This window comes from Budorcas taxicolor, chromosome 2 (assembly GCF_023091745.1).
Source record: "Budorcas taxicolor isolate Tak-1 chromosome 2, Takin1.1, whole genome shotgun sequence".
Classification (NCBI taxonomy): domain Eukaryota; kingdom Metazoa; phylum Chordata; class Mammalia; order Artiodactyla; family Bovidae; genus Budorcas; species Budorcas taxicolor.
This window is the reverse complement of record NC_068911.1, coordinates 18,866,187-18,938,275: the sequence shown is the minus strand read 5'-3', so window position 1 is coordinate 18,938,275 and position 72,089 is coordinate 18,866,187.

Sequence of the window (72,089 nt, the reverse complement as noted above, 5' to 3'; positions counted from 1 at the left end):
GGAAGCCCTTACTGGGTTTAGAAGAGATTAAATAACTTTTGCAAAATTATATAGTCCTCTGGTCTTTACCCTTAAGACTAGAGGTCCTCTGATGCCTGTTCAGCTCTGTACCTCATCTCCCACTAATCCCTTAGGTCTACCTGGGTTTTATGGCACATTTTCAGCTCTGCACTTCCCATTCTCTCTCACTTGTTCTAGATGGTTTACTATTTGAGCACTGGAAACTGACTATCTCAACCAGAAAGAACTAGTCTTAAAAATACTAACTCCCTCCAGCTTTTGTTCTTCTGAAATTGATTTCTAGTAACCGCCACCTATTGGTGCTTTGGAGGTCAAAGAAAGACATATTAACCATGTTAATGAAAACCCTTAAAGGAGTACTTTACAGTATTCGGAGTTGTATAGTAAGGACATAGATGACCTAGGGGCAACATCCATAAGGAATGACTGCTCACACCACACAGGCATGCATAATGGAAACATCACCGGCTATAGGGAACATGTGTCAAATGTCAACCTGTGTCGAATGTTGAACATATGTCAACATTGGATCATGTGTCATTTGAATTTGAGCATGTGTCAAATGTCAAATGTGTCAAATTGTGTCAACTTTCTCACTTGTGAAAAGGAATTACGAATTGTATCCCAATATTCTAGCAACAGAAACTTACTACATGCTGAGTATGTACCAGATACTATTCTACCATACATTTATGGACTTTTTAAACCCTGCCCCCCTCCGTGTACACAAGGCATGCAGAACTTCCATGACTAGGGATCAAACCCATGCTCCCTGCACTGGAAGAGCAGAGTCTTAACCACTGAGCCACAGAGGGGCGTTCCAACAAGGCAGGTGGTATTACGTTCCCATTTCAGAAATGATGATGTCGAAGAATGAAAGAGTCAAATAAGGTCTCCAATGTTACAGTGTTAGTAAGTGGCTAAACTGAAATTCAGCCTGGCATGCTGCAGTCCATGGTATGGCAAAGAGTCAGACATGACTTGGAGACTGAACTAAAACAGAAACTAAAATTCAAACCCACACTGTCCCACCCCAGTTTAAAAACAAAAATCACTTATTTTTAATTAGAGGATAATTACTTTACAAGATTGTGCAGGTTTCTGCCATACATCAACATGAATCAGCCATAGGTATACACGTGTCTTCTCCCTCTTGAACCTCCTGCTGCAGGGAGCCCAAATCCTGTGCTCTGTTTAGAATGGATAAGCATGGCATTCAGTGACTATAAAGAAGGCTGGGCGCCAAAGAATTGATGCTTTCAAATTGTGGTACTGGAGAGTCCCTAGAACAGTAAGATCAAACTAGTCAAACCTAAAGGAAATCAGTCCTGAATATTCACTGGAAGGACTGATGCTGAAGCTCCAAAACTTTGGCCACCTGATATGAAGAGTTGACTCATTGGGAGAGACTCTGATGCTGGGAAATATTGAAGGTGAGGAAGAGGGTGGCGGAGAAGGAGTTGGTTAGATAGCTCACTGATTCAATGGACATGAATCTGAGGAAATTCTAGGAGATAGTGGAGGACAGAGGAGCCTGGCGTGCTGCAGTCCATGGGGTCACGAGAAGTCAGACACAACTTAGCAACTGAACAACAACAGCGGGCTTAACATTCTTTGGAAACTATTTTCCCATTTCCAAGGGGAATTTTGATTTAGTCATGCTAACTATATGATAACTACAGTTTATTTTTGTTACCCTTCATAAAAAAGATCTTTGTGATGTCAAGAACAGAGAACTCAGCAACACTTTTGATTAATCATTATAAATAATGATTGTCAATGGAGTTTGAGGTTATCTCATCAGAGTATAATTTTGCAAGAAGCAATTTTTTAGGAATCTGTCATCTAGGTTCTCAGCAGTCTAGTGACTTGGTTTTGTCCAAAAAGATATTTTGAAATTTCCAACATCATGGACTATAGCTTTTAAACAACCTTCTATATGGGATTTCTCTTAACAGAAATTACTGAGTTGAGTTCAAGAGTATTTGATGGTGGCAATGAGAAAATAGATCGGCTCCTTTTGGTGTCATTTGAAATCACATTGTTTTGATTTAACAGGCCGATGTCCAGGTTGCAGGGGGAGCACCTAGGTTTCTGGGATGCAGAGATGCAGGGAGATCTAACAGGATACATCCCTGACTAAAAGGGCATCCCACTTTTTTTCTGTGATAACCCAAAAGGACAGCTCAGTATTCCATTCACTTCAGAGCTGAGAATTGAGTGAGCAATCAAGTCCTCATATTCTACTCTGCATAGAGAGAATAAAATAATGGTGATCTGAACTGTCATTAAGGCAGATGTTATTAGATATAAGATTTGGTCAAAATAGAACTCAAAGCCCTCAAAAGACAGCTTGTTCTGATGAGCAGCTCATAGAGTTTCAACTGAACTAAATCAGGTAACGAGTTTGTTACCTATTCTTAGTGACATTGAGAAAAGATACAGTTGGACACAAAGATAAGTTAAAATCACAGAAAGAATAATCTAAAGAAAGAGTTTAAGGTGCAGGGTAGAGGAGATCCAGGGACCTGCGTGAAGGTTTTCTCTGTCTTTTCTTTGAAGTATGGGGTGATTTTCTCCATGGAGTTGACTGCTGCATAGAGAGGGATCAAGATGATATCAAGGCTTGGATGATGTGGAGATGATTTCAAAAGCGAAAGGTATTTCCTGAGGAGATTAAAAAAGGAAACTTGAATTATAATTCCTTCTTCACTATTTTGTGATATTCATGATTAGAAAAATTGAATACTCATGTAATCCAAGTTTAAGAACTTGGTGAGTATGTGAGAGATCTCCAGCAAATGATTAAACCTACAGGGCTGTAATGGACTATTTTGGAATGTCTGACTAAGTGATAAAACTAGGAAGGAAGGCAGAAGAAGATAGAGGAGAGGAGCTCTAGGACAAAGGAGAGGTGTATAGGAACTGAAGATCCAGTGACAAGGGATGGAGCGCTGGGAAAAGAGGTTTCAAATAAGGAAGTTGCAGCTGGAGACTGGGAACTCAAAACTGATGTGCCAACTTGAGAAATCCAAATGAATTCACGCTAGATGAAAATTCATTTTTTAAACTTAAACAGTTGTGCGTTACAAATTGTTATTCACAGAGCAGTGGGCTGAACTTACTGTGCTACAGCAGGCCTCCACCAGCTGTCTGGTTTACACATGGAACTGTGTGTATGTCAGTCCCAGTCTGCCAGTTTATCCCACCCTCCCCTCCAGCCCCTGCGCCCGTCAATGGCCACATATCCCTTCTGCGCGTCTGCGTTTTAATCCTGCCCTGGGAACAGATTTATCTGCATCATTTTTCTAAATTCCACATATGTGCTTATGACGGTATTCTGAAAGAAGGTGATGAGGTGATGGGAATAATGGTAATGATTGTGATTGGTGGTAATGAGGGGATGACGGTGGTGGTGGCCGTGATGTTTCTGGTGTGAGTATACCCTTATGGATGATGCTGGAAAAGATCAAGTTCCCTGAGCTATGTCCTGCCTCCATATTTTTTGCACATTTCCCCCTTTTCCTGGCTTCCTCTTGCTCATCCCTGCCTTTTTGTATGTCTGAACAATGTCTTCCCACCCGTTTACTTCTCTCCATCTTCACTGTCATTTCCAAGTCTAATGTGCCATGATTTCTCACCTAAACGACTACCATTACTGCCCAACTGATCTCTCTGCTTCAAAGTTTGACTTCTTCTACCCTCAACCACCCTAAATCCATTCTCCGTCTGGCAGTCAGAATGATCATGGAAAAGCAAAAATCATATTCTGTTACTCCCTGTTTACCTTCATCTAGAAAAAAAATACATGAAAACCAAATTTATTAGCATTTCCTATAAAACCCTTCAGGACGTGATCCAGCTCTGCAGCCTCATTTTGTGTTACTCTGCCCTTTGACCTCTAAGCTCTAGCCACACTCTTATCTCTTCAGATCTTTGAACAATTCAAGTGTTTTTCAACTTGTGTGCATGATAAGTTGACTAAGTCATGTCTGACTTTTTGCGACCCTGCCGGGTTCCTCTGTCCATTGGATTCTCCAGGCAAGAATACTAGAGTGCATTGCCATGCCCTCCTCCAGGGGATCTTCTAGACCCAGGGTTTGAACCTGCATCTCTTATGTCTACCTGGCAGGCAGGTGTGTTTTTTTTTTTTTTTTTTTTTAACCACAAACGCCACCTGGGAAACCCATTTATCATCTTAGGGACATTTTAAACAAGCAACTTAGTTCTTTTCAGTTCTTTTCACTGCTCTAATCTCACAGCCTGCTACACCACCTAGTCATTGCTAATATACATGCTTTGAGTGAACAAAGTGACAAAAAAAAGTAAATACTTTTTTTTCTATCATTGGTGTGTTTCATTGTTAAAGCTATTAGAACATATCTGACAGGAGATGATAATTTCTTGTTTTGATATATGTTTCTGTACTAGAATACAAACTTTTCAGTGTTGGGACCATGTCTCATTTATTTCTCCTTCCTCAAAACCAAGGACTGTCAGGCAAATAGCGTGCACGTTATTAGTACATGAAAAAATGAACAGAAATCACATAGAAGGTCAGGTGTGTCATTGTTAATGATGATAATAATCAACAGGGAAACTCGATGTGGATGGAGGCAGTGTAGTTTGGAACGAACCTTAATTATTGAGTTGATGAATGCATTTGATTTTACCCTAGGATAGCCTCACTGTTTGCCTTGAAGGTATCTTGTGTATCCTCTCCTGTCTGTTTCAAACTCTCCATATTTTCTCTCTGAACCCAAGGGACAGGCAGAGAAATGGCATTTTGTTTGCCAAGATCAATTTGAAGTCCTCAGCAGGATCTCACGTTAATCACCTTCCTAGAGGCTCTCTCTTTCTGCTGGGAAAGACTATTGTGAAAGTCAAAGAGGCCAGGAACTTCATTGATTCCCATCTCACAGTATACAAATAGGTCCCCTTTATCTAGCTATAGAGCTATATAGTCAAATATCCCTGTAGTCAACCCTAGTCCTTTGAAGTGCATGTGGCTCCCTTGACCTGGGATAACAAAAGCATGCAAATCTTGTCTCCAAGCTCAAGGAGATAAAGCCAATGTCGCACATTTATTTGCCCATATGGGCCAATTAGCTTCCCTCTATTCAGTGAACCAAAGAAGCCCCCATGACTGAATGTCTACTATGGAAAAAAAAAGCTTTGTGATAATCACAGATAATAAAGAGATGAATGGCATAGTCTTTTCTCTGGAAAATGTAGTAATATCTTAGGGTGGCAGAAAAAGGAGTAAACAATCACAGCAAAATGGGCTCTGAGAGAAGAGAGGTATACAGGGGGATTTGGAATGAAAAAGAGGGAGACTAGCTATACTCCACATTCAAAAAACGGAGATCACGCAGTGCTGCAGTCCATGGGGCTGCTAAGAGTTGGACACGACTTAGTGACCAAGCAACAGCAACAACAATAATGGGAAGGAAGGAGATGGAGGGGTTTGGACAAGCACACTGGTGATGGCTTGTCTTTGTACCGTGTTAGCTGGGGCCACATCTGAAAGACTCCAAGGCCAGGGCCTGTGATCATCTGTTTGCTCATTTACTTACATGTCTGGGGCTGATACTGGCTATCAGCTGGGGGTCCTCCCCCACCATGGCTGGGTCCCACAGCCTTAGAGGGAGACAGTAAGTCATGCAGTATCATTCTATTGATTGAAAGAGCCACAGAAATCTGTTTGTAGTCAAATCAAGGGGCCATAGACCCTGTATTTTGATAGAGGTTTATCAATGTCACATTACATATGGAATTGTGTGTTAATATTTTATTACTGCTATAACAGATTGTCACAAATGTGGCAGTTTAAAAGTGATACATCTTTAATCCTATGTTCAATGTGTTCCAGTAGAAATACAATGCAATCCACATAGGTAACGTAAATGTTCCTAATAACCATATTATTAGACAGGCAATCAGACTGTGTAACTATGTTTGAAGCTCTTCTGATGGCAATCTCTAGAAGTCTAAATAATAGGCTGATATCACATACAGCCAAATGCCAAGACCTCACCTCCCAGAGAGAATTCAGTTCTAACTTCTGCATTCTTCTAACGAATCAGAAGTAGGGTCAAGGGTGCAAGAGAGGGAACAGTAAGCTATTGCAGGCAGACTTGCTGATCTTCAATCATTTGCCTTAAATTTTGCCACTCTTCCCAATTCTGCTCTCTATAGTAGCCAGCTGCCTTGGGAATAGATAATTGAATGCAATGGTATTGACTTGGTCCTAAAAAAAATAAAATTTAATTCCTTCTTTCTTCCTCTGGTGCTGGCCACAATATCAATTCCTGAAGGGCGGGTCCCCAGCAAGTAGATAGATGGACACAGCCTTCCTTTAATATCCTTTGTCTCCCTTATCAACTTTCCTACTGCTCCAGGGACCCCGAACAATGTCAACATAATTGATCCTACCCCAGGAAAAGATGAGTTCTGGATAGTTGAGTCCTTTTCCACACTCACAGCACAGAACACATGTCTTTTCCCTGAAAGTTCTTCCTATTCTAGCTACTTGAAAATTCCTGGCTCATACCTTCTTGACCCGAACACAAATGTTACTTCTCCCTGGGAATCCTTCTTCAGTATCGTTTTTGTTGATGTTCAGTCACTAAGTCAGGTTCCACTCTTTGTGACTCCATGGACTGCAGTGCAGAGTTTGCTCACACTCATGTCCATTGAGTCAGTGATGCTGTCTAACAGTCTCATCTTCTATTGTCCCCTTCTCCTCCTGCATTCAGTCTTTCCCAGCATCAGGAACTTCTCCAGTGAGTCACCTCTTCACGTCAGTGGCCAAAGTTTTGGAGCTTCAGCTTCAGCATCAGCCCTTCCAAAGAATATTCAGGACCAATTTCCTTTAGGATTGACTGATTTGTTCTCCTTGCAGTCCAAGGGACTCTCAAAAGTCTTCTCCAATACTACAGTTCAGAAGCATCAATCCTTTGGTGCTCAGCTTTCTTGATGGTCCAACTCTCACATCCATACATGACTACTAGAAAAACCATAGATTTGACTGTATGGACCTTTGTCAGCAAAGTGATGTCTCTGCTTTTTAATATGCTGTATAGGTTGATCATAGCTTTCCTTCCAAGGAGTAAGCCTCTTTTAATTTCATGACTGCCGTCACTGTCCACAGAGATTTTGGAACCCAAGAAAATAAAATCTGTCACTGTTTCTACTTTTTCCCCTTATATTTGCTATGAAGTAATGGGACCAGATGTTATGATCTTTGTTATTTGAATGTTGAGCTTTAAGCCAGCTTTTTCACTCTCCTCTTTCACCCCCATCAAGAGGCTCTTTAGTTCCTCTTCACTTTCTGCCATTGGAGTTGTATCATTTGCATAACTGAGGTTGTTAATATTCCTCCCTATGATCTTGATTCCAGCTTGTGATTCATCCAATCTGGCATTTCACATGTACTCTGCATATGAGTTAAACAAGCAGTGTGACAATATACAGCTTTGTCATAATCCTTTCCCAATTTTGAACCAGTCAGTTCAAAAAGGCATCTTGTTTAATGTCTTGGGGTCATTGATAACCAATCATTGTAGTGTTGCAAAAATAATCTAATCAAATTATCCACAATTTAAATGTTCATCAGATTGAAATATTAACTCCTTCTTGGAATCATAGATCCTAGATAATTCTGACACTGTATTTTTCTTCTTGAAATGATCATTCTTTTCATAGGGTTTCCTCTGGTTTTTACTGACTTCCTGGATGAATTAAGACAGATGCATACGATCTCACCAACTGTCCTTAAGTCTAATCACTGCGTCCTATCACTTCCGCTTTGGTACATATTTCCCTGCTTCTCCATTCAAACCAGTGCCCTAGTTCAGACTCCCAGCTTCACTTAGATCATCCCATTCACCTATCATCCTGTCCGAGTTTTATAAAGCCCTGGAAAGCAGAGATTGCAATTTTCATGCAGGTACTTCAGTGTTGGAAGCAATTTGGGGAGATTGAAAGAGGTGAGAGAAAAACCAGCAGAAGCGGGCACTTGATAAGCTGGTCATCACTGTAGGCAACTCGGGCTTGGTCCAGCTGAAGCCTTCTGATGCATGTATGCATGCTCAGTCATTTCCTACTCTTTTGACCCCAAGGACTGTAGTCCGCCAGGCTCCTCTCTCCATGGGATTTCCCAGGCAAGAATACTGGAGTGGGTTGCCATTTCCTTCTCCAAGGGATCTTCCCAACCCAGGAATTGAACCTGCATCTCTTGCAATTACATTGCAGGCAAATTCTTTACCACTGAGCCACTGGGGAAGCCCAAAGCCTTCTGAGGAGGTGATTAAAACATGACAAGAAACGATCCATCCAGGTGACAGAAGAGGGAGCATTTTTCGTTTGACTTTCGCCCTCCATGGGGCATTGGCTCCCATATACTTCCAGGGTAGAATCGTACTTGAATGCCAGGATGGATGCTGCAGGCTGGCTAGCTTTGGCCACGTAACAGATGTAGGGCAGAACATGGAAGATATGGTACAGCTGAGGTGAGGGGCTGTCAGGTTACCCTTGCACTAAGTTGGCTGCAAAACCAAAGCTTCAAGTACAAGAAGCCGTGAGAGATATAAGACAGGACATGAGAAATATCCAACATACCTCTTAATGGATCTTCTTGTTCCTCTCCTAACCATTGTCACTCTAACAGTTTCTCATCAGTTTCCATAAAGATCTCAAAAGTCATAAATATATTACTCTTCTGATTAAAGATTTGCACCACTCCTTATTGCTTTGTGGTCTACTATCATAGTCGGCTATTTTGCCTGGCCCTTATCCTTTCCTTTAAAAAAAAAAAATGTGTTATACCTTCATGTAAGTATAAATGACATACAATAAACTGTATACATTCAAAGTGTACTATTTGATAAATTTTGACATGTGGATATACCTAAGAATCATTCAAGATCATGGATATATCCATCGCCTCAAAAGTGTTTCCCCTGCCCTTTTTGTAATTCCTCTCGTCTGCTCCTCCTCTATGTAATCAGCTGATCTTCTTTATATCCCTCTAGATTATTTAATAGTTTGCATTTTGCAGAATTTATAAGTCAGGTTATACAATGTGCTATTTTTTTTTTTTTTGGTCTGGTACTCTCAACTTGATCTAGTATTTCTTTAAAAATTCCTGTTTCTTCCAAATTTAATCCATGACATTTGGATTGGATAGATCATACTTTCAGGAGACAGAGATAAGACCATGATCCAGGATGACCAATGAGAATACCATATTCTTTGGGTTCTGTTGATTGGCTAAAGAATGAGCCTGTGGCCTAACCTCTTGGACCAAAGCTAACAAGCATCAGATTCGGTGTTTTCTTTGAACTACGAGTAAGGGGGTATCTGTTTGCAGTGGGATTCCTCAACCAAGAGGATGAAAGCTTGAGGCCACTGATGCTCACCCTTTTAACCCTAGGAGAGAGCCGGAATGAAAATGAAAACAAAAACTGAACCAAAATATTTACAAAGAGAGTATGCCTTTGTTATCTATTTTATATATAGTAGTATGTGTATATTAATCCCATTATCCTGATTTATCCCTCCCCACCACATCTCCCCTTTGGTAACCATAAGTTTGTTTTCGATATCTGTGAGTCTATTTCTGTTTTGTAAATAAGTTCATTTGCATCATTTAAAAAATTAGATTCTATGTATGAGCAATATCATGTATTTCTCTTTCTCTGTCTGACTTACTTCACTTAGTATGATAACCTCTAGGTCAGTTCCTGTTGCTACAAATAGAATCACTTCACTGTACACCTGAAAGTAACACAACATTGTAAATCAACTATACACCAATTGTATGTAGATTCATTTGGAGTATCAGTTCAGTTCAGCCGCTCAGTCGTGTCTGACTCTGCGACTCCATGGACTGCAGTATGCCAGTCTTCCCTGTCCATCACCAGCTCCCAGAGCTTACTCAAATTCATGTCCACTGAGTTGGTGATGCCATCCAATTGGAGTATAGTTGATTTAAACATATAGTTGGGAGGATCCCCTCGAGAAGGGTTATCCACTCCTGTATTCTTGCCTGGAGAATCCCATGGACAGAGGAGCCTGGCGGGCTACAGTCCATAGAATCACAAAGAGTCGGACATGAGTGAAGCAACTTAATACACATGTACACATATATATGTATATATACTCATATATATGTGTGTGAGTGTATATATATATATATATATATATATATATATATATATAAAAATTAAAAGACGCTTACTCCTTGGAAGAAAAGTTATGACCAACCTAGATAGTATATTCAAGAGCAGAGACATTGCTTTGCCGACTAAGGTCCATCTAGTCAAGGCTATGGTTTTTCCTGTGGTCATGTATGGATGTGAGAGTTGGACTGTGAAGAAGGCTGAGTGCCAAAGAATTGATGCGTTTGAACTGCGGTGTTGGAGAAGACTCTTGAGGGTTCCTTGGACTGCAAGGAGATCCAACCAGTCCATTCTGAAGGAGATCAACCCTGGGATTTCTTTGGAAGGAATGGTGCTAAAGCTGAAGCTCCAGTACTTTCGCCACCTCATGCGAAGAGTTGACTCATTGGAAAAGACTCTGATGCTGGGAGGGATTGGGGGCAGGAGGAGAAGGGGACGACCGAGGATGAGATGGCTGGATGGCATCACGGACTCGATGGATGTGAGTCTGAGTGAACTCCGGGAGTTGGTGATGGACAAGGAGGCCTGGCGTGCTGTGATTCATGGGGTCGCAAAGAGTCGGACATGACTGAGCAACTGAACTGAACTGATATATATACAGAGAGAGAGCATTATAGAGGAGAGATACCTAATGACATCATTTGAACATCTAGATCTAACCATGTTTAAATCCAGATATTCTGGATTTTTCAGTTACATATGCCAATATAATTTAGTTTATGCTTAAGCCAATTTTAATTGTATTTTGCCACTTGCAGCTGAAAGAACATCGCAAAGAAACATCATAATCTTCTCCCCTTCCCTTTTTGTACTTAACCTTTCTCCTTTCCCTACCATGCCATTCATATTATTTGTATCAAGATCTTTGCCTATTTTGAAGCACCCATGCAATTTTATGCCTCTGTTTCTCTGCACACACATTTTCATTTCCTTACACAGTTTCATCTTCCCACCAGATTCAACCCTGTGAGAGGAAAAACGCATCTTTCTAGATGCTTTAATCCAGTTAGATATTGTATCATTCATTTGCTAACACAGTCAAACGCCCTATACATGCCAGGCACTGTGCTGGGTGATAGAGATCTATGTTGGACAAGACCTACTTTCTCTGTCCTCATGGGAAGTCTATTCAGTTAAGGAAAATACTCACATATTCCTGGTTATTTTTTCCATTATAGATTTGATTTTATCTTGGAAAGCAATATAGGAACACAAGGATGAATTTAAAAATCAAATGATTAGATGAAATGAAGTAAGATACTTTAGAAATAAATCTCCATCATTTCAAATTTATTTTCAACATGGGAGATTGCTTTCGGACTCATTCAGATGTGCAAAGAAGCTGGGATATATGGCTTGAAACTCAGCTTCTATCTCATACCATGAACTCAAGTTTCCTTGACCTGGCTGAGCAATATTTTGCCTCTCTATGAAATGTGGCTATTTCAAGAAATGACTATTACAAGTCATATCACCATCCTGTGTGATATAATCACAACTTCTTGAAGAATACTGAAGTTTTTGTGTGTGTTTGTTTTGATTATCGGCTTGATAAACATTGTGGCCAATATCTGAATCTGATATTGGACCAGCTATGAAAAGATTAATCAGATGCCCCCTAATGACAAACATAACTACTTCTCATTATAGCTAAAATCTGTGATTGAATCAGCTCTTGATTATCTGGCATATACCTTGGAACCGTTGGTTGATCCAATTGTAGACATCTTCTCTCAGGCTCAGAGGCTCTGTCATGTCATATCCCTCCCCAATCCTACCCTCTTTAAAACTCAGACACAGAAGGCTGACTGTAAGCCTTTGGCTGAAAGACTAACATGGTATTTAAAAAGTAAAAGACTTTGGTCTCCTTTGTCCAACAAAGTTCAAATTTCCCCTACAGCAATAAACACCTTATCTGAGAAGTATGCAGTATGGGCTAAAGTCTTCAACCATGAAATTATATGACTCTACCTTGACCTCTGGTTTTCTCCAGTGAATCTCACTCATAGAATACAAACAGCAGCTCTGGGCTGTTTCTCTGATCCAACTGGTGAATTGTGTAAATCCCAAGGATTTCAGGCTTCTATACAAAGGCATCCAGGTAACAGGGACATCTCTATCTGTCCTCATGTACCCTGTGCATGACTGAGCAGCCTCAGGGGCTCATGTTACATGGTGTATATATCTGACCACCTTTCTGTTCATGCCTCCAGCAGCTAAGGAAGAGCCAGGCTCCCACTAGAAGTGAAAGCCAAGGTCTTTATTGCAGTAGTGAGCAGTGGTTGACAATATGCTGTGCTGAAGCAGAATCTCCCTCCTTGCTTACAGTAATTAGTTACTGTAATTAGGAATGGTTTTCAGCCAGCCTCTGGGATGTATTAACATATATTATAATGGCCTAGGACTCAAAGTGTGGTCCCTGGACCAGCGGTATCAGATTTATCTGGAGTTTATTACAGATGCCATTTTCCAGCCCTATCACTGACCTAATGAATCACAATCTTTGTTTTAACCAATCCCCAGGTGATTCTGGCATACATTAATGTTTGAGAATGCTGCAATGGAGCTCTGTTATTCCTGTTTAAAATCCTCTCACCTTAGTTCTGATAATGCCCTTAATTCATTCTTTTTGGGAGTCAACCCATTCTACCCTCAGGCCTATGAGTGAGGCAATGTGTGATAATTGAGGGCATAGGCATGAGGACTGTGACAATTGTTTGAACTGTTGGGAGGTGAGATACTATCTTCATTTTGTAGTTGACCTTTGAAGGATGCAAGCCTGGAGCTGCCAAAGACCACCTTGTAAAGCCTGCTGATAAAACTACAATTAGAAGCCAAGAAGTGGGTAAATCTTCACACTATCATTTGAGGCCCTGGATCAAGTGTTGCCTGGAGATTCCACCTCTGTATTATCAATAACACAAAACAGTGACTACCCCTAATGTTTTTGTTACAGTTACATCTATATCTATCTATCTGTCCATCTATCTATCTGGAAATATACATAAAGAGGCAATTATATAACAGATATTGTATCTATTTGGCTAGCTAACTGGCTAGCCATATCTAGCTAATATAGATACAAAGATATGTCTATTTTCATAAGTATATATGTATCTATCTAGAGATATGTATGTATATATATAAAGCAAAAATTATGAGATATATACTATATCTATTTGACTAGTTAGCTACCTATGTCTACCTAACATCTATTTATCTTTCTATCCATCTAGAAAATTTTATTTTAAGGTATTGGCTCACATGATTGTGGAGGGGGGGGGTGGCAAATCTGAAGTCTATAGGGCCAGCTGGCAGCCTGGACATCAATCAGGTAAAAGCTGATGTTGCAGTCTTGAGTTTGAAAGCTGAAACTCAGTCATATTTCTCGTATTTCAGTCTTGGAGGCAGAATGTCTTTGTGTGCATGTGCAGGGGGTAGGGTGGGTGCTAACCTCAATCTTTGCTCATAAGACCTTCAGCTGATTGGATGAGGCCCACCACAGTATGGATGCTAATCTGCTTTACCTACAATCAACTGATTACAAATGTTAATCACATCTGAAAAATACCCTGACAGCAACATCTAGACTGATGTTTGACCAAACAACCAGTTACTATAATCTAGCCAAGTTGACACAAATTTAACTATCTTACTTGGGTTTCTGAACCTTGCAATTGAAAAAGGTTGACATGGGGCTAATAATCCTTAGAGGTGACTCCTCCCCTTAACTGAGCATGCATAATTGTAAACTGGCTTTGTGCCTGCTTAAAAAGGGCTGCCTTTGTTCAACAAAATTAGCAAAGCAGTTTAAGCCCAATTTTATTCCATCCTAAAGAGTTTAGGATTGGGAAAGACTTCAAAGTCCAACCAGAGTTTACTAAATTTCAATTATTTTCTTAACACTTTAATGACTTCTCCCATAGTTACAGTCCATCACATAAAATATCCATGCTAGTATGCATGGTGTTCTTCTTTAAATAAATATTATCTTTTACTAACATCATTTACTTTTAAAAGTAATATTTACATTGTTGTTGCTCAGTTGCTTGTCACTAAGTTGTGTCTGACTCTTTACAACCCCATGGAACACAGCACAGCAGGCTGGCTTCCTTGTCCTTCACTATCTTTCAGAGTTTGCTCAAATGCATGTCCATTGAGTCATATGCAGATAATATGGCAGAAAATGAAGAGAAACTAAAAAGCTTCTTGATGAAGGTGAAAGAACAGAGTGAAAAATCTGGCTTAAAATGCAACATTCAAAAAACTAAAGTCATGGCATCCAGTCCCAATCTTTATATTCCCATAAATATAAATCCCACATCACTTACCTTAAATATATAAATGCTTGTGTGTGTGTGCATGCTCAGTTGTGTCCGACTCTTTGTGACTCCTTGGACTGTAGCCCACTGTTCTTCTGTCCATGGGATCTTTCAGGCAAGAATGCTAGAGCTGGTTGCCATTTTCTACTCCAGGGGATCTTCCCAACCCAGGGATCAAACCCGCATCTCCTAGGTCTCCTGCATTGCAAGCAGATTCTTTACCACTGAGCCATAAGGGAAGCATATATAAACGCTTACATAAATAATTATAATGAGGACAAGATCATGTTTAAAAAGTCTTGCAAGATACCATGGCCTGCAAAAGAGTCTTCATCTAAGGATTTATTTCCTTTTTAAAAAGAGGGCTACAAAGCAAGCGTTGGGTATTAAAGACAAATGAGATGTTCTCCTTGACAAAATTGGAATAATTGAAAGTAAATGGAAAAGGAATAACCTCTTTACTGCTTGATTGGCTGTTATTTAATTGTATGTATGTATAACATCTATGTTGCCAACTCTGGCATGCACCCCACCCTTTGGAAATGCTAATTTCAGTCTAATATCATTTACTGATTTACAGCTACTGTAACCTCAAGGCAGTGCATATCCAGACTTCACTTGGAATTTTCCTGTGATAAGAAACCCATCACCCACCAAGGCAGAGTCTGTCACTGGGTATGGGTATGAGTTTGAAAATGCTGCCTTTGCGGAGCGGAACCACCCCCTGTAGTTTCCATCGACTGACATCACAGTGCTACCTCTCAGGGACATACAAACCCTGACCCAACTCCTACCTGAATTCTGCATGCCCGCCTTCCAGAGAGCTGGTGATGGCTTTTATGGGAACTAGACTATTCCTCTGGCTGTTTCTCTATATTAGGTACTATATATATCTTTTCTGTATTAGTCAAGCCTCAGATCTGACTTCAAGCCCCAAAATATGGGTGGGTCAACAATTCTTTGGGACAGTGGAACAATATTTGAGTTCAAGAAAGATGGACATGCCCACTTGATTAATCTCAGCTCACACAACTTTCCTCTTCTCTCTATGCTCCAACCACACTGACTTTTTGTCTCTTTTTAACATGCCAGATCTAGGCACTTCCTATCCCTATTCCTATTGTCTGGAAAGATACTTTTCAGTTCTTTTACACAACTTTCTTCTTATTAGTTAAATCTCATTTCAAATGTCATTTCCTTGGAGAGATTTTCTTTAAATAACCAACATAGAGATGTTTGATCCCATGGAGATTTTTTTTTTCTTTTACCCAATCCACACATACCTCTCCCGAATTACCTTGTTGGTTTACTTGGTTAAGATGGCAGGGAACTCACTGCTCACTCTCTAATTCTTAGAAGAATGCTCATAATTCAGTTTCTATTTAGTAATATTTGTTCAATGCATAGGTGAAATCTAGACGTGGTGTTGCTATTTTTAAGTGTTTAAAACTTATTCAGTTACTCATTTACTTATTCATCTATACACTCATTAATTCAAGGTATTTTTGAAATTGAGAGTAATATGTGTCTCCTTGAGTACTGCAAACTGTCTTGCCACTCTCTCCTGAATTTATTCGTTTGTCCATCTCGCTTTTTAAGCTTTGGGCAGCACTGAATCTTTTACACATAGTCTGACCCCATTACAGTAAGTGTATAGCCTTCCTTATTCTGGGTGCTTTACTTCTATTAAGAGAGTCTACAATCACAGCAGGTTTTTTGGCAGCTTCATCACTCTTGCAATACTTATAAGCTTAATGCACACACACAAAAAGGTTGAGTTTTTAAATATGTGTTTCTGCTAAGCCACATGACCTTGGGCACCTGGCTTCCTCATACAAATTCAAGGCCTGGCATTCGTCGTTGTTAAACTTCATCATATTGTCTGACAGGTATCTGTGTCATGCTAGCATATCCCGATCGGTGACTTTATTTGGGTTCCAGCAGGCTGTGTTAAGAGGTGATTTGCGGAGTTACTTCATTGCAAGCAAAGACTGAGTGACAGCTGTATCCAGTGAGTGCCTATTTCTCCACTAAATCCAGTACGGACCTAAACCAAGGCAAGGAACAATGGGACAACGTGGAATTATATATATAAATCTTTTTTTCTTTTAGGCTGCACTGGTTCTTTCTTGCTCTGCAGGCTTTTCTCTCTTTGCAGCAAGTGGGGGCTACTCTCCAGCTGTGGTGCCCGGGCTTCTCGTTGTGTCGGCTTCTCTTCTTGCAGAGCCTCAGCGCTAGGACACGTGCGCTTTGGTAGCTGGGGCATATGGGCTTAATAGTTGCGACTCCCAGGCTCTAGAGCACAGACTCAACTGCTGTGGCTAATGGGCTTAGTTGCTCTGTGACATGTGGGATCCTCCCAGATCAAGACTCAAACCCATGTCTCCTGCATTGGCAGGTGGATTCTTTACCACTGAGCCACCAGGGAAGCCCTGGAAATATATATATATATATATATATATATTTAAATGAGAGTAAAAATAAGCATTGCTTATTTGGTAATTAATCACAGCAAAGCATAGTTGCATAAAACAACAACTGACGATGTCTCACAATTCCACAATTCTGAGATTTGATTAGGTGGTTCCTCTGCTTCATGCGATGTTGATGGGGGCAACACAGACAAATTAGGTCAAAAATGGCCTCATGCACGTTGTGAGCAGGTGGTGGTGGCTGATGTCTGGGAGTTCAGCTGGCACATTGCCCTCTGTTCTCCTCCATGGGGGCCTCTCCACATGGCCCCTTGCCTTCCTTTACAGCATGGCACCTGAGCACCAAGGTCAGTGTTCCAAGAGACATTGGCGGAGGCCACAGCACTCTTCAGGTCCAGCCTTAGAAGTTGCATGGCCCTCTCCCACCAAACTCCACTGGTCACAGGGTCAGCTCAGATTTTTCAGATGAAGAAATAAAGGCTCAGTGACAAGAATTTGCATCCTTGACCCCTCAGAACTTTCACTAGAAAGAGATGAGCTGTGAAATCCAAAAATCCAGGAAGCATGACAGTGTCAGGGTGCTGCTTTTGCATATATGTGTGTGTGTGTGTGTGTGTGTGTGTATACACATATGTAATGCATTATTGGGCTTCACAGTGGTAAAGAACCCATCTGCCAATGCAGGAGATGTAATGAGACATGGGCTTAATCCCTGGGTCTGGAAGATCCCTTGGAAGAGGGCATGGCAACCTACTCTGGTATGGTTGCCTGGAGAATCTCATGGACAGAGGAGCCTGGCAGGCTACAGTCCATAGGGTCGCAAAGAGTCAGATGTGACTGAAGTGACTTAGCACACACATATAATATGTGATTGGAGTAGCCAAAAAGTTTGCTCAGGTTTGTCTATAACATCTTATGAAAAAACATATTTTTTGGCTGACCCAGTGCAATATATATTACATATACACTTGACTTGTACTCTGCCTTTTTTATTTAAAAATTTTGTCATGAGCATTATTTGCTCTATGCCATGAAATATGCAACTGTTCCTTTATTTTGATGCCTTGTGCCGCAATGTGCCCATCCCCAGATGCTGGACACTTAGGTTGTTTCTGATTTGTCACTGTCCCAACTTCCTTTGTTAAAAAAGGGCACATGGAATGAAAGGCAGGGCTGAACCTATTAAAAAAGGTCCAGTACAGTCTACCCTATGGCCACAATCAGTATTCCTCTGGTATGCAACTTACATTCATTTCCTCCCAAGACCACTAATATTTCCATTTCATTATGGCCTCAGGCTCAGTCTCAAGGTTCAAGATCTAGTCACCTAAACCTGAATGAAGATTCTAGGATTCAGTGCCTTGAGTATAGTTCCTCAGATGATGAGGCCTATGAGCCAAAAAGACAACCCATCTGATTCCACAAGTTCAGCAAAAACAGAACAACAAAAGCAGTGTGACTGAGAGGCTCATGGTTGCCGCTGGTCCATAGCATTTCTGAAATCCATTGTGCATGTGGCCAGTTCTTCTTACTCTGCAGGCAGAGAATATATAATCATTAAGATCCACTTCTGCCTCCTGGAATCATTCTCAGTTGCTTTTGACTGTGGTCTCTGACCTCTAGCGTTTTCCTTCTGAGTAACTGTTTTCCTTTCCATAGGTATTTTTATAGCTGAGTTGCTTGCTGTCTATCAGTAAGTCAGTCAGTCAGTTCAGTCGCTCAGTTGTGTCCAACTTTGCGACCCCATGAATCGCAGCACGCCAGGCCTCCCTGTCCATCACCATCTCCCGGAGTTCACTCAGACTCACATCCATCGAGTTGGTGATGCCATCCAGCCATCTCATCCTCTGTCATCCCCTTTTCCTCCTGCCCCCAATCCCTCCCAGTATCAGAGTCTTTTCCAATGAGTCAACTCTTTGCATGAGGTGGCCAAAGTACTGGAGTTTCAGCTTTAGCATCGTGCTGTCTATGGCTTCCTATTTATAGAAATTTGGGAGCCCAGAGGTCTTCTTTGTTCCTTTTGAATTGTCTCTGTCTTTAATTCAAGCTGATGTCACTCCCATTAATGCAATTCTCTTTAAAACTTGGTTGTTTTCTATGAATCTTGTTGAGGTTCATACTATCAGACCAAAAAACAAAACAAAATAAACAAACAAACCCTCCACAGATCTCTGTGGCAAAGACATCTCTCTACCTTGGGGTGTAGGCAAGAACTTGTAACAGCGTTATTTGAAGTCCTTTTGTCTAGTGATGAGGTCTGGGACATACCTCTTCACAATTTTCTGAGGCTTTAACAAAGAATGTTATAGCCAAACCATTTGCTTGATCTTGACCTGAGGCTATGCTTCAGTGACCGAAGAAGGCAATGGCAACCCACTCCTGTACTCTTGCCTGGAAAATTCCATGGACGGAGGAGCCTGGTAGGCTGCAGTCCATGGGGTCGCTAAGAGTCAGACACAACTGAGCGACTTCACTTTCACTTTTCACTTTCATGCGTTGGAGAAGGAAATGGCAACCCACTCCAGTGTTCTTGCCTGGAGAATCCCAGGGACGGGGAGCCTGGTGGGCTGCCGTCTATGGGGTCGCACAGAGTCGGACACGACTGAAGTGACTTAGCAGCAGCAGCAGCATGCTTCAGTGACAGTATCCTAGATTTGATCTTTGCCTGAAGTTTGTTGTTGCTGTTGTTGTTTTAACTTAGGATTGATTGCATAGAGAACCTGAGAAATAGAAACAATTTTATTTTCTAAATATGCAAGTCTAAATGTTCTCTAATTTCTGCTTGAATATTGACAATTTCTTTCCTTGGGTTATCTTCTCCCTGCCACACACACATACTTTATTATGGTGGGCAGGATGCTCAGTCGCTCAGTCGTGTCCAGCTCTTTGCAAATCTTTGGACTGTAGCCTGCCAGGCTCTGCTGTCCATGGGATTTTCCAGGCAAGGATACTGAAGCGGGTTACCACTTCCTCCTCCAGGGGACCTTCCTGACCCAGGGAGTGAATCCACATTTCCTGGGTCTCTTGCATTGCAGGTGGATTCTTTATATGCTGAGTCATCAGGGAAGCCCATACTTTATTATAGGCATCTGGGGGGAAAAGACCATTTGGTAATCTCAATACTATTCAGAAAACCATCTTAGTCATATCCATAGATTTATTAGGTCTATCTTCTATCTGTCACCTTGCTATAGGTGAAGCGAAATTGCTCAGTTGTGCCCAACTCTTTGCGACCCCATGGACTGTAGCCTACCAGGCTTCTCAGTCCATGGAATGTTCCAGGCAAGAATACAGGAGTGGGTTGTCATTTCCTTCTCCAGGGGATCTTCCCAAACCAGGGATTGAACCTGGGTCTCCCACAGTGCAGGCAGACACTTTACCATCTAAGCCATCAGGGAAGTCTCTGCTATAGGTAAAGTGTTGCCAAATATTGTGCTATTACCTACCATGGGTCTCCCTTTCTCAAACCACCAGTAACTATTTTCTCACCACCTTTCCAGCCTCTATTAACTGTCTCCTAACTGTCCTTCAATTTATGCTGTCTTCCAATGCCAAGCTAGTGCCATATCTTTAGGTTTTTTGTTTTTTTTTTTTGCACAGGACACAGCTTTTGGTACTAATTCTTGTTTTGATTACCTCTTGTGTTAAATCTACTCCAAATTTTAGATCTTGAAACAATAGCACTGTATTATTTTCATGACTTTGTGGGATTTTGGGTGGTGGTCTTCTCTTGTGTTGTTGGAAGAGGGTGTTTGCTATGACCAGTGCATTCTCTTGGCAAAACTCTATTAGTCTTTGCCCTGCTTCATTCCGCATTCCAAGGGCAAATTTGCCTGTTACTCCAGGTGTTTCTTGACTTCCTACTTTTGCATTTCAGTCCCCTATAATGAAAAGGACATCTTTTTTGGGTGTTAGTTCTAAAAGGTCTTGTAGGTCTTCATAGAACAGTTCAACGTCAGCTTCTTCAGCGTTACTGGTTGGGGCATAGACTTGGATTACTGTGATACTGAATGGTTTGCCTTGGAAATGAACAGAGATCATTCTGTCGTTTTTGAGACTGCATCCAAGTACTGCATTTTGGACTCTTTTGTTGACCATGGTGGGTACTCCATTTCTTCTGAGGGATTCCTGCCTGCAGTAGTAGATATAATGGTCATCTGAAATGCTGGACTGGAAGAAACACAAGCTGGAATCAAGATTGCCGGGAGAAATATCAATAACCTCAGATATGCAGATGACATCACCCTTATGGCAGAAAGTGAAGAGGACCTAAAAAGCCTCTTGATGAAAGTGAAAGAGGAGAGTGAAAAAGTTAGCTTAAATCTCAACATTCAGAAAACTAAGATCATGGCATCTGGTCCCATCACTTCATGGGAAATTGATGGGGAAACAGTGGAAACAGTGTCAGACTTTATATTTTGGGGCTCCAGAATCACCACAGATGGTGACTACAGCCATGAAATTAAAAGACACTTACTCCTTGGAGGGACGGTTATGACCAACCTAGATAGCATATTCAAAAGCAGAGACATTACTTTGCCGACTAAGGTCTGTCTAGTGAAGGCTATGGTTTTTCCTGTGGTCATGTATGGATGTGAGAGTTGGACTGTGAAGAAAGCTGAGCTCTGAAGAATTGATGCTTTTGAAGTGTGGTGTTGGAGAAGACTCTTGAGAGTCCCTTGGACTGCAAGGAGATCCAACCAGTCCATTGTAAAGGAGATCAGTCCTGGGTGTTCTTTGGAAGGACTGATGCTAAAGCTGAAACTCCAATACTTTGGCCACCTCATGTGAAGAGTTGACTCATTGGGAAAGACTTTGATGCTAGGAGGGATTGGGGGCTGGAGGAGAAGGGGACGACTGAGGATGAGATGGCTGGATGGCATCACGGACTCAATGGACGTGAATCTGAGTGAACTCCGGGAGATGGTGATGGACAGGGAGGCCTGGCGTGCTGTGATTCATGGGGTCGCAAAGAGTCGGACACGACTGAACGACTGAACTGAACTGAACTGGGTGGTGGTATTCTTGCTTCAGATGGTATGACTGAGGTTCTGGAAAAGCTGAGATGACCTCATTCACATGGCTGACACTTGGTGTCAGATACCACTTAGAGCTGGGGTCTTGGTTTTGTTGCATCTGGGCCTTCTCATGGCTTATTTCCTCATAGCATAGTGACTGGGTTCCAAAAAGTCATGTTCTGAGAGATGAGGATGGAAGCTGATCTTCTAAAGCCTAAAATTAAACCACCTTCTCCTGCCACATTGAGTTGGTCCAAGCAGGTCATGGGGAAACCCAGATTTAAGCAAAAGAACATGGACTCCACCTCTTTCTTCATGAGTGAGTTATGAGATCTCATGGCAAAGGAGCGTGTGGAATGAGACCTCGCTCCGACCATCTCTGGAAACACAACCTGCCTTGTTCATATAGCTCATGTCATGTCCTGGGTTCTGTTCTAAGTGTTTGCAATGTAACAATGAGTGCTTTAATCCTCTAAACCTTGTGAGATAGATTAATGCTATTATCACCATCATATAGGTAGGGAAATAGAGGCACGGAGAGGATCATTAATAAGATAAGACTTACAGAGGTAGAAAGTTGAAGAGATAGGCATTGAATTCAGGCAAATCTGTATTCTAGGCAGGTACCCTTAACTTCTACAGCCTTTGTATTATTCTACCCAAGCTGCCATAATAAAATAACAGACTGAGTGGCTTAGATGACAGACATTTTTTTCCTTAAAATTCCAAATGTTGGGAAGTCCAAGATCAAGGTGCTGACCAGTGTGGTTTCTAGTGAGAGCTCTCTTGCTTGCTGATGGCCTCCCTCTCACTTTGTCCTCACATGCTGGCGAGAGAGAGAACTCCGGCGCCTCCTCTCACAAGTGCACTAATTCTATGGGATCAGAGCTCTTTCCTTATGCTTCATGCATGCATCTGTGCTTAGCCATTCAGTCATGTCTGACTCTTTGCAACCCCGTGGACAATAGCCCACCAGGCTCTTCTGTCCATGGGATTTTTCAGGCAAGCATACTAGAGTGGTTTGCCATTTCCTACTCCAGAAGATCTTCCTGATCCAGAGATCAAACCCTTGTCTCCTGTGTCTCCTGCATTGCAGGCAGATATTTTATCTGCTGAGTCGTTGGGGAAGCCCCCTTATGACCTCATTTAACCTAAATTACCTCCATAAAGATACTGTCTCTAAATACAGTTGCATCGGGGATTAGGACTTAAATATAAGAATTCTTGGGATACACAATTCAGTCTATATGCCCTTCTGCCTATACTAACAAAAGAGCATTTTATCCCCAAGAGGGCAGTGCTCCCAGAGGGTGTAAGAAACTATCTATAAGGAGAACACACTTCTTATTACACTGTATTAATTTATCCATGTACTTATTCATCAAGTATTTCTTGAAAGTCTAAGCATCCTGCATTGTTGTAGACATCGATAGTACTGATGAATATATCAGAAAGGATTCTTGCTTGCAAGCAACTTACAATACATAATAGGAAAAATAGCTATTATGAATTTAAAATAATTGTTATTACAGTTTTCCTGTGTACTTCAAAGCCGCGTTAAAATGCACCACTATGCAAGTTTTTAAATAATGGTGTGATTTGGGAATCTGGCCCAGAGGCCAAGAAATGGAAACATTTAACATTTAAAATAATGGTTTAAAAGACTGTACAAATGTCATGCCCTTTCTCCCTCGGCAAATGCCTTTCTTACAAACATCAAAGTCTGCTACTTCCCCTGCCAAGGGAGCAATCAGGTGTTTGTCCAGGATGAGCTTCCTTGACAACTGACAGAGGAAGTGGTCCCCACCCTCTCAGCCAAGGACAGGGTGAACAATGACCCGTGGCAGCAAATGAGATATCCTGTCTTCATCCACTTCTTTTCATGACTTAAACTCCATTTCTTCCTGATTGTCCTTAGCACAAATTGCTTATGACTATACTGATGGGTAGATTGAATTAAGTTTGACGATCCACAGAAGTCTTTTTTGGGGAAATGATGTTTAAGAAGAAGATGCAAAAAACATCATGAATTTGCTGAGCCTTCATGAGAAGGGCCATGTCAGTCATCTGTTTGGTCTCCATTTTAGTAAATGTGGGTAAAGCAGAAGTGATTATAGAATAGGCTGTGTTGTCAGAGGCTTGACTTGAATCCTCTCCCTGAACACAGTAGGCATGTGAGGTTAGAAACAGTACTCAAGCTCTCTGGGCTTGGTTTCATCTTCTGTAAAATAGAGAACAAATGATACCACTGAAAACCACTGTGGACGTCAATAGAATGATGCTGAACAAACTGTTTTGTGCGACCACAGAGCTTGGTGTCTTTGAGTTGAAAGGAAGGTAGGGATTTGGAGAGAGAAACAAGCCTTTATTTACTGTGATGATGACTATTGTGCAGAAAGGTTTAACTCAGCAGACACTGTTTGCCCAAAACCAGTGTGTTACAGAGCTTTTCAAGACTGGTCCTTGATCAGTGCCTGGGAGATGACCTGTGAATATCCTTGAAATAGTCTGCCTGATAAAAGAATCTTTGGACATCTGAACTTTGGTCATGCCTGGTTGTTTATACTAGCAATGTGATGTAGGGCAAATTATCACTTTTTATGCCTGGAGCTTTGGAGCATGATGTATCAATTTGACATTGAAATGCGGGGAAGCTCCATCTTATGTAACTGACCCCTGACAAAAACCCTGCACACCAAAGCTTGTGTGAGCTTCCCTAGTTGGTAATACTTCACGAGTACTGTCACATGTCATTGCTGGGAGCATTAAGCTCTCTCCTTATGGAGAACACAAATGGAAGGATTCTACTCTCCATATCTATTCTTTTTGCTGCCTTTAATATGGGCTTCCCTTGCGGCTCAGCTGGTAAAGAATCTGCCTGCAATGCAAGAGATCTGGGTTCAATTCCTGGGTTGGGAAGATCCCCTGGGGGAAAGGCTACCCACTCCAGTATTCTGGTCTGGAGAATTCCATGTACTGTATAGTTCGTGGGGTCACAAAGAGTCAGACACGACTGAGTGACTTTCACTTCACTGTCATAAACCATAACTGTGAGTATAACAGCTTTTCTGAGTTTTTCTATAGAATCCTGAAAACCAAGCATAGTCTTGGGAACCTCCAACACAGGCATGGTGCTGGGTTCTTTATTTGTGGTGTCTCATTTAATTTGATATTCAATGCCACTAAGAGCTGAACCAGATATGCACAGAGGTTGTCTTCCAAGATGAAACAGCAGGGCACGTTCACAACCGTAATAAGTACTCAGACAGAGTTTGAAACCAGGACTCCCTGGTTTCAGAGAAATAAGTAGCTGGTGATTTCGAAATGGACTAAATCCATTTATGGGATAAACACACTGGGTTCTGGCACCACTTACACCAATTCTTCTGGCCTGACTGTGTTTTCTTTCTGTTAGAAGAAGGCACTTCCCTATGAGAAGAGTGGGGGTGGGGGGAGGCAGAGAGAAATAAGTGGATAGGATATCAGAAATAAGACAGCTTTCTTCCTCTCCATCACCACCCACTGAATCATCAATAAAGCCTTTCAGGGAACTAAAGAAGGAGCACCTAGGAAGCTGATCCATGGAGCGAGAATCTAGAAATCAAAACACAAGTCTCAAGGAATTTATTGCTGATTTTTTTCTATTAAAATATTTATTTGGAGGAACAAAGCATATCTGCATGCAGTGATATTGAAAAGTCTCTAAGCTACACTGTTAGGAGAAGAAAGCAGGTGAGGAAAGACGTATGGTACAAACTCCGTGGGAAATAAAGCAAGCATACATATGTATCTGAGCATGGATTCTTATGGCTTTTATATTTAATATCTGGATGCAGATATTTAATACATATCTGTATTTCATAGATATGACATGTATATTATCTATATTAATGAACAGTGAATAGTGAAAGTTGCTCAGTTGTGTCCAGCGCTTTGCAACTCCATGGACTATACAGTCCCTGGAATTCTCCAGGCCAGAATACTGGAGTGGGTAGCCTTTCCCTTCTCCAGGGGATCCTCCCAACCCAGGGATCAAAGCCAGGTCTTCTGCATGGCAGGCGGATTCTTTACCAACTGAGCCACAAGGGAAGCCCAAGAATACTGGAGTGGGTAGCCTATCCCTTCTCCAGCAGATCTTCCTGACCCAGGAATTGAACCAGATCAAATTGCCAACATCCGCTGGATCATGGAAAAAGGAAGAGAGTTCCAGAAAAACATCTATTTCTGCTTTATTGACTATGCCAAAGCCTTTGACTGTGTGGATCACAATAAACTGTGGAAAATTCTGAAAGAGATGAGAATACCAGACCACCTGACCCGCCTCTTGAGAAACCTGTATGCAGGTCAGGAAGCAACAGTTAGAACTGGACATGGAACAACAGACAGGTTCCAAATAAAAAAGGAGTACGTCAAGGCTGTATATTGTCACCCTGCTTATTGAACTTCTATGCAGAATACATCATGAGAAACACTGGGCTGGAAGAAGCACAAGCTGGAATCAAGATTGCCGGGAGAAATATCAATACCTCAGATATGCAGATGACACCACCCTTATGGCAGAAAGTGAAGAGGAGCTAAAAAGCCTCTTGATGAAAGTGAAAGAGGAGAGTGAAAAAGTTGGCCTAAAGCTCAACATTCTGAAAACAAAGATCATGGCATCCGGTCCCATCACTCCATAGGAAATAGATGGAGAAACAGTAGAGACAGTGTCAGACTTTATTTTGGGGGGCTCCAAAATCACTGCAGATGTGACTGCAGCCATGAAATTAAAAGACGCTTACTCCTTGGAAGAAAAGTTATGACCAACCTAGATAGTATATTCAAAAGCAGAGACATTACTTTGCCGACTAAGGTCTGCCTAGTCAAGGCTATGATTTTTCCTGTGGTCATGTATGGATGTGAGAGTTGGACTGTGAAGAAGGCTGAGTGCTGAAGAATTGATGCTTTTGAAGTGTGGTGTTGGAGAAGACTCTTGAGAGTCCCTTGGACTGCAAGGAGATCCAACCAGTCCATTCTGAAGGAGATCAGCCCTGGGTTTCTTTGGAAGGAATGATGCTAAAGCTGAAGCTCCAGTACTTTGGCCACCTCATGCGAAGAGCTGACTCATTGGAAAAGACTCTGATGCTGGGAGAGATTGGGGGCAGGAGGAGAAGGGGACGACCGAGGATGAGATGGCTGGATGGCATCACGGACTCGATGGACTGTGAGTGAACTCCGGGAGTTGGTGATGGACAGGGGGGCTTGGCGTGCTGTGATTCATGGGGTCGCAAAGAGTCGGACACGACTGAGCGACTGAACTGAATTGAACTGAACCATTACCTTGCTCAAGGGCCAAGTGTATCTTGTTTCTTGAAGGAGACAGGGGTACAAGGGGGCATAAATTGCCTCTGGGAAGAGGATCTAAGAAGTCAGAGGTTGTTTTAATTACCTACTGCTGCTTTAACAAATGATCATTCAGCGGTTTAAGACAACACACTTTATCTTCCAGTTCTCAATGTCAGAAGTCCTCAAATCAGTGGGGAGCGCTGCATTCTTTCGGAAAGCTCTCGGGCAGAACCTATGCAGTTGCCTTTTCCATCTTCCAGAGATGCCACATTGCTTTGCTCATGGCCCTGCCTCTCTCTACCTCTGTTTCTGCCATCACATCTCTTTTTCAGACTCTGCTTGTCACCCTCCTTCTTCCTTCTGAAAAGGACCCTTGTGTTTACATTGGATCCATTTGGATAATCCAGGAAAATCTTCCCAACTCAAAATCCTGAGCTTAATCACATCAGGAGAGTCCCACTTGCCATGGAAGGTGACACAGTCACAGGTTGCAAGAAGCAGGACCTTGACCTCTCTTGGGAGGTCAACTGCAAGGGTCAATGGGAAACTTCATTGTCAGTGGATATAGTACTTTTAAGGGCTTCCCTGGTGGCTCAGAAGGTAAAAATCTGCCTGCAATGCAGAAGACCTGAGCTCAGTCCCTGGGTCAGCCAGATCCCCTGGAGAAAGGAATGGCTCCCCACTCCAGTATTCTTGCCTGAAGAATTCCATGGGCAGAGGAGCCTGGTGGGCTAGAGTCCATGGGGTTGCAAAGACTCAGACACGACTGAGCAACTAAAACATACACACATGGTACTTTTCAAATGCTTTGCCATGTGCAGTATTATATTATGTATTCAAAATTTAAACTAATATTAATATTTGATAGGACAATTCCTGTATATGATTTTTTTCAAGTCAAAGATAATTTTTATACAGGTTAAATTAAGTCTCCTCTTGACCCCTGATGTTGAGGCTGAGCAGGACCCCATACGGCTCCTGGGCACAAGAGACTTTCTGTGTCCGCCATTTCCTGACTTTCCCTGAGTTCTAAAGGTTCACACAGTTGCTAATCAGGGAAGAGAGGGGATGCAGAGAAGAAGGAGCAGTCAACAAACAATAGTGCAGCCTTGGGGCAGGGTCCTGATTCCCCTCAAGGGATATATATAAAAATATCTCTGAGCTCTCATGATTATACAGTGGAAGTGAGAAATAGATTTAAGGGACTAGACCTGATGGACAGAGTGCCTGATGAACTATGGAATGAGGTTTGTGACATTGTATAACAGACAGGGATCAAGACCATCCCCATGGAAAAGAAATGCAAAAAAAACCAAAATGGCTGTCTGAGGAGGCCTTACAAATAGCTGCGAAAAGAAGAGAAGCGAAAAGCAAAGGAAAAAAGGAAAGATATAAACATCTGAATGCAGAGTTCCAAAGAATAGCAAGGAGAGATAAGAAAGCCTTCCTCGGTGATCAATGCAGAGAAATAGAGGAAAAGAACAGAATGGGAAAGACTAGAGATCTCTTCAAGAAAATTAGAGACACCAAGGGAACATTTCATGCAAAGATGGGCTCGATAAAGGACAGAAATGGTATGGACCTAACAGAAGCAGAAGATATTAAGAAGAGGTGGCAAGAATACACAGAAGAACTATACAAAAAAGATCTTCACGACCAAGATAATCACGATGCTGTGATCACTCACCTAGAGCCAGACATCCTGGAATGTGAAGTCAAGTGGGCCTTAGAAAGCATCACTACAAACAAAGCTAGTAGAGGTGATGGAATTCCAGTTGAGCTGTTTCAAATCCTGAAAGATGATGCTGTCAAAGTGCTGCACTCAACATGCCAGCAAATTTGGAACACTCAGCAGTGGCCACAGGACTGGAAAAGGTCAGTTTTCATTCCAATCCCAAAGAAAGGCAATGCCAAAGAATGCTCAAACTACCGCACAATTGCACTCATCTCACATGCTAGTTAAGTAATGTTCAAAATTCTCCAAGCCAGGCTTCAGCAATACGTGAACCGTGAACTTCCAGATGTTCAAGCTGGTTTTAGAAAAGGCAGAGGAACCAGAGATCAAATTGCCAACATCCGCTGGATCATCAAAAAAGCAAGAGAGTTCCAGAAAAACATCAATTTTTGCTTTATTGATTATGCCAAAGCCTTTGACTGTGTGGACCACAATAACAGTGCAAAATTCTAAAAAAGATGGGAATACCAGACCACCTGACCTGCCTCTTGAGAAACCTATATGCAGGTCAGGAAGCAACAGTTAGAACTGGACATGGAACAGCAGACTGGTTCCAAATAGGAAAAGGAGTACGTCAAGGCTGTATATTGTCACCCTGCTTATTGAACTTCTATGCAGAATACATCATGAGAAACGCTGGGCTGAAAGAAGCACAAGCTGGAATCAAGATTGCTGGGAGAAATATCAATAACCTCAGATATGCAGATGACACCACCCTTATGGCAGAAAGTGAAGAGGAGCTAAAAAGCCTCTTGATGAAAGAGGAGAGTGAAAAAGTTGGCTTAAAGCTCAACATTCAGAAAACGAAGATCATGGCATCCGGTCCCATCACTTCATGGGAAATAGATGGGGAAACAGTGGAAACAGTGTCAGACTTTATTTTGGGGGACTCCAAAATCACTGCAGATGGTGACTGCAGCCATGAAATGAAAAGATGCTTACTCCTTGGAAGAAAAGTTATGATCAACCTAGATAGCATATTCAAAAGCAGAGTCATTTCTTTGCCAACAAAGGTCCATCTAGTCACGGCTATGGTTTTTCCAGTGGTCATGTATGGATGTGAGAATTGGACTGTGAAGAAGGCTGAGCCCCGAAGAATTGATGCTTTTGGATTGTGATGTTGGAGAAGACTCTTGAGAGTCCCTTGGACTGCAAGGAGATCCAACCAGTCCATTCTGAAGGAGATCAGCCCTGGGATTTCTTTGAAGGGAATGATGCTAAAGCTGAAACTCCAGTACTTTGGCCACCTCATGTGAAGAGCTGACTCATTGGAAAAGACTCTGATGCTGGGAGGGATTAGGGGCAGGAGGAGAAGGGTATGACCGAGGATGAGATGGCTGCATGGCATCACGGACTCGATGGACGTGAGTCTGAGTGAACTCTGGGAGTTGATGATGGACAGGGAGGCCTGGCGTGCTGCGATTTATGAGGTCACAAAGAGTTGGACACGACCGAGCGACTGACCTGAACTGAACTGAACTGAGCTCTGTGCAGAACTAAAACCCCCAGTAAATGGAAGATGTTAACTACTTAATGAAGCATTCCTCATTCCAGACAGAAGGTCACAGTTTGATAACCTGGAAAGCCACAGCTCATCAAAAGACCACCTGAGGCCAGATTAAAGGAATTCAGGCCCTGAGCACACCCTGATCCTTATCAGCAGCCCCTCCCTTGCGTTCCTAAACCATTGCTATAAAACTCTTCACCAAGCCTCCTGCTCCCCCATCCCCTGTTGGGACAGACAGTTTTGAGAGTGTGAGTCTGCTGTGTTCCCCCTTTGCTTGGCAGAGCAGTAAAGAGGCTACAATTCCTTCATTAGTGTGTCCAATCTCCTCCTTGGAAGCAGCCACTTTACTCTTCTCCCATCTATCATTCTGCTTTTTTTGTGGTGGAAAAACGAGGGGAGTCAAGAAGAGGCAGCCCTGGCTAGGAACAGTGTGTGTGTTGGGGGGTGCATTGGGGTGGGGGGTGATGGGTGTGGGGTTGGAGGGGTGATTGCTGTAAAATATTCTGCTAGAATTGAGACCTGCTTCAAGGGCCTAAACCATCTTTTACAAATTCAGCCAATAGATATTTTTCCTGACTGCGTGCCAAGCATCCTATTAGGCCCTATAGTACAAACCAGATCATGCCCTCGTGTGACCTTGGGCCTGGGAACAGTGCAGCCGTGGCTAATTGGGAGGATCACATGGCCTAAGCAGGCACTGTCCTGTGTCTCAGCCTCCTGCCCTTCCCTGATGCAGCCAGGTGCTGGAGGAGGGAAGGGGAAGGAGAGATCTCCTTGGCTGCCAGCCTCTGGAACATCCTGTCCATCTTCCAGGAGAACACACGCCTTTCTGGTGTGTATTGATGCCCAGGCTAGTGTTCCAAAAAATAGCCTACAATCAGCCAAAGCATGATTTCCCTGGGAATCAGAGGGGCGTGAGGCCAGCAGCCCATCTGATAGAAGGACCTCCCTGGGTGTTTTTCTAAGCAGCCCACAGCCATGAGTCAGGAAAACACAGATGATACACAGTTCTCCGGCTTTCTCTCCCTCCCTCTGGGGAACCTGGGGCTAGGCTGATTCATCTTAGTGTCTCCCATCGGGCCTGCAGCCGAGAGCCTCTGAGAGGATTCCCCTAAGGCTGCGAATGCTGGCTGTCAAGGGCACTTACCCTTGGGCTGGTACCTCGTACTGGAATTTTCAGAGGCTGCCTTTTTCTTTTATCTGGCTGTAAATTTTGAATCTTTAACCGCCTCAACTATTCTAGACACAAGCCCATAAGCCACAAAGGTCAGTCAATTTCAGGCCAAAAGGAAAAAAAAAAAAAAAGACAGAAAAGAGAAGGAAATATAGAGAGAGACCGAGGCACTAACAGCCAAGGGATAAATGCCCCCAAGGAAAAGCAAAAAGCTGCCCCTTGGGAGACAAAAAAACAAAACAAAAAAAACTGGAGATAGACATACATACCTGAGAGGATCGGGTCTTATCTGAAAATGATGTGGGCAAGAGTCAGAAACTAAGATGCTCAGAGGCTTGGTGACACTGATATACCCTCAAGTGCTGTGAGAGAAAGATGTCTGAGAGATGCAATTCTTTTCCAGGACAGTCCCAGATGCCTCTGGGATCCCCTTTTCCCTCACTTCTTGTTTCCGGTCTGCAGACACTCCACTTTTCCTCAAAGCAGGAAAGACCTTTCCAGAATGGGGGTGTTAGGGGAACCACTGACCAAAAGCACTTGCCCTGGCCAGACACCATTGTAAACACCTGCATGAGTGACCTTAAATAGGAGGTTGTGGTAAAGAATGCAGAACTAACACGCTACCACCAACTGGAAGAATTCAAGAACAGTCAAAAGGAGAGAGGAAACTCCAGTCCATATGTCCAAGCAATCTCCCAGAATCCTCCTCGTGGAAATCCATCCTGGAAGAGACACACATAGCCTGAGTCAGAACGATTGGCCAGGGTTGGAAATCCACCCAATTACCATAGTGCCCAAGACTGTGAGCCACGTGGCAGAGCAGTTCTCGTTCTCTCCTCCGGGAACCCCTTCCCGATAAAGTCTCTTCCATGGCCAGCATGTGTGTCTCCTCAAAAAATTAATTTCTGGGTGATAGACAAGAGCCCACGTTTGGGCCTTGGAAGGAAAGCACCCCCTTTCCTTCAGCATGGAGACCGCACCCCATCTGCCACACTGATTTTGAGCCAGGCTTCTCCCTTGCAGATCCCAGCAGGAAGCAGTTTAATGATGACACAAGGACCTCGGTGTGCAGGAAGATATCTGCATAGGGGAAACAGAGGCTGTGAATCAATCTCCATGGGGAATGTGTCTTTCTTCAGTCACTTAGCAAAAGGCAGTGACTCTGGAACTGTAATCACAGAAGCATGAACTAGCAAAGCAAAATCCTCATCTGATCAAATCCTTTTGTTTTACAGCTGAGCCAAGTCTAGAAAGACAAGGTGGCTCCCCTCACATCACAGATCCAGGGTGGGAACTAAATATCCTTGGCCATGTTTTAGGGTCTCAGAATGGTGAGATTTTGTTTCCTTTCCATCAAAATAGCATCTTACTCTGCTGAAGGGGGAAAAAAAAACACCTAGATCCCAGCTTCCTGAAGCATTGTGAAGTCAATTGGGACCTATAAATGGCACTTTAAAAGGTGATCATAATTACTTCCATCGCTTTGATGGAGCACAAAGGGGGTTCCCCATAGCACACTCCCACAAAATCTTGGCACAAAAGGGGATGAACATAGTACAACTTTGGTTTCTGGCTGGCGGTTAAAAGGCCTCATTTGGGAGTAGGATTTATTAAATATTGTAATCAGTTCAATGTCGACTGTTGAAACATTTGCTTTAATGGGCTTGTTAAATTTAGATTATGTTAAAAAGAAAAAGAGAGAGAAAGACATTTCCCTGTCTCTGAACTCTTGGGCTGCCGCATCATGATTGGGTATGTGTTAAAGAAAGAGCTCCCAGCCGTGATAATTACCCTGATTGTGGGAGGAGGAGGATGACATTTCTGAATGATTCAAGAGGACATTTTGTTTTGCAAACACACTCTTTTGCTCAAAGGCTGTCTTTACTTTGGAAAGAGTAGCATAAACTCTTCTTCCTTCCTTCTTTTCTTCTTTCCTTCTTTTATAGCCTGAAAAATATTTTAGCTGACTTCAACTATATGAGTAACATTGATAGCTAACATTTACTGATAGCTTACTATGTGCTGGGCACCTTTCTAATTAATTTATTTGTATTAACATTGTAAATCTCCTTAATGCGCTAGAAGGCAGATATGATGATGATACCATGTTACAGATGAGGAAAATGGGGGCCCAGAGAGGTTAACCAAGGTGCCTAAGGTCACACAGCTGAAAAAAAAATAAGAGAAGTGAAAGTGAAGTTGCTCAGTTGTGTCCAACTCTTTGCGACCCCATGGTATGTAGCCTGCCAGGCTCCTCCGTCCATGGGATTTTCCAGGCAAGAATACTGGAGTGGGTTGCCATTTCCTTCTCCAGTAAGTGGCAAAGACAGGATTCAAAAAATCAAATTTTAAAAAGTTGATGCCTCTAGTTAACCACTATCTACACTGAACTTATATTCACTCTCCCAGTAAGTTAAAATTTTTCATATAAAGGAAATGTTGCCTTAGATCACTAACCCAATCTCTGTCTCTTCTTCCCATACCCAAAGGTAGTGGTTACCATCAGCCTGGGAAGAATTTGCTGTAATTATACAAACAGAATCTCTCTGTGTGTCTTAAATTAATGCTATCATTCTGCATCATTCTTGAAAATTTTTTATTTCATTCAAACATATCCCATTTCATAGCTCTATACCATTTTATTTGATTTAATTTAACTATTCCCCTCCTAATAGATATTAGCTTGCTCCTACCTTTTCACTAAAGTAAGTTATGCTGTAGTGCATATGGGAGGGTGTCTCCAGGGTAGGTAGCAATCATGGAATCATTTAGAGCACTTCTGATTTTAAAAAGTATTGCCAAATTACTTTCATAACAGCAGTACTTGAAAGTCACTGTTTCTTCATAGTCTCACCACTGTTTTTCATAATTTAAATTTTTTTTAAGGCATTAATACTTGCCAATCTATGGGTAAAAATATGACTGCTTCTCTGTAACTTGCTATAGGAGTTAACTACCCTGAGGTGGCTTTGTGCCTACAGGTTTCACTCATACCCAGCTAAGACTACTAAAGTCCAGGTTCAGGGTTTTTTTGTTGTTGCTGTTCTCAGGAAAAGGTAGGAAAAATGGGATGTTAATTCTTGTTCTCCACACTGAAGCCTGGAAATCAGGAGGTGAAGTATAGCTGTTCAGATTTCTAGGACAGGTGGCCCCTTTCCTTCACGATGAAAACTACATGTTTGTTTAGAAGCAAAAGCAAAAACTTCCCCTCTGGTTTATTTGGGCTTCCCAGGTAGCGGTAGTGGTAAAGAACCTGCCCGTCAATGCAGGAGACAAAACAGACACATGTTTGATCCTTAGGTTGGAAAGATCTCCTGGAGGAGGGCATGGCGACCCACTCCAGTATTCTTGCTTGGAGAATTCCTGTGGGACAGAGGACCTAGGTGGGCTACAGTCCATAGGGTCATAAAGAGTCAAACAAGACTGAAGGGTCTTAGCATGCATGCACGTACTGGTTTATTTATTCATTCCAATATCCAGTTCTTAATTCAACAAATCATTGAGAGATTATTTGTGTAGAAGCAGTACAGGTGTTGAAGACACAAGGATGAGCCAGATGAATGCTCCCATCCCCACAGACCTTTGGGGACTTCCTTGGTGGTCCAGTGGTTAAGATTGCACTTTCAATGCAGAGGGCTTAGGTTCAATCCCTGGTTAGGGAACTAAGATGCCACATGCTGTGTGGCACAGCCAAAACCAGACAAACAGACCCCCAACGCCCCCCCAAAACAAAACAACAACAAAAAAAGGAACCCACAGAGCTTCATATCTCTGTGATTGCCCAGTTCATAGAATCAAAGGTCCACACTGGTCTTCTGTACTTCATACAAACTATCGCCTACCTACTTCCCAAGAAATTCATCTTGAATTCTAGACCACATGGCAGGGCCCCAGTGCTTTGCAAAGCACCCAGGCAGTGAGACTGCCTCCCACTTCCATACCTGCTCTGAGAATTCTATAGAATATGTAGGATTTTGGGGAAACACTAAATACTGGATTAACTATTATTCTGCCACATCTGTTTAAACAGTTCAGGATAGATGAGTCTTCAACCCTGAAATGAAATATCCATCTTTTCTATTAGGAGACAGTTCTTTGTTTAACCTCTTTATTAAGGAAATCCTGTCATTTGTGACAACATGGATGAATCTGGAGGGCATTATGCTAAGTGATGTAAGCCAGACACAGAAGAACAAATACTATATGGTACCACTTAATATGACGAACCTGGACTATCCACTGTCTTTTCCAGACCTGCTCTTAATTTCCCCTCATCCCATCCTCCTGGCCTGTGAATGTCTTTCTGACCAATCTCCACTCACTCTCCTGTTTTTTATTCTCACTGCCCCTGTGTTGCTGAGCAACGTACAATGCCTCTTGCCTCAGCGCACAAGGGACAATGGTTTTTCAGATGAGGGCTTGAGAGGGTAAAGAGTGAATCCAAAACCAGAGATGTGGGCAACCCTTCAGAATGTGCCATTGTTCGGTAGGAAAGAGAAAAGGATTTGCAACAGACAAAAAGAGAAGATATACCTTTTGTCAGGAGGGGATCACAAAACCATCCACGAAAATTTCTAGCCCAAAGCATTAACATGGACATCACGGACATGGTTTATGGAGCGAGACAGTGGGACATACTGAAAACAGAGTATGATACACTGAATGTCTATCAAGAAAAGAATGTTCAGATAAATGGTGGCATATGCATATTTTCATAGGCTATTATGCAACCAAATGACAAGAATTTGCAAAGAAATGTGTTTAGTATCATCTATTTAAAGCAAACACTGGTGATTTTCAAAGCATGTATTTATGTGTTTGTATGTATATACTCATGGAGACTGATGTGGACGATCACCTTTCTTTTTAAACTTTTAAAAATTTTTACAATTTTCTCAGTGCTACAGAGGTGTCACGATTTCTGATGCCTCTCAGCAGACAGAACTGGGAAATATATGTGCATAACCCATGTATACACACTTATCAATTATTATTTATCTCTTTATCTACACACACACACACAAAATAGTTATACATAGTATTCCAATGAATATTCAGGACTGATTTCCTTTAGGATGGACTGGTTGGATCTCCTTGCAGTCCAAGGGACTCTCAAGAGTCTTCTCCAACACCACACTTCAAAAGCATCGATTCTTCAGCACTCAACTCTCACATCCATACATAACTACTGGAAAAACCATAGCTTTGACTAGATGGACCTTTGTTAGCAAAATAACTTTTTAATATGCTGTCTAGGTTGGTCATAACTGTTCTTCCAAGGAGCAAGCATCTTTTAATTTCATGGCTGCAGTCACCATCTGCAGTGATTTTAGAGTCCAGAAAAATAAAGTCTGTCACTGTTTCCATTGTTCCCCTATCTATTTCCCATGAAGTGATGGGACCAAATGTCATGATGTTAGTTTTCTGAATGTTGAGTTTTAAGCCAACTTTTTCACTCTCCTCTTTCACTTTCATCAAGAGGCTCTTTAGTTCTTCACCTTCTGCTATAAGGGTGGTGTCATCTGCATATCTGAGGTTATTGATATTTCTCACAGCAATCTAGATTCCACCTTGTGCTTCTACCAGCCCAGAATTTTGCATGATGTACTCTGCATATAATTTAAATAAGCAAGGTGACAATATGCAGCCTTGATATACTCCTTTTCCTATTTGGAACCAGTCTGCTGTTCCATGTCCAGTTCTAACTGTTGCTTCCTGAGCTGCATATAGGTTTCTCAAGAGGCAGGTCAGGTGGTCTTCTATTCCCATCTCTTGAAGAATTTTCAAGTTTGTTGTGATCTACACAGTCAAAGGCTTCAGTTCAGTTCAGTTCAGTTGCTCAGTCATGTCCAACTCTTTGCGACCCAATGAACTGCAGCACGCCAGGCCCCCCTGTCCATCACCAACTCCCGGAGTTCACTCAGACTCACGTCCATCGAGTCAGTGATGCCATCCAGCCATCTCATCCTCTGTCGTCCCCTTCTCCTCCTGCCCCCAATCCCTCCAAACATCAAAGTCTTTCCCAATGAGTCCACTCTTTGCATGAGGTGGCCAAAGTACTGGAGTTTCAGCTTTAGCATCATTCCTTCCAAAGAAATCCCAGGGTTGATCTTCAGAATGGACTGGTTGGACCTCCTTGTAGTTCAAGGGACTCTCAAGAGTCTTCTCCAACACCACACTTCAAAAGCATCAATTCTTCAGTGCTCAGCCTTCTTCACAGTCCAACTTTCACATCCATACATGACCACTGGAAAAACCATAGCCTTGACTAGACAGACCTTAGTCGGCAAAGTAATGTCTCTGCTTTTGAATATACTATCTAGGTTGGTCACAACTTTTCTTCCAAGGAGTAAGCGTCTTTTAATTTCATGGCTGCAATCACCATCTGCAGTGATTTTGGAGTCCCCCAAAATAAAGTCTGACACTGTTTCCACTGTTTCTCCATCTATTTCCCATGGAGTGATGGGACCGGATGCCATGATCTTTGTTTTCTGAATGTTGAGCTTTAAGCCAACTTTTTCACTCTCTTCTTTAACTTTCATCAAGAGGCTTTTTAGTTCCTCTTCACGTCCTACCATAAGGGTGGTGTCATCTGCATATCTGAGGTTATTGATATTTCTCCCGGCAATCTTGATTCCAGCTTGTGCTTCTTCCACCCAGCGTTTCTCATGATGTAGACTTAGGTGTAGTCAATAAAGCAGAAAAAGATATTTTTCTGGAACTCTCTTGCTTTTTAGATGATCCAATGGATGTTGGCAATTTGATCTCTTGTTCCTCTGCCTTTTCTAAATCCAGCTTAAACATCTGGAAGTTTACAGTTCACATACTGTTGAAGCCTGGCTTGGAGGATTTTGAGCATTACTTTGCTAGCATGTTAGATGAGTGCAATTGTGCAGTAGTTTGAACATTCTTTGGCACTGGAATAAAAACTGACCTTTTCCAGTCCTGTGGCCACTGCTGAGTTTTCCAAATTTGCTGGCATATTAAGTGCAGCACTTTCACAGCATCATCTTTCAGGATTTCAAATAGCTCAACTGGAATTCCAACACCTCCACTAGCTTTGTTCCTAGTGATGCTTCCTAAGGTCCACTCGACTTTGCATTCCAGAATGTCTGGCTCTAGGTGAGTGATCACACCATTGTGGTTATCTGGGTCATGAACATCTTTTTTTGTATAGTTCTTCTGTGTATTCTTGCCACCTCTTCTTAATATCTTCTGCTTCTGTTAGGTCCATACTATTTCTGTCCTTTATCGAGCCCATCTTTGCATGAAATGTTCCCTTGGTATCTCTAATTTTCTTGGAGAGATCTCTAGTCTTTCCTATTCTATTGTTTTTCTCTATTTCTTTGCATTGATCACTGAGCAAGGCTTTCTTATCTCTCCTTGCTATTCTTTGGAACTCTGAATTCAAATGAGTATATCTTTCCTTTTCTCCTTTGCCTTTAGCTTCTCTTATTTTCTCAGCTATTTGTAAGATCTCCTCAGACAACTACTTTTGCTTTTTTGCATTTCTTTTTCTTGGGGATGATTTTGATCCCTGCCTCCTATACTATATCATGAACCTTCATCCACAGTTCTTCAGGCACTCGGTCTATCAGATCTAATCCCTTGAATCTATTTCTCACTTCCACTATATAATCGTAAGGGATTTGATTTGGGTCATACCTGAATGGTCTAGCAGTTTTCCACACTTTCTTCAATTTGAGTCTGAATTTGGTAATAAGGAGTTCATGATCTGAGGCACAGTCAGCTCCTGGTCTTGTTTTTGCTGACTGTATAGAGCTTCTCCCTCTTTGGCTGCAAAGAATATAATCAATCTGATTTTGGTGTTGACCATCTGGTGATGTCCATGTGTAGAGTCTTCTCTTGTGTTGTTGGAAGAGGGTATTTGCTATGACCAGTGAATTCTCTTGGCCAAACTCTGCTAGCCTTTGCCCTGCTTCATTCTGTACTCCAAGGCCAAATTTGCCTGTTACTCCAGGTGTGTCTTGACTTCCTACTTTTGCATTCCATTCCCCTATGATGAAGAGGACATCTTTTTTGGGTGTTAGTTCCAGAAGGTCTTGAAGGTCTTCATAGAACCATTCAACTTCAGTTTCTTCAGCGTTACTGGTTGGGGCATAGACTTGGATTACTGTGATATTGAATGGTTTGCCTTGGAAACAAACAGAGATCATTCTATCGATTTTGAGATTGCCCCCAAATACTGCATTTCAGCCTCTTTCATTGACTATAATGGCTACTCCATTTCTTCTAAGGGATTCCTGCCCACAGTAGTAGATATAATGGTCATCTGAGTTAAATTCACCCATTCCAGTCCATTTCAGTTTGCTGATTCCTAAAATGTCGACGTGCACTCTTGCCATCTCCTGTTTGACCACTTCCAATTTACCTTGATTCATGGGCCTATCCTTCCAGGTTCCTTTGCAATATTGTTTTTTACAGTATTGAACGTTACTTCCATCATCAGTCACATCCACAACTGGGTGTTGTTTTTGCTTTGGTTCCATCTCTTCATTGTTTCTGGAGTTATTTCTCCACTGATCTCCAGTAGCATTTTGGACACCTACTGACCTGGGAAGTTCATCTTTCAGTGTCCTATCTTTTTGCCTTTTCATACTGTTCATGGGATTCTCAAGGCAACAATACTGAAGTGGTTTGCCATTCCCTTCTCCAGTGGACCACAGTTTGTCAGAACTCTCCACCACGACCCGTCTTGGGTGGCCCTACACGGCATGGCTCATGGTTTCATTGAATTAGACAAGGCTATAGTCCATGTGATCAGTTTGATTAGTTTCCTGTATTTGTGGTTTTCATTCTGTTTGCCCTCTGATGGATAATGATAAGAGACTCATGGAAGCTTCCTGATGGGAGAGACTGAGGGGGAAACTAGGCCTTGTTCTGATGGGCGGGGCCATGCTCAGTAAATCTTTAATCCAATTTTCTGTTAACGGGCAGGGCTGTGTTCCCTCCCTGTTCTTTGACCTGAGGCCAAAGTATGGTGGAGGTGATGAAGATAATGGTGACCTCCTTCAAAAGGTCCCATGCACACACTGCTGCACTCAGTGCCCCTGATCCCGTGCCAGGCCACCGCTGTACTGACCCGTGCCTCTGCTGGAGACTCCCGGACGCTCACCAGCAAGTCTGGGTCTGTCTTTTGTGGGGTCACTGCTCCTTTCTCCTGGGTCCTGGTGCACACAAAGTTTTGTTTGTGCCCTCCAAGCGTCTGTTTCCCCAGTCCTGTGTAAGTTCTGGCAGCTCTATGGTGGGGTTAATGGCGACCTCCTCCAAGACGGCTTATGCCATATCCAGGTCTGCTCTACCCAGAGCCCCTGCCCCTGCAGCAGGCCACTGCCGACCTGCAGCTACACAGGAGACACTCAGACACTCAAGGGCACGTCTGGCTCAGTCTCTGTGGAGTCTCCTGGTGTGCACAAGGTTTTGTTTGAGCCCTCTGAGCATCTCAGGTGGATATGGGGTTTGATTCTAAATGAGATCGTGCCCCTCCTACCATCTTGCTGGGGTTTCTCCTTTGCCCTTGGGGTATATTTTTTGTGGGATCCAACAGTCTCCTGTTGATGGTTATTCAGCAATGAGTTGTAATTTTGGAATTTTCTCATCTTAAGGACATTTAAGATGGTGGAATGAATCAGTTATATATACACGTATAGTTTTTTAGATTTCTTTCCCATTGAGATCATCACAGAACACTGAGAAAAGCTCTCTGTGCTATACAATAGGTCCTCATTAGTCATATACAGTACTGTATATATATCAGTCTCAATTGGGAATTAGCCAGCCAACAGGAGAGAGGACTGGAACAGGTGAAGACAAAAGACAAGTGCCATGAAAAATATTCAACCAAAGGCATATGGATTAGAGAAAGCAAACAGTATCCTGATTTGTTTTGGTTCTTGAACAGCTTTTTTGGTCTATTTGCAGTCAAGACATCTTCTTGGTATGTAACAAAGCTATTGAATATTTTACACTCTTCAGCAATATTTAATAGTGCATTGGGATTCTCTAGTTTGGTAGAAAATAAAAACAAATTTGGATATTGAGTCTCTCCTATGCTGATTCAACCATGATTAACCTAGGTGAAAGATTGCAAACATAATCAGACCTCAAGCTGACTGAGGGTCCTCGGCCTCAGTTCTATGGTAATTTGGTGCTAAATAGCTCTGTGTTTGAAGGCTTTTGTGTACAGGGTAGAATATTTAGCAGCATTTTTAGCTGTCTTGGTCCACTAGATGCAAGCAACACCTCCTCTCCACCATGTGACAACCCACGAAGTCCGAATATTTCTGAAAGTCTCCTAGGGGCAAAATAGCCCTTGATTAAGAACCACTGCTCTAGTGGGAAAAAACACGTTTGTCCTTATTATGTGTGTTTGTGTGTGAGTGTGTGTGTGTGTTCAGTCCCTCAGTCAAGTCCGTTGCTTTATGACTACATGGACTATAGCCCACTAGGCTCCTCTGTCCATGGACTTTTCCGGGCAAGAATAGTGGAATGGGTTGCCATTTCTTTCTCCAGGGGTTCTTCCTGACCCAGGAATCAAACCCACATCTCTTGCATCTCCTGCATTGGCAGGTGGATTCTTTACCACTGAACCACCTGGGGAGAGCTTTGTCCTTATTAATAATTGGTAAAATGGTATATGCTAGTTCTATTATTTGAAAAAATTGTGATGAATCTTTTAAAAAATATGAAAAATTCACAGTTCTTGCAGTCATTAGATGACCATTAAGTGATCTGATTTAAGGTACTGAGTCAGTACCATTCTAGGGAGAGGTCTCTGGGTTTTTCAAATATTCTAATAATGGATAAAAGAAATTGTCTCTTACTATGTAATGCAGCTATCTTTGCAAACCGCTCTCTTATTTGCCTCTTGATACCTTATTAAGTGGTAAAAAATATCCATCAGAGATAGCTTTTTCTGTTAACATACCAGTTTTTAATGTATAATCTTTGTGGTTTTAGGTCAGCTTCCTTATTCTTGTGCAGTATACCTGAGTGGCCTTCTAAATACCAACTACATCAGTAAACTCTCCTTTGATTCCAACAAGCTGGCTTGTGCAAAATCTAGATTGGCTCACATTACAGAAAATCAGCTGGGGGCTTCTTCAGGAATGGCTGAATCCAGGGGCTAAACAATATATCCAGAATCTGGTTTCTTTGCTGAACTTCCAGTTCTAGTATAATGCTGGTTTTATACTCAAGCTCGATGACCCAAGCAAGCTCTCTTTGGGAAAGAAAGACGAATATAGCATCTCTTCTTCAGTTGCTATCAGTTTCAGTCCCAGCATAGAAAAAAGGACTTGCTTCACTACCAGAAACAAAAAGAATCTATTTCTTGTTTTGTTTTACTCTATTTAGGTCACCAGCCTATTCACACTCTTATTCTTAAACCAACTGTGGCCCAGGGCTGTGAGAAACATTGATTGACTTACGTCTATTTCACGTTCTGTGGTGTGATAATTAATTTCATGTGTCATCTTAACTAGACTTTGTTTTTAGGTGTGTCTGTGAGGGCACTGAGATTAGCATTTTAATCAGTGGACTCAGTAAAGTAGATGGCCCTCCTCGACGTGAGTGCCCATCATCCAGTCCACTGAGGCCTGAATTGAACAAAAGGTGGAGAAAGCAGCAAGCACCTCTTTCCCCTACCTCATTACTTGACTTGAAACATCTTATGTCATATTCTCCTGCCCTCAGACTGGGATTTATGCCATTAGCTCCCCTGGTTCTCAGGCTTTCAAACTTGGACTGAAGTTACACCCCTAGCTTTCCTGTGTCTGCCTCTTGCAGATGGCAGATCATGGGAATTCTCAGTCTCTATGAGCACATAAGCCAATTCCTCATAATAAATTTCTCTCTCTCTCTCTCCGTATCTCTGTATCTCTCTGTTTCACATGCACTAATACACATATCAACTCTCTCTCTTTTTTTTTGATATGGACAATTTTAAAATTCTTTATTGAATTTGTTGCAATATTGCTTCTGTTTTATGTTTTGATTTTCTGGCTGCTAGGAGTATAGGATCTTAGCTCCCTAACCAGGGATTGAACCCGCACCCCCTTCATCAGAAGGTAAAATCTTAACCACTGGACCTCCAAGGAAGTGTCTACATTTCAGCTCTTGAAGCTGGAATCTAGTTCACTAATCTTCCTATGACATGATAAAGAAAAATTTTTTAGAGATTTAATAGTGGGACAGCACTCACTTTATAAATGGAGAAAATAGGTCTCAAGAACATTGAGACAAAGTAATGACCTTAGTTAATAGGTGGAAACAAATACTAAAACCAAAATCTGGCTTTCAATTTTAAGAAGATGTAATCTAAATTTCCAAGATTCAGCAAGAGTGATGTGATTCATTCCAAAGAAAAGTGAGAAATGTTTTCTTTATACATTCTTGCGATCATTTGATCATATCTAGTGTTTCTTTTTAAACCTTACTTGAATGAAAGAGACCCTGCGATGATTGCTAAAAATATAGTTTCTCAGGTTCACCTTCCATGGGTTTAAATTTGCAAGGAATGCCTGGAATGTGGCCAAGGAACCCAGTTCTTCTTATAGAAGGCAAGTTTGTAGAATGTTGCACAACTGGTGGTATTCTCAACCCAAATCACCTAAGCAGAACCACTGTGGGTGAGACCTGGAGTGATTTTTTGTAAGTTCCTTGCTGATTCCAATGTGCAGAAAGTTTGAGAATCAAATGCATTATATGGTGGATCATTAACTCTGGGGAAATAGATGTTTTTCTGGAACTCTCTTGCTTTTTCCATGATCCAGCGGATGTTGGCAATTTGATCTCTGGTTCCTCTGCCTTTTCTAAAACCAGCTTGAACATCAGGAAGTTCATGGTTCACGTATTGCTGAAGCCTGGCTTGGAGAATTTTGAGCATTACTTTACTAGCATGTGAGATGAGTGCAATTGTGCGGTAGTTTGAGCATTCTTTGGCATTGCCTTTCTTTGGGATTGGAATGAAAACTGACCTTTTCCAGTCCTGTGGCCACTGCTGAGTTTTCCAAATTTGCTGGCATATTGAGTGCAGCACTTTCATAGCATCATCCTTCAGGATTTGAAACAGCTCCACTGGAATTCCATCACCACCACTATCTTTGTTCGTAGTGATGCTTTCAAAGGCGTACTTGACTTCACATTCCAGGATGGCTGGCTCGAGATTAGTGATCACAATATCATGACTATCTATTTCTGCTTTATTGACTATGCCAAAGCCTTTGACTGTGTGGATCACAATAAACTGTGGAAAATTCTTCAAGAGATGGGAATACTAGACCACCTAACCTGCCTCTTGAGAAATCTGTATGCAGGTCAGGAAGCAACAGTTAGAACTGGCCATGGAACAGCAGACTGGTTCCAAATAGGAAAAGGAGTACCTCAAGGCTGTATATTGTCACCCTCTTTATTGAACTTCTATGCAGAGTACATCATGAGAAACGCTGGACTGGAAGAAACACAAGCTGGAATCAAGATTGCCAGGAGAAATATCAACAACCTCAGATATGCAGATGACACCACCCTTATGGCAGAAAGTGAAGAGGAGCTAAAAAGCCTCTTGATGAAAGTGAAAGAGGAGAGAGAAAAAGTTGGCTTAAAGCTCAACATTCAGAAAATGAAGATCATGGCATCGAGTCTCATCACTTCATGGGAAATAGATGCGGAAACAGTAGAAACAGTGTCAGACTTTATTTTTTGGGCTCCAAAATCACTGCAGATGGTGACTGCAGCCATGAAATTAAAAGACGCTTATTCCTTGGAAGAAAAGTTATAACCAACCTAGATAGTATATTCAAAAGCAGAGACATTACTTTGCCAACTAAGGTCCATCTAGTCAAGGCTATGGTTTTTCCTGTGGTCATGTATGGATGTGAGAGTTGGACTGTGAAGAAGGCTGAGCGCTGAATTGATGCTTTTGAAGTGTGGTGTTGGAGAAGACTCTTGAGAGTCCCTTGGACTACAAGGAGATCCAACCAGTCCATTCTGAAGGAGATCAGCCCTGGGTGTCCTTTGGAAGGAATGATGCTAAGGCTGAAACTCCAGTACTTTGGCCACCTCATGCAAAGAGTTGACTCATTGGAAAAGACTCTGATGCTGTGAGGGACTGGGGGCAGGAGGAGAAGGGGACGACAGAGGATGAGATGGCTGGATGGCATCATGGACTTGATGGATGTGAGTCTGAGTGAACTCTGGGAGATGGTGATGGACAGGGAGGCCTGGCGTGCTGCGATTCATGGGGTCGCAAAGAGTCGGACATGACTGAGCGACTGAACTGTACTGAACTGAACTAACTCTGGGGAACTTATTACAAATACAGAGGCCCAGGTCCTATTCTACAGCAACAAATCTGAGCTTATGTATTTATTCTTAGGGTTCTAGATTTTTATACACATTAAAGTTTGAGGAACATTGTTGCAGAGCCTTCCTACTAAAAGTGTTGTCCCCAACTATTAACATCAACATCACCTGGGAGCTTCTTAAAAATGTAGTATCTCAGGTCCCACCCCAGACCTATTGAATCAGGATCTGCATATTACCGATAACCCGCATGATTTGCATTTTAAAGTTTAAGATACTCCATGATAGCCCTAGTTTTCCTTATCTCCACCAGCAACTTAAGCTCTTTTGGGATGATACTATAAAATATTGATATCCAAGAAAAGTAAAAGTGAAAGCGTTAGTCTCTCAGTCATGTCTGACTCTTTGCGACTCCATGGACTGCGACCCACCAGGCTCCTCTGTTCATGGGATTCTCTAGGCAAGAATACTGGAGCTGGTTGCCATTCCCTTCTCCAGGGGATCTTGCTGACCCAGAGATCAAACCCACATCTCCTGCATTGTAGGCAGCTTCTTTACCCTCTGAGCCACCAAGGAAACCCACTGGTGTCCAAGCCCCACTCCAAAATATTCTGACAAATTGGGTGGAAACTTGGGTAGGATCTTATTATTGATAATTTTTAAAAAGGTCCTTAGGTGATTCTAATGTGCAACCTAAGTTGAGAATCTCTGATAAAGAAAAGGTTTGCTCACAGAGGGGCTAAAGTCAGATTTAATCTGCAACATTTATGGGATCTGTGACCTTGGATAAGTTTACAGCTTTAGCTCCTAGTCTGTAAAATAGACCTGTGTCAAAAATACTATTCCTGGACAAAGGATGCAACTGAAGATGCCGATGTACTCCTTACCTAGTGTCTTAGTTTCTTGGAAGGTCTGTTCTGCATGGCGAAGTTGAAAAAAACACCTGCAGCCAAATGGAGCTGAGGAAATCAGAAGGTAAAAATTATTTCTTATTAAGTAAAACCCTGGCAAAGAGGCTAACACATTCTCTCCTGGCTTCTGCTTGCTCCTCAGTCCAATAAGCCCAGGTTTCTAAAAGCGAGCCTAGATAGACTGTTTTCTTCCCTGGATTCTGCAAGCTGTTTAAACACCAACTTTCCCTCCAGTAGGTAAATCAGATGGTTCTTTATGCGATGACAAGCTTGGCTGCCAGTTTAGGAGGAAGCACCGTTCTTCCACAAACACTTTCTGAGTCTTTTTCCTCATTATGAGCACACAGAGATGAGGCCAACCATAGCAGCCTGATAGGCAAGGGAGACTCTTGGCTTTCAAGTTAGATTGTCGATAGGCATGTTTGATGCGGCTGAATTTCGGACCTAATCAGCTGCCAGCGGTCTCTCTGCTAAGTTCCCTCAGGGCATCAGAGCAAACTGTATTTTACGATCTAACAGCTTAAACCGGCTCCGATATCAAGGAGCAAAGACTTGAAGAAAAAAAAATAATGTTGGAGGAAGCTTGCGTATGCAGAGAAGGTTTGTGATGGTGGCAAGTGTGTTAGCACAGTATCTGCTCCTTGCCTGGAGCCAAGCCAGAGACCCTGTGGGCATGCGAATGGTGTTCCTGTGAACACGTGCATCTGAATTCAGATGAAATCTTCAAGTCACTCAGCATTCGGTTATTTCACTGGAGAGCTCCCAATGGAAAACTTTTGCCAAAAGTGTGGCAGAAAACAAAACATGAGCTTATCAGTGTGTGCCTTGGTCATGCTTCCGCCCTGGTTAAATATGAGCATCCATCTGAAGATGCTGTGATTTCGGCTGTATTTCATATAGGTGCAGAAGGGAGCATGTCAAGTATTTCTGTATTAGTAGGGATGCTTTCAAGTGCAATTTACTGACGCCTAAACAAACTGGATTAAATAGAATTTTACGGGTTCACATTAAAAAAAAGAAGAAGTCTAGGGTCATTAGGTTTCAGTCACTGTTTGATCAGGATTCTTCTTCAATTTCTGTCAGTCTCCAGGCTTGCCCACTCAGCTTTGTCCTCATGATAGTCAAATAGCTGAAAGTGGGTGTAGAGTTCATTCCAGACCCTGCCAAAGCTCCTCTTCACAACCATACAAAATTCTGAGCTTCTTTCTGATTGGTAAAACTTAGTTTGTTTGCCTAACACTAAGTCAATCATGTCCGTGGGAATGACATTAGGCTGATTAAACTAAGAGGAGAATGAAGTGAAGTGAAGTGAAGTGAAGTGAAGTCGCTCGGTTGTTTCCGACTCTTTGCGACCCCGTGGACTGTAGCCCACTAGGCTCCTCCATCCATGGGATTCTAGCCCACCAGGATCCTCCGTCCATGGGATTCTGCAGGCAAGAATATGGGAGTGGGTTGCCATTTCCTTCTCCAGGGGATCTTCCCAACCCAGGGATTGAACCCAGGTCTCCCACATTGCAGGCAGACACGTTAACCTCTGAGCCACTCTAGACCTCACAAGAGGAGAATAGATGGGTAGATAGATAGAGAGTGAAGTCGCTCAGTCATGTCCGACTCTGCACCACACCATGGACTGCAGCCTACCAGGCGCCTCCATCCGTGGGATTTTCCAGGCAAGAGTACTGGAGTGGGTTGCAATTTCCTTCTCCAAAGAGGAGAATAATTCCACCCAAACCACATAGCTACTTCTTCATAAGATAAATGGATATTGGGGAAGGAGCCAACACTTCCTATATAGTTATTTTCTCTCCAGGCCTTAATAGTTCTTTTTTCTTTTTTATTTTTTTAATGAGAGAGAACTTGAGCAGGTACAAACTAAATTCCAAAAGTACTTTAATGTTGGCTTTTCCAGTATATATAATCTCTTCTCAAAGTGAGACACATGGAAATCCAGGTAAATTTCTGAAGGTTATCTCAGGGTTCAGATCAAGTTCAGTCACTCAGTCGTGTCCGACTCTTTGCAAGCCCATGAATTGCAGCACGCCAGGCCTCCCTGTCCATCACCATCTCCTGGTGTTCACTCAAATCCATGTCCATTGAGTAAGTGATGCCATTCAGCCATCTCATCCTCTGTCGTCCCTTTCTCCTCCTGCCCTCAATCCCTCCAAGCATCAGGGTCTTTTCCAGTGAGTCAACTCTTCACATGAGGTGCCCAAAATATTGGAGTTTCAGCTTCAGCATCAGTCCCTCCAATGAACACCCAAGATTGATCTCCTTTAGGATGGACTGGTTGGATCTCCTTGCAGTCCAAGGGACTCTCAAGAGTCTTCTCCAACACCACAGCTCAAAAGCATCAATTCTTTAGCGCTCAGCTTTCTTCACAGTCCAACTCTCACATCCATACATGACCACAGGAAAAACCATAGCCTTGACTAGACGGACCTTTGTTGGCAAGTAATATCTCTGCTTTTGAATACGCTATCTAGGTTGGTCATAACTTTTCTTCCAAGGAGTAAGCGTCTTTTAATTTCATGGCTGCAATCACCATCTGAAGTGATTTTGGAGCCCAAAAAAATAAAGTCTGACACTGTTTCCACTGTTTCCATATCTATCTGCCATGATAGGACCAGATGCCATGATCTTCGTTTTCTGAATGTTGAGCTTTAAGCCAACTTCTCCACTCTCCTCTTTCACTTTCATCAAGAGGCTTTTGAGTTCCTCTTCACTTTCTGCCATAAGGGTGGTGTCATCTGCATATCTGAGGTTATTGATATTTCTCCCAGCAATCTTGATTCCAGCTTGTGTTTCTTCCAGTCCAGCGTTTCTCATGATGTACTCTGCACAAAAGTTCAATAAGCAGGGTGACAATATACAGCCTTGAGGTACTCCTTTTCTTATTTGGAACCAGTCTGTTGTTCCATGTCCAGTTCTAACTGTTGCTTCCTGACCTGCATACAGATTTCTCAAGAGGCAGGTCAGGTGGTCTGTATTCCCATCTCTTTCATAATTTTCCACAGCTTATTGTGGTTCACACAGTCAAAGGCTTTGGCATAGTCAAGAAGGCAGAAAGTGAAAGTGAAAGTGAAGTTGCTCAGTCTTGTCCTACTCTTTGCGACCCCGTGGACTGTAGCCCACCAGGCTCCTCCATCCATGGGGTTCTCCAGGCAAGAATACTGGAGTGGGTTGCCATTTCCTTCTCCAGGGGATCTTTCCAACCCAGGAATCGAACCCACGTCACCCGCATTGCAGGCAGACGCTTTAACCTCTGAGCAAAAGCTGAAATAGATGTTTTTCTGGAACTCTCTTGTTTTTTCCATGATCCAGCAGATGTTGACAATTTGATCTCTGGTTCCTCTGCCTTTTCTAAAACCAGCTTGAACATCTGGAATTTCCCGGTTCATGTACTGCTGAAGCCTGGCTTGGAGAATTTTGAGCATTATTTTACTAGCGTGTGAGATGAGTGCAACTGTGTGGTAGTTTGAGCATTCTTTGGCATTGCCTTTCTTTGGGACTGGAATGAAAACTGACCTTTTCCAGTCCTGTGGCCACTGCTGAGTTTTCCAAATTTGCTGGCATATTGAGTGCAGCACTTTCACAGCATTATCTTTCAGGATTTGAAATAGCTCAACTGGAATTCCATCACCTCCACTAACTTTGCTCGTAGTGATGGTTTCTAAGGCCCACTTGACTTCACATTCCAGGATGTCTGGCTCTAGGTGAGTGATCACACCATCATGACTATCTGGGTTGTGAAGCTCTTTTTCGTACAGTTCTGTGTATTCTTGCCGCCTATTTTTAATATCTTCTGCTTCTGTTAGGTCCATACCACATGAAAAAGAAATGCATAAAAGGAAAATGGCTGTCTGAGGAGGCCTTACAAATAGTAAGAAGAGAAGTGAAAAGCAAAGGAGAAAAGGAAAGATATAAGCGTCTGAATGCAGAGTTCCAAAGAATAATAAGGAGAGATAAGAAAGCCTTCCTCAGGGATCAATGCAAAGAAATAGAGGAAAAGAACAGAATGGGAAAGACTAGAGATCTCTTCAAAAAAATTAGAGATATGAAGGGAACATTTCATGCAAAGATGGGCTCAATAAAGGACAAAAATGGTATCTCAGGGTGGAATAAAGCTATTATAAAGTATAGGAGGTTTGATCTGCTGTTCATTAGATGCCTTCTTTTTTAATTAACTAATTAATTTGGGTGCACCCCACAATCTTCAGCACATGGGCTTAGGTGCTCCACAGCACGTGGGATCTTAGTTCCCTGACCAGGGATGGAACCCTCATTCCCTGCACTGCAAGGCAGATTCGTAACCACTGGACCCACCAGGGAAGTCCCCCATTGGATGACTTCTGACAGAGTTGATTGAAGAGAGAGAGAGAGAGAGAGAGAGAGAGGTTGTGTGTCCAAAAGTAGGAGGCAGCTATCCCTTGGATTTCTGTATTCACTGTGTAATTTAACTCCTGGCTCACAACATTTCTTCATAATCCAACTTGTTTTTTATCATTCTCAGTGGTCAAAAAATTCATGTAATTAAGTCACTTCATTCTTTGACTTACTGTCCTCCAATAACCTTTCATTCTACCCACCTCTATCATTCACTCCAGGGTTCATACCCTGAACTTTGCACTACCAGTAATGGTACCCCTTCTGCACATCTAAAACATATTTAAAAGAACTCAGTCTTAAATAATCACTGAATAGTTCTGTTCACCTTTGCCAGAACCCTCAATGTAACAATTCTTCCCTGTTCACAATCCTCCAGTCCATTACCCCAATTATCTTTCCACTGTTCATCAGTCTTCTCCTATCTTTGCTTGTCTCCTTATGTGGGTTAGATGTCATGACCCATTTTTAGAAATACTCCCTTGAAAACATGGCAACTCCCTTCTCTCTCTTTCCTTGCATCTCATTCATTCAGATGACTAATTCTTCTAACTAGCTAAATATCGCTGAGGAAAAATCTGAAAGAGACAGACCAACCAGTTCTGCTTAAAACTCATGACCACACGGATGCTCCACCCTTCTACAGGGTTTCTCCAGTAAGACTTCTTCCTATCTTCTAGAGAACCATTTCATTTCTCTGGTCTCTTAACACACTTCAGTCTAATTCTCCTTGCCTTCTATGCTATTCTCTCACGCTGATAAGACTTCATGTGTTTTGAGAAAATAAAAGTCAATGGTGGAAATTTTTCATTACCTCACCACTAATCTACTCATATTCATACTCTTCTTAGACTTTCTTCCTGTAAAGACGGAGGAAACAGGCGGGGAAGGCAGGTATGGGGAGTTAAAGTTTGATGGGTATAGAGTTTCAGTTTGGGATAATAAAAAATCGGGGGAGATGAATGTTGGTAATGGTTTCGTAACATTGTGAGTGTACCTAATACATTGAACTGTAAACTTCATCTTACTCATTTTTAATGGGGATATAATTGCTTTACAATGTTGTGTTAGTTTCCGCTGTACAACAGTGTGAATCAGTTACATGGATACATATATCCCTTCTCTCTGGAGCCGCCCCTCCTCCCCACTCCCATCCACCCATCTAGGTCATCACAAAACACTGAGCTGAGCTCCCTGAGCTATACAGAAGCTTCCCATTCGCTATCTATTTTGCACACAGTAGGTATATATGTCAGTGCTACTCTGAACTGTACACTTTAACATAGTTAAAATGGAAAATTTTATGCTATATATAGTTTATCATAAGAAAAATGTTTGTTTCCTGAACAAAACATGTTTATAAATAGACTCACGTTACACTTGGATGTAATCATCAATAAAGAGCCTCTGAGGACAACATTGGAAAAAAAGAAAAAGGAAAATATTTCTTAATTACCAAGGGTCAAGATGTCAATAACTGGAGAAGCAGAAAACAGACTTCCAGTAGTCTTTTGGAACTAGGAAAAGGAAAATTTATATTCTAAGTTCCTAAGGCAGCCAGAAATTGAGGGGACAAGACGCCAGTGAGAAGTAAGCCTAAAACTGTGTGACACTTTCACCCCAAAGGCATTTGCCAGTTCAGAAACATCACAGGATAAGATTAAGAAACTTAATATAAGTTACTCTTAAGAGGCTTAGAATCTAAGCAAGGCTTTTGTTTTCAGGGCCCTAAAAACACTCCGGAGTCTAGTAGGCACTCCTAAAGAGCTATACTCTGGGATTAAAGGTAGACTTTCAGTTCAGTTCAGTTCAGTCGCTCAGTCGTGTCCGACTCTTTGTGGCCCCATGAATCACAGCACGCCAGGCCTCCCTGTCCATCACCAACTCCCGGAGTTCACTCAGACTCACGTCCATCGAGTCAGTGATGCCATCCAGCCATCTCATCCTCTGTCATCCCCTTCTTCTCCTGCCCCCAATCCCTCCCAGCATCAGAGTCTTTTCCAATGAGTCAACTCTTCACATGAGGTGGCCAAAGTACTGGAGTTTCAGCTTTAGCATCATTCCTTCTGAAGAAATCCCAGGGTTGATCTCCTTCAGAATGGACTGGTTGGATCTCCTTGCAGTCCAAGGGCTTAGGACCTTACAAATTCTGATACCCAGTCTTAAATTACCTCAATACCTGATTGGATTAAGGTGATCTATCTCAATCTGTTAGAGTAGCTAAACTAAATAATCTGGAGGAAAATAACTTCATTTATAGACTCATAATTTTTCATATGCAGTGTCCAGCATACAATAAAAAAATTACCAAATAAATAAAGAGACACCAAACCAAAGAAAGAGCTATGTAGAAACAGACCTATAGATGATTCAGATATTGGATCTTGGGGCACAGATGTTAAAATAACTTGGTAGGTCAGTAGGTTTAATTGAATAGGCAAGAAGGTGGAGAATTTTACCAGAGAACTGACATATATATTTTAAACGTTTTAAATTATAAATTGAAAAATAAGAAAGAAAATAAGCTAAGTTTAAGAATTCAATTGTCATTGTCGCTTAGTCCCTAACTCATGTCCAACTCTTTTCCGACCCCATGGAGTGTAGCCTGCCATGCTCCTTTGTTCATGGGATTTGTCAGGCAAGAATACTGGAGTGGGTTACCATTTCCTTCTCCACGTGATGTTCCTGACCCAAGGATAGAACCTGAGTCTCCTCCATTGCACGCAGATTCTGAGCTACTGAGCCACCATGGAAGCCCTTAAGAATTCAATCTTGTTCAGTTACTCAGTTGTGTCCAACTCTTTGCAGTCCTGTGGACTGAAGCACAACGGGCTTCCCTGTCCTTCACTATCTCCCACAGTTTGCTCAAACTCATGTTCATTGAATTGATGATGCCATTCAACCATCTCTTCCTCTGTCACGCCTTTCTCCTCCTCCCCTTCGATCTTTCCCAACATCAGGGTCTTTTCCAATGAGCTGGCTCTTCACATCAGGTGGCCAAGGTATTGGAGCTTCAGCTTCAGCATCAGTCCTCCCAATGAATATTCAGGGTTGATTTCCTTTAGGATTGATGGGTTGGATCTCCTTGATGTCTCAACAGTCTTCTCCAACACCAAAATTCAAAAGTATAAATTCTTTGATGCTCAGCCTTCTTTATGGTCCAACTCTCATATCCATACATGACTACTGGAAAAACCATAGCTTTGATTATATGGACCTTTGTTGGCAAAGTGATGTCTCAGTTTTTTATTACTTTGCCTAGGTTTGTCATAGCTTTTCTTCCAAGGAGCAAACATTTAAAAAAATTTTGTGCCTGCAGTCATCATTCACAGTGATTTTGGAGCCCAAGAAAATAAAGTCTGTCACTTTTTCCATTTTTCCCCTGTCTATTTGCCATGAAGTGATGGGATCAGATGCCATGATCTTAGTTTTGTGAATTCAATGGAAAGGTTTAATAATAGATCAGAACCAATGGAAGGAAAAAAATCATTGAACTAGAAAATAGGACTTAAAAAAAATACAGACTATATTAAGAAGAGAGAAAAAGGGAATTCCCAGGCAATCTAGGGCCTAGGACTCTGCACTTCTGCTGTAGGAGGAGTGGGTTCAATCCCTGGTGGGGGAACTAAGATCCCACATGCTCCACTGTGGAGTAACCAAAAAAAGGAGAGAAAAAGACTCAAAATAAAGAAAACAGCTGAAGAGACATATTGGGCAAAATGAAATGCTTTTAACATGTGTGTAATCGGAATCTCCGAAGGAGAAAAATGATCAAGACAGAGACACAAACTGAAATTAGAGAGAAAACAGATTATATATATATATATATATTTTTTTTTTTTTTTTTCAAAATCAATGAAACCCACAGATTCAGGAATCACTACAGACTCCAAGCAGGATAACAAAGCAAACAAACATAAAACCCAAGCACATTGTAGAAAACTGCTCAAAAACAAATACAGAGAGGAAATTGTAAAAGCAGCTAGCAGAGAGCATGGTGGGGGAGGTCACATTAAAAGGAGGAACAGTAACACGATGGTCCGATTCCCAGCTGAAACGATGGAATCCAGAAGCAAATATAACGATTTCTTCTGAGTGTTGAAAGAAAAGAATTGTAATCCTTATGAAAATGTCCTTTGAAAATGAAGGTGAAATAAAGACACATCAAGCAAACAAAACCTGCAAATTCATCTTGCGAGCAGGTCACACCAGAGACTGTAAGGTGCACAATGAAGGCATCTTATTCTGCTCTGACTGCCATCACAGAATTTCACAGACTGAATGGCTTAAACAACAGAAATACATCTCTCACACTTCTGGAAGTTGGGAAGTTCAAGTTCAGGGTGAAAGAATGAGTGCATTCTGGTCCGCTCTCTTCCTAGCTTGCAGGTGGCTATCTTCTTGTTTCCTCGCATGGCAGAGGAAGAAGCAAGTTCTCTTCTTTCTCTTCTCACAAGGGCAATTATCCCATCATGAGGACTCCATCCTCATGACCTAATTATATCTCCAAAGTCTCATTTCCAAGCACCATCGCATTGGGGGCTGGGATTTCAGCATATAAATTTTGGGGAGATACCAACACAGAGTCTTTAACAGACGGCTTCTGAAATGCTGCTAATGTTCTGCTTAATGATCTAAGAAGTCTTTTACACGGTATGTTCACTTTGTGTAAAATGTTTGATCTGCATGTCTATGATTTATGCTTTCTTCTGTGTAAGTTATACTTTTTAAAATTTTAAACTTTTTATTTTATGTTGGAGTATAGCCAGTTAACAATGTTGTGATAGTTTAAAGTGCATAGAAGGGTGACCCAGCCATACATCTATCCATTCTTCCCCCAAATTACACTCCCATTCAGGCTGACACATAACGGTTGAGCAGAGTTCCCTGTGTTACACAGGAGGTCCTTGCTGGTTATCCATTTTAAATATATCAGTGTGTACATATCCATCCCAAACTCCCTAATTATCCCTTCCTCCCACCCTTCCCTGCTACTAACCATAAGTTCATTCTCTAAGTCTGTGAGTCTGTTTCTGTTTTATAAATAAGTTCATTTGTATCATTTCCTTTTTAGATTCCACATATAAGGGATATCATACAACTTTTCTCTTTGTGTGACTTACTTCACTTAGTATCACAGTCTCTAGGTACATGTATGTTGCTGCTAATGGCATTATTTCATTCTTTTTAGTGGCTGAGTAATAATTTAACAAAAATATCTAATTTTAAATACATGATCCCCTTTCTATAACATCTTATTTCTCTACTTTTATGGCACAACTTCTTGCAAATGCTGTCTATTCTTGATAGATCAACTTGCCCATGTTTCCTTTCCTTTTCATTTTATTCCAATCTAGTGTCTTTTTCACAACTTCGTTGATATAACCAAACAACCATCAATGTCCTCCTCCTCACCATGTTGTCAAGTCCAGGGATCCGCATCTTACTTTGTATTTAGGGAGAATTTGACATAGCTCACCTCCTTCTTGAGGCTGCGTTCACTCTGAGCTGTTGTAACACTGCATTCTTCTGGTTTTCCTTCAGTCTCACTTTTCAGATTCCTTTTTGCATTCACAGTTCTCTGCTTGACCTCTAAATGTTAGGACACCTCAGAAACCTGTCCAGATAGTCCTCCCATTTCCAATATACACTCTATTCTACCTCCCCGTCTTTAATTCATTTCTGAAAGTTGAACTCCAGACACGTCTCTTTGATTGTTTTTATCAGGAAACAGCACACTTTCCCTATAAAGTGCCAGGTAGTAAATATTTTCAATTTTGAAGGCCACATGGTTTTTGTCTGAGCTTCCCCAGTGGCTCAGACGGTAAAGAATCGGCCTGAAATGCAGGAAACCTGGGTTCAATCCCTGGATTGGAAAGATCCTCTGGAGGAGGGAATGGCAGCCCACTCCAGTATTCTTGCCTGGAGAATTCCATGGACAGAGGAGTGAGACACGACTGAGTGACTAACACACACATGTGGTTTTGGTCACAAATACTAAACTGTCATTCTAGCATGAAAGGATGGCAACCCACTTGAGCGTTCTTGCCTGGAGAATCCCAGGGACGGGGGAGCCTGGTGGGCTGCCATCTATGGGGTCGCACAGAGTTGGACACGACTGAAGTGACTTAGCAGCAGCATGAAAGCAGCTGTGGACAGTACATAAATGAATAATGTGACTGTATTTCAATAAAACTTTATTTACCAAAGCAGGTGGCAGGCAAGATTTGGCTCAGGGGTCGTATATGCCCCTGGTCACTAACCTATATGATAGTCAGTCTTGAATTTCTGTTTTGTTTAGTCATTAAGTCATTAAGTCGTTCAGTCATGTTGAACTCTTTTCAACCCTGTGGACTGTAGCCCACCAGGCTCTTCTGTCCATAGAATTTCCCAGGCAAGAATACTGGAGTGCTGGAGTGGGTTGTCATTTCCTTTTCCACTTGAATTTTTAGCAGGTGATGTTGACATGCTTGAAGAATTCCTCTTTGTGGTGGTAAAATTTATGTATCAGTCTGGCGAGGCAACAGTCTCAATACCTAGGTATTTGGTCAAACATTATTCTAGACATTTCCATGAAAGTGTTTTTAGATGAAATTAACATTTAAAGCTGTAGAATTTAAGTCAATCAAAGAACCCTCCAGAGTGAGAGTGGGCTTAAACCAATCACTTGAAGATTTAAGTAAAAAGAAAAAAGAAAAGGGCTTTACCTCCCAGGAGGAGGTAAAGGGAATTCTGCCAATATGCCTTCAGACTCAAACTGCAACTTTTCCCCAAGTCTTCCACCTGCAGGTCTACTCTGCAACTTTTGGACTTTCCACCCTCAACTGTTGTGCAAGTGGGCTACCTCCTTAAAAACTCCCTCTCCCTCTCCCCTTCTCATTTTCTTTCTCCCTTCCTCCTTCCTTCCTTCCATTTATCTGTCTACCTACCTATCGCTCCGTCCACCCTTGTCTCCATCTCTATCATCATCATGATCCAGGTCACCATTATCTGTCACCTACACAATGTGGATAGCTAATTGATAATTCTCCCTTCACACCCTCCTTCCTCAAGAGGTAAAGGTGGTGTTTATAATTTGCTGTTGTTTAGTTGCTAAGTTGTGTCCAACTCTTTGCAGCCTCATGAACTGTAGCCCGCCAGGCTCCTCTGCCCACGGAATTCCCCAGGCAAGAATACTGGCGTGGGTTACCACTTCCTTCTCCAGGGGATTTTCCCAACCCAGGGATTGAACCTGCGTCTCCTGTATTGGTAGGTGGATTCTTTACCATTGAGCCACCAGGGAAGCCTGATGTTTGTAGAGATCAGATCACATTCTTCTCCTGTTTGAAATAAAGACTCAAAATACAACTGTCCTACCAAGGCTTGCTAGAGTATGGAGAAGGAAGATATTGGAAGTGGGGGTACATTCAACATCCTATATGGGACAGCTATTTTTCATCTCCAAGTTATACAGCAGAATGGGTCTAGCTGTTAAAAGCTCTTTTCTTCTCTTTTTGAAAGAAAAGCCAGACATCTAGGGTTCCTTGGTGTTTATAACTTCTCAAACTCCTCATCAGGTTTTTCAAAGCTCTTTTAGGTTTTGTTTCTGTATCTTTCCAAACTCTCTCTTCTCACCCCTATCTGCATTTCACCTTCCAGTCATGGGAATCTGACTCTGATTTTCAATATGCACCAGGAAGTTTCTCACCTTCAAGCTTTTGCATCTGCTGCTCCTTCTGCTCAGACTTCCCTCTACCTCCCATCTCTTTCTTCTCCTGGCTTAGATGGCAGTATGCACTCACTCCATGAAGCCTTCTTTGATATCACCGCTTCAAGCTGAGGTATTTGCCCCTTCATGGGAATACATGCTTCCGCATGATAGCTAGCATGTGTCATGCTACATTGCAATTATCTATTAGTGGATTGTGGAATAACTCTCAAGTACATGGATGTCATCCTTGATCTTTTTTGTTTTGTACAGGACTGGCCCTGAACATTATTGAGCCCTGCTCCTAAGTTTTGCCATGTTTACGTCATGGCCCTTACCGCTGTCCATGGTGCTGACTTCCTTGCCCTGCCTGCCTCTAGCCAGCCTTCCTCATCAAAGCTAAAGTCTAATCTTTTGCTGCTGTTCCCAGAACTGAGTCACCATGTGGGGTTACCTGCTTGCTCACGTGACTTCTGTACTACTAGGGCCTGCTACAATCTACAGATGTGTGGAATTAAGTTTTTGCATTAACACCAGACTTTACTTGCTTACTTGCACCTCTGAGGTCAGTGTTTGCAGCCAGATTGATTTATCAGTACCTGCTCTAACCTATAGGGTAAATCTTCTGCCTAATCCCAGCCAGTGCATTTTATCTGCTTCCTGCATAAACCACGTGCTTATTCTCACACATTTCTCTCCTGGTCTTAATATATGATCCTTGTTCTTACCCTGCAGAAAATAGTCCCTCACTTTTTTTTTGTTTTCCTGCTAGAGGAAGGACTTCAAGTGGGAGAAAGTTCAAGTTAGAGACAGACTTTATACTGCCTCAGCTGTTGTTTAGTCGCTGAGTTGTGTCTGACTCTTTGTGACCTCATGAACTGTAACCTGCCAGGCTACTCTGTCCATGGGACTTCCCAGGCAAGAATACTGGAGTGTGTTGCCATGTCCTCCTCCAGGGGGTCTTCCTGACCCAGGGATCAAATCCATGTCTCCTACTTGTCAGAGACACCACTGAGCCACCTGGGAAGCCCATACTCCCTCAGACCTACATTTAACCCTAGCTTTATCAATGACTAGATATGCAATTTTGGGCAAGCCACTAAATGCCTCTGAATCTTAGTTTTCTCACCTATAAAACAGGTATGGCAGTACATACTTCATAGTATTAAGATATTTAGAAAATGGACGCTAATGTGTTTAAAAGCACTTAGTACATAGGTTATTCTTTATTAGTAGTAAATGACAGTGTACAGAGGCCTCACTCATTGTCCAGTCTATGCTCGGCCCATCTGTCTCCCTGCGGTGCATTCTCCAGCCTCTCTTGCTTTCTCCTGACAGATGCTTTTGCTACTAATAAATCCTGCCTATGATATCACAGTTCATTGCAGCAGCTGGCTCAGAATCGAGACATCAACACATGAATCAGACAGGATGAGAGGAGGAGAAGGAGGAGGAGGCTGAAGACAGAGGTTCCAACTACCTTGGTGACAAGGAACAGAAAGAGAGAACAGGAGATTATAATAAGATTTGGGGGTTTTGCTTTTCTGCTAACTGGGATGGATTTAAACTTCTCCTTGTGTTCACCACCCACTCAGGGTTAGGTAATTTGCTTCTGGGAGGGGCAGCCAACTGGGGATTTGGCAACCAAAAGAGAAAAGTTTGCAAGTGAGACCTGCCATCTGATATCCATAAAGAAGGCTGAGCACCAAAGAATTTATGTTTTCAAGCTGTGGTGTCAGACAAGACTCTTGCGACCCCCTTGGACAGCAAGAAAATCTGACCAGTCAATCCTAAAAGACATCTACCCAGAATATTCATTGGAAAGACTGATGCTGAAGCTGAAGCTCCAATACTTTGGCCACCTGATGTGAAGAGCTGACTCATTGCAAAAGACCCTGATGCTGGGAAAGATTGAGGGCAAGAGGAGAAGGGGATGACAGAGGATGAGATGGTTGGATGGCATCACCAGTTCAATGGACATGAACTTGGGCAAACTCCAGGAGATGGTGAGGAATAAGGAGACCTGGCATGCTGCAGTCCGTGGGGTGGCAACAAGTCAGATATGGTTTGGTGACTGAACAACAACAATAATCTGATGTCCAGGCTGAAAAAGGAAGGGGGGGGGGGGTGGGAAGGAGAGAAAGAGAATGAAGAAAGAAGGAGGGAAGGAAACCTTTCTGATATGCTTGTCTTGAACACATTTCTAGCATGATAAAAATGCACAATTTGGAATTAGTTCCATAAAATTTGATGTTCTTAAGTTCAATTCCAAGTGTAACATTCAAGGTCATTCAAAACAGAGTCCATTCTGAACTCTCATCTCTGGCCACCTCTCCCCACATGTACCTAGAAAGATAACTGAGAGTTTATTAGCTGCCAGGTTCGCTGCCTGCACTCTCATTTAGTCTTCTCAACAAGCCTTTGGAATGGATCCTATGATCCACCCTTATTTTTCAAACAATAAAAATGATGTTCTACCTAGGGTCACAGATTTAGCATAAAGATGAGCCAGGCAGCTGGATAACTGAGGCCAAGTTAATAATTATTCAATGACATTTTTAAAAAAGGATTAGTTATGTTTGAGTGTATGTGGGTGTCACCTAATATATGTGAGGCTCCGCCATAGACACCCTGGGTACCATGGTGAATAGTACAGCCGGAGCGAGATTATAGAGCTCCTCCAGATCTAACAAGTAGCAAGCAGCAGAACCAGAATCCCGACCCTAGTCTTCAGCTCTCAAATTTATTTTTCTATTACACCCAGCTGCTTTCCAATTCACATCTCTTCATATTCAAAAAGGCTATTAACTTGTCCCATCACTACCACCTGAGGCCTGAAAAGCAAAGCAAATGGAGTTAGCATCTTTGTATATAAGCATTGCTGGAGTTGGAACTCATCCATCCCAGGGAAATGCCACCCCCTGCCTTTCAAAGAGAAGACAAGTGACATTGCTTTCCTTCAAGGAACAGCGAGCAGAGGGTATATATGGACCGAAGAGCTGGCTCTGGCTCTGTGTGATCCTGACAAGATGACTTCCTTTCTGGGGTCCTAATCTGTAACTTGAGGGGAATTGTTGAGGTGCTTCCAAGGCCCCTCTAGCCTTCTTGGGATGGGATCTATTTACAGTAGTTTTCCCCAAATAGACCTCAAAATTCTTAGAACTTGAAAGTTTGATAAAAAGAAATTTGGGAGAGAAGGTATGACTAATCGAAACAATTAAAAAAATACTCATTTTCTGCCTACCTATTAATATGTTGAATGTCACCCTCCAGTCTAATTAGCTGCTGGGTTCTCCTAAATGCTTTAAGACACAGAAACCCAAGCTTTATCAGAAAAGAACAGTCATGGGCAATTATGTTGGTTCATTCCTGGAGCTCCACACAGGAGACTTGCGCTTGAGAAAGGCATCTTTCGGTTTCCCTTCCATGTAATCTGAGTTTACTAGTTAAAAACTTGGCCTCAGAAACCAGACAAGAAAGGTCTGCCTCTAATTTCTATCCCTTAACCTTTCTGGCCCTGTTTCTTCCTCTAAAATGAAGGTAATTACTGCACTCCCCTTCTTCAGTGTGACCCAACACATCCATGTCAATTTAGCTGCATACCTGAAAGACAGTGAGATGCTCAGCTGACCAAGAATGAAATCCACAGGGCCAAGAACCGCTTGAATTTCTCAGAATGTTATCATCCCCGCTTGCATGGTAGAAGCACAGGAAACTTGTCACCTATAAGTTGTGTCATTCACCACTTTGTACTGGGTACTTCCCAATTGCAGAGACAGAGAGAGAGCATTTGAAAAATGTACTTGGTTGCAAAGCCAGCCAGGTAATAGGCACTGAGTAAGCCAGTGGCCTCCTTCTCCCTCCCTCCTGCCTGACCCTTCACTTTGATGGGTGCTGGGTTGCTTATGTAGGAATAACCCTGTGTTAGAATACATGCTTACTCCCAAAGGGGCTGGCAGAGAGCCTGATGCTTATAAATCTAGCTACACAATGCTCCCTTACCCCATACCCGAGCTTTAACTCCTTTGTTTACAAGCTCAGGGCTCCAGCAGAGATCTGAAACTTGGAAGAGATGTGAGGATCTCTGAGAACCAGACCATATCACTTATTTATTACCCCCAACCATTATTGAAGAGTATTTAGCAAGCATATTTCCTGAAGGCCGTTCTGCTTGTAAGAAACCCCATTGGTGATTTAATTAAGCTTACATAAATGCTAAATGGGATTCAACCAGAATGGGATATGCTGATTTCTGTGTGTTGAAATAAATTCCTTGTTCTGTTCTAATTGAATAGATTGAACACAGACTGTATTTGTTCTTATCCTGCAGCCACTTTCATGGGAGCGATAAATTGGAAATGTTATCTGGCTTGATATGCCAGCTTTTCGGAGAAAATCACTCTGCCAGTGGTGAGGGAATGGAGGAGCTAAAAAATCTTTGTTTTTAAAGTTATACGTCACAAGCCAGGGAGATTCAGCAAAAAATTATTTGTGGCTACTTGTAGCAAGGGTATGATGAAACAAGTATCTCAGATATAGCCAGTAATATTTCAAATTAAAATAATCTTATTGAAAAATAAATTGGAGATGTTCAAAGAGAACTTTAAAAATACCAACATGCTTCATGCCTCCATTTAGGAATTCCACAAATGGATCAAATCTAAAGAAACAACTACAACCTGGAAAGAAACTATACGCATGAGGATGTTCATTATGGTGATAGCTATAGCAGCAAACCTCAACCCCAAAGAAATTTTGCAACAAAACTAAAATAAGAAAGGATTAAGTCAGTAATGCAATTTTCTCAGTAGAATATTATGCAGGACCAAACATGATGATTGCAATGACTATATGGAAGACTACGTAACATATGATAGCAAACTGAAAATAAAACTAAATATCCTATATTCTGCAAGTAAGCTTAGCTTAAAAACATGCCATTCAGCATGAAGTAACCAGAATAGGCAAATTACTAGTGACAGAAAGACAGACATCATGGTTATTAGGGGCTAGAGGAAATGGGAGAAGATGAAGCAACTGCTCATGGATATGGGGTTTCTTTTTGGGGGGGATGAAAATGTTCTAAAACACGATACTGGTGATGGTTGCACAACATGGTGAATGTAACGTCCTTGAGTTGTACACCTTCAAATGGTTACAAAGGGAATCCTTATGTTTTGTGTACCTATCACACAAACACACACAAAAAGATGTGCCAAAGGATGAAAAAGGAAAGAAAGTACCCAACAAGCTAACCAAAATGTAACAGCAGTTTTTTTAGGAGAGAAGGATTCCAGCTGAATTTTCCTGTTTTTGAAATTTCCTATTATGTTAGTATTACAGAAAAGCAGAATCAATATCAGAATCTAGCCAAGAATGCTGGGGGTCCTCCAACCTCCACACCCAGCCAGTGTAGAGCGTAATATATAGCATGGAATGTATACTTTAGAAAAGAAAAAAAAAAAGGTTAATAGTCTAAGCTTTCATTAAAAAAAAAAAAAAACTAGATAAAGAAGAGCAATTCAAACCTAAAACAGAAAGAAAGAAATAATGAAAGTTGGAGCAAAAATTAGTAGAATTGAAAACAAAGAAATCGATAGAGAAAATCAATGAAATGAAAAGTCGATTTTTGGAAAGCTCAGTGAAATTGACAGACCTCTAGTTAGGGTAACCAAGAAACAGCAGTGTGTTCCTCTCACAGTTGTGTCTGACTCTTGTGACCGCATGGACTGTAGCCCACCAGGTTCCTCTGTCCATTGAATTCTCCAGGCAAGAATATTGGAGTGGGTAGCCATTCCTTTCTCTGGGAGATCTTCCTGACCCTGGGCCTCCTGTAACCAAGAAAAAAAGCAGAGAAGACACAAATTACTAATATCAGAAATGAAAGGAGACATCACTACTGATTCCAGCAACATTGAAAGGAGAGTAAATAAATATTATGAATATCTCTGTGTCTCTAGATTAGATTAAATAAACTCCTTGAAAGACATAAACCGCCAAAGCTCATGCAAAAAAAATAGATAATATAAATAGTCCTATATCTATAGATAAAATGAAGTTATTGTTGACAGTCTCCTTAAAAAGAAAGAACTACACACAAATGGTTTCATTGGTGAATTCTACCAAGAATTTAAAAGAACAAATGATAGCTATTCTATACAATACATTCCAAAAGATAAAAGTGGAGGGAACACTTCATAACTCATTCTATGAGGCCAGCATCAGCTTAATACAAAACCCAGGTAATGTCATTATCCAAAAGGAAAATTACATGTCAATCTATCTCATGGACACGGAAGCAAAAGTCCTCAACAACACGTTAGAAAACAGAATTCAACAAGGTAGGGAATGAATTATATAGCATGACCAAGCAGGATTTATTCTGGGATTACAAGAGAGGTTCAACATTGAAAATCAAGTAATGCAATTGATTATATCAACAGGTTAAAAAAAAAGAACAGAAAAATCATATGATAATACCAATAAAATAAATAGCATTTGACAAAATCCAACACCCACTCATAAAAAAACCTCAGAAAACAGGAATCCAAACTTAATTTAAAAATTATTTTTAAAAATCCTACAGCTAAAATGACACTTAGTGGTGAGAAAGTAAATTCTTTTCCCTCAGATCATAAACTAGGAACTGATTTCCCTGATCACCTCTGTTCTTCAACCATGTACTGGAAGTTCTGGCCAATGCAATAACACAAGAAAGGGAAATTAAATGTATAGGGAGGAAGAAATAAAACTATCTCTATTTGCATATGACATGATTGTCTCAGAGGAATGTCCCAAAGAATAAGCAGATGCAAAAACAAAAAACTTCTGTAACTAATAAGCAGTTATAGCAAGGTTATAAGATATGAGATTAACACATAAAAGTCAATTTCCCTGACTACCAAAAATTAACAACCGTAATTTGAAATAAAAAACAAAATACAATGCTGGTTCAACACCAAAAAGAAAGAAAAAATCAAAGAGAGCTAAATAAATAGTATTCCATATTCATAATAAGAAGACTAAGTATTGTTACAATACCAATTCTTCCCAACTTAATCTATGGATTCAAAGCAATCCCAATTTCATTTTGTAGATACTGAAAAACTGATTCTAAAGTTTGTACGGAAAGGCAAGAGAGTCATCAACACAGCACTGAAGAAGAACAAAGTCAGAGGACTGACACCACCTGACTTTAAGACCTACTATAAATGTGCAATAATCATGACACACATTATTGGTGAAAGTATAGAAAATGATCAATAGAATAGCATGGAGAACACAGAGATAGACCCACACAGATATAGCCAACTGATCTCTGACAAAGGAGCAAAAACAATTCAGTAGAGGAAGAATAGCCTTTCAAACAAATGGTGCTGAAACATTTGGACATCTGCATGTTTAAAAAATGTTTCACAGAAATTAATGTAAAATAGATCTTAAGTATAAATTGCATATCACAAATTTCCAGAAGGTAATATAGGAGAGAATCTAGGTGACCTTGAGATTGTTGATAAGTTTTTAGATACAACAAAAAAAAGGACTCTCTATAGAAGAAAAAAATGATAAGTGGGACCTTATTAAAATCAAAAACTTTTCTTTGCGAAAGACACTCTTAAGATAATTAAGAGACAAACCACAGGCTGGGAGAACATATCTGCAAAACACATATCTGATAAAGACTTTTATCCCAAATTTACAAAGAACTCTTAGAACCCAACGTTAAGAAGAATAACAACCCAATTTTGTTAAAATGGGCAAAAGATCTGATACATACATCTTCATAAAACATACACAAGTGAAAAATAAGCATATGATAATATGTTCAACATCATATGTTAGGGAATCACAAATTAAGACAACAGTGAAGTATTACTACACAACTATTAGAATGATTAAAATCCCAAAAGGGAAAACAAACAGAAAAACCTGACAATACCAAATGCTGACAAAGATGCAGAGCAACAGGAAAGATTTTTCACCGCTGATGAGAATGCTAACTGGTACAGTGACTTTGGAACACAGAATGGCATTTTCATACAAAGCTGAACATAGTCTTACCATATGCGGCAGCAGTCTTGCTCACAGGTATTTACCCAAAATAGTTGAAAACTTACGTACACAGAAAACCCTGCACACAGCTTTATAGCAGCTTTATTTATAATAGCCCAAATCTGGAAGCAACCAAGATGCTCTTCAACAAGCTAATGAGCAATCCATGATGTATCTGTATAAGAGAATATTATTCAGCCATAAAAAGAAGTAAGCTGTCAAGCCTTGAAAAGACTTACATGAAAGAATCTTAAATACATTTTTCTTGGTGAAAGAAACTAGTCTGGATATGATTCTAACTAGATAGCATTTTGGAAAAAGATAAAACAAGGAGATCAAACCAGTCAGTCCTAAAGGAGATCGGTCCTGAATATTCATTGGAAGGACTGATGCTGAAACTGAAACTCCAATACTTTGGCCACCTGATGATAACTTACTCATTGAAAAAGACCCTGATGCTGGGAAAGATTGAAGGCAAGAAGAGAAGGGGATGACAGAGAATGAGATGCTTGGATGGCATTACCAATTCAATGGACATGAGTTTAAGCAAGCTCTGGGAATTGGTGATGGACAAGGAAGCCTGGCATGGAGCAGTCTACAGGACTGCAAAGAGTCGGACACGACTGAGTGACTGAACTGAATAGAGACAGTCAAAAGATCAGTGGTTGCCAGAGGTTCAGAAGGAGGGTAGGGGAGGATGAAGGGATGAAGCATAGAAAATTTAGAGGGTGATAAAACTATTCTGTATGATACCATAGTGGTAGGTACACGCATTTATCAAATCTCATAGAACTGTACAACAGAAAGAAAGAACCTTAGACTAAGGTAGTAAACTAAGGATTTTAGTAAATAATAATGAATAGTAATTGTAACAAATGCAACACACAAGTGCACAAAAGTATTCATGGTAGGGAAATTGATGCTCTGAGATGGTGGCAGGGAGGTGAAGTGTGTATATGGAACCCTGTTCAATTTTCCTGTAAAACTAAAACTGTACTAAAAATCAAATCTATTAGTTTTTTTTATTTTAAGTTTGTCATAAGTACTAAGATAATCCATAACTTATTTGTAGCCCAGGATACCATCAGGTAGGGGCAAAGAGACCTTGGAAATGAAACTGAGACCAACTGGGACCTAGGTCCTAGAACTCTGCAATGCTTGCATCTGGACAAACGTCTTCTTGAGCAACAAAATACAAAGAAACTATAAGGGACTAAAAATCACTGCACGCATGCAGCAATATTGGGCAAATTATCAGCAACAAGATGCAAAATGACCAAAATCCCACCTGCCACTTCTGAGAAGCTAAGAGCAAAAATGGGCCCTGCGTACATGCCTTGGGCACAGCACCACCAAAAGGGTGAGTAGACTGTGTAAGCCACCCCTCCAGTCTGACCTCTGGACCTGCCCCCCACAAGAGGGTGCCACAAGTCTCAAATAAAGACTCGCTTGGCTGTCCGTATACTGTTTAGACGGCCTACCTTATGGAGTAATGGATAAGCCTACATTTCCAGAGTCTGCCCAACCTCTTGCTGAGCTTATGAATCTGAGTTTCAACAACTAATTCGGAGACATGTTAGCACTCCCTATGAAGACTGTTGTGAGGATGAAGTAAGCTAATCTCTGGTTCCTAGTAAGTGTTTAATAAATGTGAGCTGCTGTTTTTCTTCTTCATATGTCTTACCAACACTCACATCAAATAGGGGAAAGATAAAAGATTCCGGCTCAGAGTACTTTGGGGCTGTCAAAGTGTATAAAAGAGAAGCCGAGATAGGATGCGCGAAAGCTGTGGAAACACTGTCCAGAGAGAGGGAAAAGGAGAAAAATGCAGGTCAAAACAATCTGAAATATCCTCTGCTCTTTATCTGGGTACCCAATATAGTTCACCCCAAATCCCCTTCATAGTCCCCTTTCGTAAACTTGTCCCTAACTCTGTGCTTTCCTGGGCAAAAAATAGTGACGAAGTCTGAGACTTCACCTCAAACGTTCTCTGACCCCTGCCCTGAACCTTCCACTTCTTGAACCAGAACCAAGGAGAAGTAAGAACCTCAATGCAGTGAATGCTTACTGTGCTGTCTTTTGAAGTTTATATTTTGCTCCACATGCCTGGAGCCCACGGCAGGGAGAAATAATCCTTTCAGAAAATAAACAACATTGCTGTCTTATGCTCCGCTTGCTAGAAACTGTAAACAGAACCTAGCTTCTTTACTTTGAAAAGCTCTGAGGAGTTTAACGTACAGAATTTGCTTTTCCTTAAGTCTTAATATCATAGGATTCGAAAGGGACCCAAAAGGACTTTATCCTCACCACGTACCATGGTCTCCCCTGCAGACATATTGCCGTGTTGGAAACTCGCTTGTGCTCTCAAGGTCCCTGCGGTAGCCCCAGGCACCACGACACTTCGTTAACTTGGGGTGAGCTTTCTGCAGACACGTTGCTAAGATCTCTCTTCCATCCTGGCTAGGTTGCCTTTGAAACCAAGCTCTGGTCCTTTCCATTGCATCTTCCCTAAGTAAAGGAAAAGAGCTGATCTTGTCAATCTGTGTTATTCCTCTTACCCATGTTTATTGCTCATAAAAATCCTTTTGTCACCCCCTTTCGACCTCTTCCCTCTTTCACTATTGAATTTCAAGCTCATCCACTAGACATGCACTTTCTGATATTCGTGCCACCTCCTAAAATTGTAGCTCAAAAAGGAATAAAGGCATCTGTTCAAATTGACATTTTCCATCTCAGCTCACTCATTGGAGAGTGACAGGCTGTAATTTGCCAACAGGTTCACATCCAAATGCATAGGTGAGTGCTGACATCATGTGGTTTGTCTACCATTGCCATCGCTGGCTCACACGTGCTGCATGAGAGGTCATGCTTAGTTCAGCAGATACTGCAGTGAAAAACAAGAAAAAAGAAAAAGGCTCTTTACTTCCTTAAGTTTCTTAATGGACCAAACACAATGATGTACTTAGGTCTGTTCAGAGGAGCAGGTGGATGCATCAAGCCACACTTCGAAATGTTACATTGGTCAGGGAAATCTTGCTTTCTTCTACTTATTCATTCTGGTGAAAACATACTTATTGAGGTTGTGAGTAAACTTAGGAGCTGGAAAACCAGGACTAGCTCCTGGCTCCAGAGACAATAAGCAGCCAGCAGTCCAAGATAAAATGTATCAATAGCTGGAAACCTAGCTCCTCTTGCTTCTTGTTGTTGTTGTTCAGCCCCTAAGTGGTGTCCAACTCTTTGCCACCCCATGGACTGCAGTGTGCCAGGCTTCCCTGTCTTTCTCTATCTCCTTGAGTTTGCTCAAACTTATATCCATTGAGTCGGTGATGCCATCCAACCACCTCATCCTCTGTCACCTCCTTCTCCTTCTGCCTTCAATCTTTCCCAGCATCAGGGTCTTTTCCAATGAATCAGTTATTCGCCTCAGGTGACCAGAGTATTGGAGCTTCAGCTTCGGCATCAGTCCTTCCAATGAATATTCAGGGTTGATTTCCTTTAGGATTGACGGGTTTGATTTCCTTGTAGTCCAAGGGACTCTCAAGAGTCTTCTCCAGCACAAATCAAAAACATCGGTTCTTTGGCATTCAGCCTTCTTTTACGGTCCAGCTCTCACATCCGTACATGACTACTGGAAAAACCATAGCTCTGACTATATGGACCTTTATCAGCAAAGTAACATCTCTGCCTTTTAATATGCTGTCTAGATTTGGCATAGCTTTGCTTTCTGTGGTACTCCCCTATCTATCAGGGAACACCCTCAAGCCAAATCTGTGCTCGCTTGCTAATTTGGCAGTTGTCTGGCCAAGAAGGGACCATATTGACTTTGCTTTTTTTCTTTCCCTTCATTTCTGTTTCTTTGCTCTGTATTGCTTCTTGCATCTGTCTTCTTCCACCTGGATTCAATTATTTTCTTGCTAGGATATAGTGTTTAGAGTTTCTTTCAGCAAGTATTCTCTCTGGTAGTAAATTCCCCTAGTTCTTGTATAGCTTTTAGCAGAGTTTATTTTGTAATTCTTTTGCCCATGATGCCACTTTCAGTAGGAGTTGTCACCACAGGGGCTGTGCACACGCACATTTGGGAGGAATACCACAGTCTGGTTTCAGAGTTGCCTCTGCCAGAGACTCTGCAGTTCCTGGCTAGCTCTCAGGTTTACTTGATATGTCTGTGTGAGGATTTAGAACTCAGGTTTATCATCTACATCCCATGCACATCCACGGTCCTAACACTTCATCAGTAATTCATTTTCTCTCAGCAACCGGGGAACATGTGCACTTCTGGGCTTTGCCGTGGGGCTGGAAGGTAATTTCTCCTACTCGTTTACAGACTTAACATCTTTCCTGGCACCCTAATGTATCCAAGCCTCCCCATTCCTATTCCTTGTAGTGTTCCCTGGACCACAGTTTCTCTGACAGCATCAACATTCCATTTCAGAGGTACAGATCCTTCTCTCCACTGAGCCCTTATTGTCCCTCACCATCTTTAGATTACCCGGGGATCACCTTTCTTGGCTTGGATAGCAGATTTTATCTTATTTATTTGAAATTACTTTATCTAGAAACGTAATGGTTTCAAGTAGAGGAAAACGGCTTTGCGCAATGGTTTTGTTTCATTCTGTTCACCAGGAGAACTGCACTGACTTTCAATGCCTGCCTTCTGTCACCAGCTGTTTGTTACCACTTTTAAGCTTGTGACATCATCCAGGTGTGTGAGGGTAGCCATTATGGATTCTTTTACCAGGCAGGATGCCAGGTCTCCATATGGATACTGCATAGACTTGATGAAATTGAGAGAATACTCTGGGCGTTACTTGTTAGAAGAACTAACATCTGTGCGTGGCTTCTGAGCATATAGTTGAGCTCTGACCTTTATGGATCCATCTGGTTCTGTGGGCAGCTATTCAAAAATAAGATAAAAGAAAATGGTGTGAAGATGTTGTGCATGAAGTAGAGGGCCCAGAATCTCTGTCTTGACCACCTCTAACACACTTTATTTTCCTGTTGGAGTGAACTGTTTCC